The 72,089-nt window shown below is 39.9% G+C and overlaps 3 protein-coding genes and 1 non-coding gene across 4 annotated transcripts; 1 reads left to right on the forward strand and 3 right to left on the reverse strand.

The window, feature by feature from the left end:
* Nucleotides 1-18,719: 18,719 nt before the first annotated feature.
* LOC149305410 (tyrosine-protein kinase Lyn) lies at nucleotides 18,720-31,921 on the forward strand. The gene is made up of 11 exons (XM_089477460.1): nucleotides 18,720-18,744; nucleotides 18,847-18,946; nucleotides 19,644-19,742; nucleotides 19,828-19,931; nucleotides 20,990-21,139; nucleotides 21,925-22,077; nucleotides 25,621-25,803; nucleotides 26,422-26,498; nucleotides 29,352-29,505; nucleotides 30,981-31,112; nucleotides 31,719-31,921. The coding sequence occupies exons 1-11, from the start codon at nucleotides 18,738-18,740 to the stop codon at nucleotides 31,919-31,921; spliced, it is 1,362 nt and encodes a 453-aa protein (XP_089333586.1). The 5' UTR covers nucleotides 18,720-18,737.
* A 3,935-nt stretch (nucleotides 31,922-35,856) lies between these two features.
* On the reverse strand, nucleotides 35,857-46,206 carry LOC149305411 (kinesin-like protein KIF20A). Its single transcript, XM_089477497.1, has 19 exons — nucleotides 46,167-46,206; nucleotides 44,439-44,566; nucleotides 44,116-44,199; nucleotides 43,863-43,982; nucleotides 43,519-43,657; nucleotides 43,256-43,440; nucleotides 42,887-42,959; nucleotides 41,918-42,079; nucleotides 41,394-41,505; nucleotides 40,932-41,003; nucleotides 40,647-40,793; nucleotides 40,043-40,205; nucleotides 39,404-39,565; nucleotides 38,293-38,432; nucleotides 37,627-37,792; nucleotides 37,435-37,513; nucleotides 36,656-36,717; nucleotides 36,307-36,417; nucleotides 35,857-36,114 (listed from the first exon to the last, which is right to left on the reverse strand). Exons 1-19 carry the CDS (start codon nucleotides 46,204-46,206, stop codon nucleotides 35,857-35,859), a joined length of 2,403 nt encoding a protein of 800 aa, XP_089333623.1.
* A 4,158-nt stretch (nucleotides 46,207-50,364) lies between these two features.
* Nucleotides 50,365-52,038, reverse strand: LOC149305412 (small ribosomal subunit protein uS10). Its single transcript, XM_089477392.1, has 4 exons — nucleotides 51,930-52,038; nucleotides 51,358-51,457; nucleotides 50,898-50,971; nucleotides 50,365-50,547 (listed from the first exon to the last, which is right to left on the reverse strand). Exons 1-4 carry the CDS (start codon nucleotides 51,930-51,932, stop codon nucleotides 50,365-50,367), a joined length of 360 nt encoding a protein of 119 aa, XP_089333518.1. The 5' UTR covers nucleotides 51,933-52,038.
* On the reverse strand, nucleotides 51,053-51,120 carry LOC149305413 (small nucleolar RNA U54). The gene has a single exon (XR_016271765.1). It is a non-coding gene; the product is annotated as a small nucleolar RNA U54 (small nucleolar RNA).
* Nucleotides 52,039-72,089: the final 20,051 nt, after the last annotated feature.

Consider the following 72,089-nt stretch of genomic DNA (forward strand, 5'->3'; position numbering starts at 1 on the left):
GACTGGAGGCAAATATATCTGTAAAATGGCAAGTGCCTATGGTGGTATTTTCCAGAATCCTTCCACGCATTTGAAAGGAGGACATCACGAATATTTAAAGGGGCCACGCAGTGCATATGATGGACAGAATGTCCCTTTAAGATAAACCTTAGAGTTGCTGCCATATCAGGCTGCCAAAGACACCATGTTTGAAGGCTATGATTGATGTTCGCGGTGTAAGACGTATGCGGTGCCGGGCTTGGATCAGCTGTAAGAGCTTGAAGAAAAGTTTGCTTGTTCCATGTTTGCTTGTGAGCAAACTGTCCGGCCCAGCTGAGGGTCCCCATCCTGGTCTCGGAACCTGTATAAGCATACGATTTAGCACTAGCAAGATAGATGGCTGGATTTATCCACTTTCATGTGATCAGAACTCAAAATGATCAGCAAAATGACATGGTGACATCACATATCTACGTTCTGTATTCAACCTACGGAAAAAAGGGAGAAGAGAACGTAAGATATTAAAAGATGTCATGCACTACGCCTAGTGTACTTGTGTAAGTATATATATTTTATTCATATATTGGTAATGCTGGTGTTTAACATAAAACGAGGAGGTACAATACAGGAGTCTGTCATACATGACCTGGGTATAGTAGGTATGCATGCGTCTCTAAGTATTGGGTGGATATACAGCTACAACCAGGAGGAGGAGGTAATTGCCATTTAGGAACGTTCTGAAAGTGTATGTTTAATCAAGGTGTGTATGTAACGAGTGCTACAGTAAAAACACGGTCCTTTCAAAGTTGAGGAACGTTGAGGCTTGCCATTCTATGCTACATCCTAAAGATGTTTTACTTTACTGAGAGGGTAGTAGATAAGCAGAAAAGCTTTTAGGCAGATGTGGTAGAGGGTAACACAGTAAAAGAATTTAAACATGTATGAGTTAGGCGTATTGCTATCCTGAATCGAAGGTGAGACAAAGAACTGATTAAAGTCGGAGTATTTAAAGCATGAAAAAAATGGCAAGACTAGATGGTTCTTATCTGTTGTCAAATTCTATATTTCTGTTCTACAGTCAATAAACTTGTGTATGAACAAAATTCATAAAAATATTCACTACAGTAAAACGTGTTATACGACAGAAATCAAGGAGCAGTTTTTAAATCCCATCGAAATATAATTTTTATACAAGGATTTCATGTTTCGGCAAACTTCATTGAAATAGTACAGAAGTAGCATAGTTTAGAAAAATGACAATAATATTGGTAATAACTAATAGACTCTCCTTTAATCCTTATCTTCATACAGGTAGCAAAGTCTACATCAGATACAATTACAGTTGCCATATCAGTCATTTTTCTTCCAGGACACCTATACTTTTGTGGATATTACAAAATCAGCACCTGTAGTGCTACCTTGCAGTATTTATAAACCACCACAAGGACATTAATTAAGTTTATACATCTATCATTAGTAATTATTAGGTGGCGATCAGTAACATGCAGCAAAATAGGTGTATCTACTCTCTAGGAAAAAAAGTTGCTGATATGGCAATCGTAGATACAATAATGGTAGAAAGCACACTAGTGCTTTCAGAGGTTATGCATTGGCATTCTATAATCGGAAGCTAGAATTAGGTTCTAAAGTAACAGCAAAAACAGGGAAATCGGGGCGTAGTGCCTTCCATGAGTAAATAATTAGTGATTTAGTAATTTGAGAACTGGTTTCACCATCATAGTGAAAGGTTTCCTCTGCTACAGTTATTGAAAGCCAGGATCTGGATAAGAAGGAAGAAAGGGGGTCACAGCAGAACCCATGCCTTCCCTGATGTTAGATAAAGCCTCATTCTCTGCATGCTCAAGTACTTTCCTTGCCTGACATACAGAGATGTATGCAAATCCTCCCAGTAAATACATACCAGGAAGTAAAAGAAAAAAAAAAGAATCTACATAGCCTCATTGAAGCAAGTTCCTTCCAGTGAGTGGCTGCAGGGGCTCTCAGACAGTGCGCTCCTCAACACTTAGGGCTTTTATTTATATTATTACTTTTGTTTTATTAGTATTACTATTTTCTTTGGTACTCTGGAGAAACCTCAAGACATCGCAGGAGTGGTGGAATCCATAGCTTGATTTCTTTTGTCGGCTGCTCACAGTGTTACTCTTAAGGAATACCCAGTGAACCAAGGATCAAGCAGAACAGTAGGTACCTTATTTAAGTTTGTGTGAGAGTGAGTGTAAGTGTGTGTGTATGAGAGTGAGTGTGTGTGTGTTTAATTTGTGTTGGTGTAAAATGCCAATCAGCCAGTGTAAAAGTTATACAGGGTTTTCAGAGTGCCTGCCAACTTTGGGCTTTAGTAGAAACTTTATGGGGCTGATTGGTGAGTTTGATGTGTCACATTGGTGTCTGTGTGCGATTGCTGAATGTCTACATTCTTTCGAAATAGTTGTTTTTTGGTTATTTCTGTGCTGTATCTGTTTTAAAAGCCACAGGGACAGACAGAATGTAATGTAGTGTCATTCATTATTATTATTATTATCTTTTATTTATATAGCGCCAACAGTTTACGCAGCGCTTAATACAATAAATATATATATATATATTCAAGCGGTATGACAAGACGAGAATTGACAGGTGGAGAGAGCCCCGATCGCAAGCTTACAATTCATTAGCAGAAGCCCTTAACTCTTGGAATGCCAGGGCTTTTGCGCACATCCCTTCAGCATTTGAAAATTAAACAAGGAAATTACCTTTTCTTTGATTAAATATAGACCCTCATCCTAATAAAATAAAAAAAAAATAGGACAAAGGTTCATGAAGGAACAAATTATAGGCATGTGTTAAAATTCTATTAACTTGAATGGTATTCTTGAAAGATCTTGAAAAACTTAATGCTTGGTTTATAGGAAAAAGCAGAAGTAATGCTATTTTACAACAGCGGGGTTGTAAAACTGCATATATGTTGTTTTACAGTCTCTTAAAATGAATTCTACAATTTTGTTTCAGAAAAACGCAACTTTTTAAAATTTGAATGCAATATTTGGTCCGGTGCAGCTATCACCGCATTGTAACTATAAAAATGCAATATTTTAATTTTTCTATCAATATTTAACTCTTAGTATGTATCGTATTATAGATGGAAGGAATCTGTTTTGAGTTATATTTCATTTTGCGTTCTTAGGTCACTTTTAAAGCCCTTTATTAAGTCGGTGAAGAATTTGTTTATTAGGCTAAGCAGGTTCCGTCGTAAATTACCTTCTGTTTTTCTGCACAAAGGGAAGCTCTGTCTATGGGCTTTTGTTAAACATCTGAGTATCAGTTGAGAACAGGACAGGTGAGACCAAGCATTCCAAAGGTTACTTGGTAATGTAAAGTCGATTAGCGTCACTAGTCCAGAAATGACTGATATTATGGAGGCAGGGTCTGTCATCTTGCCCACTCCAACTGTTCAGGTTATCTGTTGGTTATTAAAGAGCACAGGCGTATAATTCTGTATACCGGTCAGTCTCTGCTAATGGAAAGAGCCACCAGCCTTTCATAACGTAATTATAATCCTGGAAGGACATCTTGTTGAGTAGAATTGCTTGTGGCGCGGGCTATATATGCGTCATGTGGGGCAGCTGTGCACATACATTCTAATATCTGCGACAAGGAAAGTCCGTCCGCCATATTTTAAATGATTATTTAATATCGTTATTTTATTATTGTACCATTGCCATATATTTTGCTAAAAATAGCCCTTTAATGTCCCATGCTAGTGGACCAGACATAATCAAGAAAATCAAATCATGTACTAGAGTGTCTGCAGGTCTTCAAGACAGAAGTTATGGAAAATGATGCTTCTGGGCCCTTGGTATCCTGCCTAATAGCCCTAAGCTTCGTCGGTGCATCTAAGAGTCAGATTTGTTCTGTACTCCCTGCATCCATTCTACATACGTGTCTTGAATGCACTCACAGAAGTATGCCACACAACTGTTAATTATGAATGTCCAGTTGAACTACCCCCTACAGTCTATAGCCAGTCTATGGCTTTGTGGGGCTTAAGTGTTCTTGAGTATTTTGAGACAATCAGGATGTCATCTGGTACAAAATACAAGTGACATGAAGAAAACTGAGAGAGTTGTGGTCTAGTAATAAATATAAGTGTTTTCATTTATTATTACTTTTGGTATCAATCTATATCAATTGAACTCGCCTTCATCTGCTCAAATGTTTGTGATCCCCTTTTTGGACCAGGAATTGGAATATTTTCTTGCAAGAAGTATTTTGGGCAAGCTGAAATTGTACTTTAAGCTGTGATAATTATTTAGAATAAAATATCCACAGCGGCAGTGAACAAACACATAATTAACTCCCAATCTAGGACTCTATACCTAAAATGAAAAATCTTTTAGAAAGAAAAAAAAAGTGTTTTGTTTGTGATATACCGTATTTGCTCGATTATAAGACGAGGTTTTTTTCAGAGCAAATGCTCTGAAAAATACCCCTCGTCTTCTAATCGGGGTCGTCTTCTAATCAGACCTCAAATAGAGGTCTGATTATGAGACTAAGATCCAGATCCCCCGCACCGCTGCAGGGGACCTGGATCCTCCTGTCTCCCCCCCCCCCACACTTACTTACCGGTGCTTCCTGCTGTATTGCCGGGGCAGCGGGTTGACGTCTACGCGATCCGCGTAGACAACGTCCGCTGCAGCCGGAAGGAGGTGTGGCTGCGTCTGTCGCGCATACCTTTCCCGACTGTCAGAGATCATAGTGCGGCACCGGTGCGGGGAACTCTGATCTCTGACAGCCGGGGAAGGTATCCGCGACAGACGCAGACAACCCCCGCTGCCAACTCCACCTCCTTCCGGCTGCAGCGGAAGGAGACGTCAACCCGCTGCCCCGGCAATACAGCAGGAAATTGGAAGGCACCGGTAAGTAAGTGTGTGTGTGTGTGCGCTTGTGTGTGTTAAATGAGGGCATAGGGCATTTCTGGAATGCCTTATACCCCTATATGCCACTCTGGCACTTAGGGGGTTAAAAGGCATATTATGGGGCAGAGTGGCATATAGGGAGGTATAAGGCATTTCAGGAGGCAGAGTGGCATTAAGGGGGCATTTAATAGAGCACTCCGCCTCCTGAAATGCCTTATACCTCCCTATATGCCACTCTGCCCCATAATATGCCTTTTAACCCCCTAAATGCCAGAGTGGCATATAGAGGTATAAGGTATTTCTGGAGGCAGAGTGCTCTATACAATGCCTTTTAACTCCCTTAATGCCACTCTGCCTCCTGGAATGCCTTATACCTCCCTATATGCCACTCTGCCCCATAATATGCATTTTAACCCCCTAAATGCCAGAATGGGATATAGGGGTATAAGGCATTTCTGGAGGCAGAGTGGCACATAGGGGGTCAAAAGGCATACCATGGGGCACAGTGGCATATAGAGGGTTAAAAGGCATATCATGGGCCACAGTGCCATATTGGTGTGGCAAGCCTGGGGGCAGATGTGCGTAACTGGGGGACAGGTTGGAAAATACAAGGAAATAAAAACAAAAAAAATATTTTTCTCAATCATAGCTTTTATTTAAAAAAATAGTTTACATGAATTAACATTTACTGGTAAAACTTTTTTCCTTTAGGGTCGTCTTATATTCAGGCTTTTTCTTTTTTTCCTAAGTTAATATTCAGATTTTGGGGGGTCGTCTTATAATCAGGGTCGTCTTATAATCGAGCAAATACGGTATTTTCTTGTTCCTGTTGTAATAAAATGCTACATTGTTCCTGTTCTTGGAATTAATTTCCACTTGAGAGAGTTTGAAATTCCCCATGGTGGAACATGTGACATTGTCACTTCCTGACACCTGAGATGACTCTAGCTCAATTAAGCTTAACGCCATATGGACCTAGGTCCAGTTAACATGGTCACCTATCTATGGAAGCAGTATCCATGGTACGAGACTACCCACTTGTGAGGTCAGGCACTGATGTTGGACGAGAAGGCCTGGCTCGCAATCTCCATTCTTGTTCATCCCGAAGGTGTTCGATGGCATTGAGGTCAGGGCTCTGTGTTCTTCCACACCAAACTCATCCAACCATGTATTTAAAGACAAACTGTTTCCACAAAGTTGAAAGCATAGCATTGTCAAATCCGTCTGTTCCTAGCAGCAAGAACATGACTTCCACAGGGAAACGCAATGTGATATTGGAAGCCATAACCAGGTCAATAGGGACACAGTGGAAAGTATCTTTCAAAGGAAATATAGCTATACTCTATGTTTGAATATTAAAACTCGTAATGTTGGAGGAACGTAGCACTATGTTTGTGTACATTCATTTATAATAATTTGTTGTTAGAATTATTATTCTATAGCAAGTTTTAAACCCAAATGGCTTGGGAGATTTCACCTATTAAGAGAGATATGATGCTTATAGGGATGTTTGGAGAGGTGGAAATGTATAAGATTATTCAGAGCCAACCATGCCATTCTTGCAGAAGCTCACCATGGTTGGCCCATAATGCTCAGTAGTATAACATTTTTCATCTGACCTTAACTGAAATTGGAATAAACCCTGGTAAATTTGCGGCTCATATGAAACCATGATTAGGTTTTCTGAGTTCTCTGTGCATGCTGTCCTGTGTTACTGGTAAAAATGGTAAATGTCAGGAGAATGATTGACCAAAGTCGAGAAAGAGGAAGTCGGTTTTTGTACGGTGCATTTCACATGCCAAGTTCTGTTTGTGAGCTGGTGTCACACACCGCTCTATAAACAGTAATGTACACAGCTACTCCTAGCACCATAAGCCATCCACACCGGACACTGTTGGAAGAGCCAAATTATACCTGAACGTGATGAAATATTTTAAGAAAATGATGCTAAAATAATTGAATTTGTAAAATGCCACTTTTTAATCTCCTATGACATAAGCAGAGGTGTTTACCGTCAAAAGAAAATTGCAATGCTTGTGTCAATATCAGATTGTTGGAACAAGATTTCTGTTAATAGTTGAACGAGGCAGACATTCCAAGACCATCGATATTTAGTTTTACTTATCTTCATGTTTGTACAATGAACGAGATAATGTAACAACGAGCAACATTATTTTGTTTGTGTGGGAAAAAAAAAAAAAAAAGCACAGTTGGTCTATGCAAATCCAGTGAGTCGGAGAACTGAACCACAGAGGAAGATGAGCCGGAATGAAGTATGAATTTCACATAGTCCTGATTCTTACAATTCTTCTTACCGTTCTGTTAATTTGATTACTTTAACAGTCACGGTACCACTTCCCTTCTATTTGTTCTAGTTGGCATGTAATACTTGGAAACCCTCAGAGTTTGGATCTGGGACTATACCAGGATTTTATAAGTGGAACTGACTCCATCATATTTTACTCTGATCTAATAATCCCAGTTGGTGCTCTTCTCATTGGTATATAGCTTTTAAACTCCCTGCTTGAATACAGGTAACAGTTCAGAGTATTTTTTTTAACCTCTTGGCAAGTCATCAATTTCATATGGACCATTATTATCGTACCTCCCAAGTGTCTTAATTTAGGAGGGACAGTCCCACTTTTGGACTCAACCCCCTTCTTTTCTCCCCTCATGTCCCTCTCTAGTTTGGTGAGCCGTATCCCAACGCTCTACAGTCCTAAAAGCACTTTCTACCGGAAGCAAAATAAATGTCATCACTACCTACATGTGTGTGTATGTATATATAAATATATTATACCATTAAGGTTACTGCCTTTTCTGAAAGCATGTATGTTATATGTGATTGGTACTACTACATACTACAGCCTTTAATGAAAACATACTTACAAAATAGGAACTACCCAATTCCAATAATTTTATATAAATGCTATCGATCAGTGTAGCTTGCCTTTGCTTTCAATACTCATCCCAACCATGTGAGATCAGGTGGTATTAAGTGTATGTTTTAAATTTTACAAAGAAAAAGAAGAAGAACAGTATGAAAACGTGATGCAATGAATGACTTATAAATCAAAATGAGGTTCACTACCCCTTTTTGATTATTCCTAATAGTTCAAATTCACCAATTGCACTATGAGAGATTGGTCTGAATACCGGCTGTAAAATTGATCTTGATACAGATCCTGTTGTTGCAAAATAAGGAAGGATGTCCTGTTTCAGCCATGACCTTACGCAAATATATGTCAGGATCTACACTTTGTATAGCCTGTGTGCTGTTGCTGTCGGTATAGTTTGTTTATATATGTTTTGTGTGTCCTTCCCTCTATATGTTCCCTATGGGACCAAAGTTCTTCCTGTTATTTGAAAAGATGTGCCGTAGCTAACATCTATTCTGCCTCTTTAAACTGTCCATTTTTAGGTTTTATTCTATGTGCAGGCATATAGTTATGTAGAAGACGTTGGCGGGTTTGCGGCAGCTTCAATTCTTGATCCGCATGTTCGGTGCTGGTTGTTAGAAGGTCTGTGCCGGGGTGATGACCTGCAGGGATTGCGTTTTAGGAGCAGCTATTAAAAAGGAGATCACTGTTTGGCACACCGTGCCCCCTATGACGTAACTGGAAACTTGTCGTCACATCAGAAGCACATTACTGGCATAAAAATCTGCTCTTCCGACTGCTGTATGTGTAACACGAAGGCATATAGAGTCTGATAGTCCTCATTAATCTTTAACAGATATAGGTAATTAACTGATAACTGCGATCAAGCTGAACTGTACCTTGTGGAACCACTTGAGAAGTTAACTTTACTTCCTTTTCGTTGAACCCATGTGCAGAGATATCATTTGACGTTGACATTGACATCGCTTCGGAGGTTGATTTAGTAGAAGAAATCAATCCCATAAACTAAGTAGCCTTCGGTCTACGTTTTAAACGAACCAAGGGTGACGCTTTATTTTAAAGGCTTCAAACTATTATGTGATTTATTGACCTGTTTATGGAACTAGTTTGCAGATATTGATATCTGTTTACGCCGTTAACATTTTCTTTACACAAGGAAGTCATGCATTTTTCTTTATATTTGTAGAATGCCAAGATTTAAATTCCCGCAGCCTATTTCTCCATTGTCCTGAACACAGGGGCGTACCTAGAGTATTTGGCACCTGGGGCGGATCCTGTATGTGGCACCCCCCCACACACACACTTTAAAACTGCATAGCTTCTACCTTTTTATATACCGGCGCAGACACTGAAGGTGGTACAGCGTAACACTTACTGTTATCATTATATACTGAGGCAGACATTGACGGTTGTACAGCATAACACCTAGCACTATATACTGAGGCAGACAATGACGGTGGTTGAACATAACACCTATCGCTATATACTGAGGCACACATTGACGGTGGTACAGCGCAATCCCTATCACTATACATTGAGCCAGACATTGACAATAGTGCAACATAACTCCTATCACTATATACTAAGCCAAACATTGATGTGGTGTAGGCCTACCACTTCATTAGTAGTAGGGATGCACCGAAACGAATTCTGGACTGAAACCGAAAATGCAGCATTTACCTGGCCAAAACCGAATATGACCCCCCCACACCATAAAAAAAAATCTAACACTTTTATTTAAAGTAAGTAACACACCAAAATAACAAAACACAACAAAACAATTAAATAACAATATTAATATATATATAATATATATATATATATATATATATGATTGTTAACAGCAATCACATTCCTATCATGCCCAGGCATACCCAGATTCCAGGATGTACTCGCAGACTTGGCATGATACGAGTATGATTGCCCTATCTACCCCTTCTCACTCCCTTTTGTCCTACCTACCCCTTCTCACTCCCTTCTCCCTATCTACACCCCGTCTCACTCCCTTCTCCCTATCTACCCCCTCCTAACTATCTACCCTCTCCCCCTTTGAAGTTCACTTACCTTTCAGGAGTCCTCTGTCTCCCAGCTCTGCCACTGTATGGAACAGTATAGAGTGATGGGAGTTATGATGTACTAGAGCATAATTATATAATGAAAAATACATTGGAAATGGTACATCATAACACCCATCACTCTCACACACTTACCAATCCGCACACGTACCAATCCGCACACGTACCAATCCGCACACGTACCAATCCGCACATATACCAATCCACACATATACCAATCCACACACATACCAATCCACACTCACTGAATGCTTTCCTACCTTTCCTCTTTTCTCCTTACAGCTTCTTTTCCTCCTCTTCTTCAGTTCTTCTGTCTTCTTCCGGTTCAGTGGGCGCGGCTTCAGTGTTGTGCGCCAGGATCTGACAACAAATCCCGGCGCACAGCAGCTGTTGCCGCGCGGATCGCAAGGGAGCGATATCGGAGGTCTTTAACAGACCTTCTGCTCCCTTGAGTGATTTAAAGCCGGGTTCAAGGGTTGAACCCGGTTTAAAATCACTCAAGGGAGCCGGAGGTCTGTTAAAGACCTCTGATACCGCTCCCTTGCGAGCCTGCTCCTCCAGCGGCGGACATTAATGCGGACCGCCCCCCCGCCCCCCGCTAGGTACACTACTGCCTGAACAAAATATTATATGGAGCTGCTAAGCAAGTGCATTTAGTTTACTTATAATTTAAGAAAAATTGCCAAAACTGCTCCTTTAAAAAAAAATTTGGCAAATTCATTGTCGTGATGATCTGTCTTACACCCATTCACACTAGACATTGCGAGGTCAATGAGGATGAAACCTTTGGATCCAAAAAGCAACTTGAGAAGAATTCTATTATTCCCATTCGAGAACAGGAAGTTCTTTTAGATTCAAACTGATAAATGGAAACTTAATGGATATTTGGAGCTTCATTGTGTGATTATTATTATTGTGTTGTGTGTTATTGTGATGCAGGAGGGAGGTGCCATATCACGTCTGCTGTTGACTTTATATGATATGGGTACTTAGATTGAAGGACGCATATATGTGGTAAGATATTGTGGGAGTTGTTGGTATACTAGCTAATACCATGTAAAATGCAAAATTCATGTGTGATTACGTAACATCGCCACTGTTTCTTTTTAGTTTTTTTTTTCTCCAGATCCTCTATAACTTTAAAGGCCCTGGCAGACTCCTGAACCACGAAAGTACATTAAAGTACTTTGTGAATTTATGGAACCTAAACTTAAGGAGAAGCTGCAGCAGCACACTTCCTGTGTGGTCTGATGCTTCGCATCAGTGATTGGCCACTTGAAGCAGCCATTCAGTGACGGGAAAGCACTCCATTTAAAAATGAATGGTACAATTTTCTATGTATATGCACAAGGGACTTGTTAGAGCTCTGTGTGCATTTGCAAGGGGGACATCATGAACAAATAAAGGGACCACTCAGCTATCATCAGCCTTAAAGTGCGTATGATGGCTGGAGTGTCCCTTTCAAGCCTAGTCTCTGCCTCAGGGGTTGTGTCTTTATTGTATCATGTTGCTAAAGCTTGCCAAGTTTCCTCTTTCCTGTTATGAATTTATCCTTGGCAACCACCCCATGTGTGTATTATACTAGCAGTATAATGCACACACAGTATTTTTATGTGTTTTCTTTTGTATCTTGTCAATCAAGATCACAAAAGGATGTTCAACTTTTCATATTTCTCATAAAAAAAATAAAAAAAAATGTGTGACACAATGTTTGGACATTTTACAACCTTTTTTATTTTTTGGAGATAATTTAAAAGCTTATTTAATTATTTGCAAATATGACAGAGCCCTTAATTTATTTTTCTTTCACGCTAAAATTAAAAACAATCAGTAATCAAGTAGGGTCTACCTTACATATTATGATGCTATTAATTTCCACAAGCATGTGGTAACTGCTAGATGAACATTTAACTTTTATCGAACGTTGTTCTAAAATACGAAATCGCAAACATGTATTTAGTTGTCCGTTCTCCAAAAATAAAGGAGGGGGGTTGAAATTCAATTAAAATTGAGGATTCAATACTCCGAATTTGTATTCCATTGGCAAAGTTTTTTTTCCGTTTATCGGCCCATATTTGTAGGTGTCTCATTAATGAGTGTGTTATAATACTGTGGAAAGGATTAATACTGCCTCTCAAACAGGAGAATGGAACTGTCCCATCAAGTTTGAGACACTTGGTACCTATGGTTGAGTTGTGTATAGGGGTATATTCACTAAACTGGGACTTTTCAAGTAAGCATTTCAACTCACTGAATATGTTGTGTTCATAATGATTAACTCTTAGGAGGTCATCTTGCAAGACAAGCTGAGCTGACCCATCAACATCTCATTCATATTTATATATATATATATATATATATATATATATATAATATATGAAGGACCAGTGTAGCCCGTTTAGCAGAAGAAGCTTACATAATGATAGCAAGAGGTTAAGGTTCAGTTCACCATCAAAATGTGAATGCACTTCTTACAGGAGGGATTGAAAACACTGAAGGATGCCGTTTAGTAAAGGTGTAATAGTTGGGGAGGATAAAGGGCTAGTGATTTGTGAAGCCCCGTGTTTATTAGGGAGTAATTATTGTTTAGGGGCCGTTTATTCTGTGTGTGTCGCTGTGGCCAGATGGTCCTGTTTTCAGAGGATTGTCCCCTCGAACCTCTGGGTCAAGTACCCAGGTATGTGCATTGCTTACTAGCTCCAAAAATCAAATGTCTGGCTTTTCAATTTCAAAATTTCTTTGTACAGTAAGTGGTTAATATTCCGTTTACTGAATGTATGAGACTATATATGAAGCTACTTAGCAACTACTCAAACATAACTCAACCTTTATGTGTAACATGAGTATACTGCCAACTGCCAAGAGCTGCACCTCCAGAACGCTCTATGTTTTGCTCCTTAGGAATGGTGGAAGGGGCAATAGGTGATCGGTACCTGGGTGAGACCTACCCAGACATCAAATTCTGCTTCAGAAGCCCAGTAATGATTCCCTAGACCCTAGTGGCCAACCCCTCGGAGTTCCTAGGTATGGGAACAGTGACGTAAGGCCTTCTCATGAGTGTATGGATTAATTACCATTAAATAGCCTTTTCTTTGTTTAGTCATAACTCTATTCCTACATGACTCATAGCAAATACGAGTAAGAAGCTCGTGGGGAGGCGGGGGTACAAGTAGCCTTATTAGAACCTCAAAAAAGCGACTATAATGTATTAAAAGAGGAGGTGTAACTAAATAGAGATAAATAACATCCAAATCCTGTGAACCAGACGTTAAGAAGGCTGGAATCCTTAGAAAATGTAGTTCTCTAATCTGTAGTTACCATTAAATGGGTAATAAAGTGATTTATAGTTTTCTACTTTCTGCCTCTCACACGAACGTATCAGAAAGAGTGATATGTAAGTGTGACAATAATTGGACTCTGTATTACAACAACTTTTCTAAGCTATACTTTATAACAATACATAACCTAGATGTACTGTCTGAGAAGATGAAAGGAACAAAGATTGGCAGTGCGTGACTTTAAGACTTCCCCATTTAACACAATGACGGTGAAGGCCACATTCTAACACTTAATCACAGTGTTACTTTAAAATGCTGTCCTACTCTAACGAATCCCCATTGCTGTTGGATGTCCGAACCCGTATCATAAATAATTATTTTAACCATGTAAAATAAGTAAGAAAACTAATATCCATAATAATCCTTATTCTCTAACCTCGTCTTGGTAAGGTTTATTAAATAATCCCATATGTGTATTTGTATAATTTACGTAAATCAATAGGATTTACAGGCCAATAATCTTTAGTCGAATAACATACTAGCTAGTTCAGTTTTAGGAGGCATGCGATAAGTAGACCCCATCGGGTCTGCTTCCTGTTTCAGTGCTCTCAGCCTTATCTTGCTTGCCAAACAGAAAAGGGAATTGAAAATGTGTTCTTATAAAACAATTTGCATATGCTAGAAATGTAAAGGAACGCGTTATAAGCAATAAATTAAAGTGTTTTTAAATCTAGAGAACATCTACAAGGTTCGACTCAAGGTTTGATGAACGTGGTTCAAAAATGTATCTATGGGTATGAGTTAGAAGTGGCACCTAGATATAAATATCCATTTACTTGCATATTTTTTATTGGTTTGTATTTATCAGCTGGGAAATAAAAAAAAAAATAAAGAGTCATGTCTACTGAATATATGTGGGTACAGTGCATGTTGAACAACGTGTCTCATATTATACTTATTTAATATTTTGAGATATTCTATTTTTCAGTAACTTCAGGATTTAGGTCCCAAATTGGGAGAGTTCTACATGGACCCGGTCAGCTGAAGGGTGTCTAGTGTGCATACTTGGGAACTTCCCGGGGAAGGCTACCCAGAGCAGTGGCTTCTCATAGGTGTGGGAACTAGCCCCAGTGAGCCTTTAGTGGAAGGGAGCTGGGCAGATAGCAGGAGAAAATGGGTGACTAGTAGGGAGAAAGTGAATGCGATCACACACCAATTCCCTGCCCAACGAAAGAAGAAACATACTCCTGAGAAGTAAGGCTCTACAAGGAGACTCCAGGTCAAACCCTTGGAGTTTCCAGGCATGCCAATATGGTAATGTTCGGTAATGTAGCCCATTCTATATTATGTCTTGCATGATCTAGTAGTGAACGGGGGCTTTCGTTATTTTATAAGTATGGCTGCCACTCATCAGTAGAGCTGCAAGAGTTACCAGGAAAACATCACACAATTGCTTTTATACAGTAACCCCCATGGGGGGGGGAGACACCTACAAGTGACTTATTTAGTTATGCAAATCACACAACTCTAGGCTCCCCTCCAACTATGTCACCTAAAAAAGGGCTCCCTCCTTGGCCATCATAGCAGATCTAAAGGATGACTAAGACTCAAGCAAGAAGAAAAAATGTAAATGGAGCTTTCGGCCCTGAGTAACGGATAACCATAGACTGAAGGGGAAAACGTGAATTCTAAAACACAAACACACATGTTGGAGCAGATTTTAGAGGTCTATAATAAAATGTTGCCGTGTGTGTGTGTATATATATATGTGTGTATATATATATATATATATATATATATATATATATATATATATATATATATATATATATATATATAATATGACTTATTATACTGGAATAGTTTCATGCTCTGAAATCTATCAAATTGTTTTAATTTGTGTTGTTTTTCTCCTGCAGAAAATATGGGATGTTTAGGGTCAAAAATGAAAGACAGCGGTCCTGCGACTGGGAGTGAGAAGATCAATTCAGTACGTAAATCTGAACGAGCTATTTATGTGCCAGACCCAACGTCCGGTAAACAGCAAAGGCCAGTAAGTAGATAGCCAAGGAGAGAATAATTTAGTAGCAAGTAGCCATGCCTTCCTCCTGCCCGTTTCACACGTATGCTAGCTCCCTTAGACTTCACAAAAGGCTTTATCTGTAATCTCATAATGACTCCAATTATTAATATACTGTAAATACATTCAGTTTAATGGAGGCCATGAAATAGTCCATTCAGTGTCATTGTTTTAACATCGTGGGCTTCTTCTGCCAGTATAATTAGGACAGTTTCAATCATTTTGCAATATTTTACAAATGTTAAAAAGTGTTCAGCTATGTAGTTTTTATCTTATTAAAACATTCAACCTTCCGTTATAAACATTGTATGAAATATTTTGTACAGCATAAAAAATACTTTACCATTTTTATTATCCAATTCCTAATTCTTGCACTCAAGTCTGTTGCCAAAATTACCACCCACCAGGTTTATCTAGACTATTTAGCACGATGGCAGTCATAATTTGCGTTAGCTGGGGTGCCAAACATTGCTCTTCATGGTCACTTTGCAGTCTTGGACACTAGATTAGCATGAATGAGTGGAAGAGATTGTGTAAATTATTGTGCTGTACACATAGTGAGAGTACCGGTTTTGGACCCAAATACCTCTGTCAACTTTTCTTCCCCCTTTCTACAAACTCAGTGTGTCTGAGTATGAGTGTGACACAGTTCCTATTCATATCTTGGGAGGTATGTGTATAGGACCTTGTGTGATGGTAGTTATAAAAACCAATCCTAACCCCTTAAGGACAATGGGCGGTCACAAAACCCATTGAAAACAATAGCCTTATGCCTTTCCCATGCATTCTTAGGCTCCCTCGCTGTATCACTTCTGCTTTAACGTTAGACATTATTGATTTTATTTCTACAATGTGTGATATCAGTTTCCACTTCATGTCATTAAAAAGCTCTTTATCGTATGTTTAATTTTGCTGCCCTTCCTTGTATGTCAGTAAGTCCCATAGTTACCTATAGCACATGACATACTAAAACTTACATCGCATTGCCTCCTTGTTATGTTTTTTTGTTATTACCTCTAAAAAGAAATGCTGCTCCGTGACTTTCAATCGAACTGCATTGTGTTATTGCGGACCTGCTCTATATAATAAAAGTTCTGCCATTGTCTAATTTAAAGCCGTAGCCTGTATACTGTATATTCAGTGCTGTGTACTGCACGGTTTGTGGACTGTATATGCTTTATCCATTAATATAGTTGATTAAACAATGTGTTCATTTCTAAGAAAGAAAAACATATCTGACCTTAGTGTAGGAAAATTAAATATATTTATATAAAGATTCAAGCTGATGTAAATGCGAGGACTGCCTGTACTTACACGACTATGCAGATCTTTTTGTATTAATAAACCCTGAGTAAATACAGTGCAGCTCTTTATTTGCTGGGTTTGTTTGCAGACTGATATGAGGTTAGACATTGTACAGTGCAAGTAAATAGAGACACCAGGAAGGAAGTCCCAGCCCAAAGTGGTATTCAGTGGGCCAGAGCTGAGTCGGGCAAGGCTGCCATGCGTTGGTGGAAATAGAGCCCATCACATCTGGCTACTGTTTATAAGCCTTATTGGGCTGCTGGATTGTGTAATAAATTATAGATTTTCCACTCTAAACTCCATCTCTTTTAATGTTTCGGTGCAACTTGTGGTCTGGCTCTTAGAGCCAAGCAGAACCCATATGTTTACTTGAATCTGCAGTGATAATTTGTGACACATTAAGTTACAGAAGTTTTTCATCTATGGCCAACTCATTCAATACATAGCACATACCTTTTTTTAATGGGCCACTTTAGGCCACAAATCCCTTCATACCCGCTTTCTGCCCCTCAACCCATAGTGTGATAGTGTCATGATCGAATAATACTGCCAAGTGACATGAAGGTGAACATTTCTGTCAGTATTTATGATGAGAGGAAGGGCTGCCTTTTAATGGCAGCAAAAAGGTTGTTTGAAAACCGAGAAACCTAAGAATTCTAGGAACCTCAGAATTTTGTTGAAAATCAAGAAGAATGCTTTGCAAGTATATTTGGTTTGTTCCGTGGCATATATGAGGAACATTTTCAAGTGACAATGAGGAAGTATATGTGTTTTTTTTCCTAGTTGTTAAAGTAAAGGCATGATTTGAGGTCTACTGGGATAACCACAGGTGAGGATGGGCCCTGACAGCCTTTAGCGGGAGGGAACTGGGTGGGCAGCAATAAGCAGGACATAGGCAAGGAGTGGGCACGTCTAAACAAAGAAGAAACTGACCCAGGGAAGTAGGCCTTTACCTGGAGACTCTGTGCCAAACCTGAAGAGTTCGCAGGACTGAGCGTGTATAACTGAAGTCTCTACGAAGGCTGTTAAGCACGATTAAACGTTATCATTAGTGTGGCTTTTTTTTATGGGATTTTATGCATTGTGCCTTTCTGACACCTTTTGTGCACCATCCACAATTATTCAATGGAGTCAAACAAAAATGTTGAGCAGCAATAAAAATATTTTTGTTTATTTGATGTGTGCTTCCATCTTATATGAGTGACCTGCGGATGAAAAGGTCCTCTTCATTGGTGAATTGTCACACCAGTTCGTGTAACATAATAAATTTACCAAAATTACCCAAAATGTGTGCGTTTTTGTTTGACAAATATAGTTTTGGAAATATTTTGTGTAAGAACATACGTCATTTATCGGTCCCCAGCCCTTCCCTGTTTCTTCCTCTTGCTTGCTTACCATTCATTGCTTCAAAAACTTTCACAAACGACTTCAATATATTAGTTGCAAAACCAGTGTGAACATTCACCGTGTTATAAAAAAAAAAAGTGTGAAATGAAGCTTATTATCTGTCCTCTGTCCACCGCTTACATTTTGCAGTTCAGAACAATAAATAAACCTTTGTAATGCTTCTTCACAGAATAAGCAATATAAATGAATTAGAGTCTACCCTGTGTGTACCATGGGGGCCGCCATGTTTAATTTCCTGTTCACAGGATGTTGATGATTTATTCCTGTCAATTAATTTATTTCTCTCGCTTCGCTGGCAGCTTTTATAAGAGTGGGATGAAATGAGGGGCTATAACATAATTCAGGGAATTAATTGATACTTTTTAAACTAAATACCAAAATAAGTCACAATGATAAAATGCACAAGCTAAAGATACTTAGAATAAAAGTATTTAGATATCATATAAGCTGTGAAAGTTTCCCTTGAATTTTCAGATTTGTGTCTCAAATTCCTCACCTCTTAGTAAATCGACATCAGTGCATTAATTTGCACCATTAGTGTTTTAGCGAATATGATGTACGTACTAAGTTTAGGCTGTTTCTGTAAGGAAGATAAGAGCATTGCATGGCATCATATGTTTGATAGTAAATCAAGTTTTTAATATGTTTTAACAATTAGCAGATCATACAATTTGTAGTCCAGAATCCTTGTTTGTTATGTTTACACAAAATGTCTCATCGTACCAAGAATATAACCAGATTTCTGCCATCTCTTTGTATAGGGTAAGGCTGGAGGTCTCTTACCTGGACAAGAACTGCAAATGCAAGGTATTTTTATTTACAGAAAATGGAACTATGTGTTTTTTTCCAAACAAGCTATGTCACTTGTTCAATAGTTTAAAAACAATATACGTTTTGTTTTATGTGCAGAAGAGATTGGGAATATTGTGATAGCCTTGTATCCATATCAGGGGATCCATCAGGATGACTTGACCTTCAAGAAAGGAGAAGAATTGAAAGTTCTTGAAGAGTAAGTGCTTTCGCCCACTATTCCATTGTTTTGCAGTTGGTTTCAATTAGATGATAGGGCCAGCTCAAATAGAGTTATTGGCCTTGTGGACTGCCAACTAGAAATACCTACTCTAATACCGGCAATCCAGGGGCAATCGTATGAAGGAGAATGGATTAAGAGAAATGTTGTTTATTGGGTGGAGAAAGAACTTCAGGAAAGTAGATGTATTAAATATTTTATGTATTGCCAAATATCATAACCAAAGATTGCCAGAGATCATAGTTTCCATGCGATTAAAAAAACACTTTTAAAATATGCATAGAATGACAAAAATTGCAAGCTTTTGATTAATTTAGTTAAAAGGTTGAATCTCACAGCCGCACTTATGCTACCTCTTTAACGACGTTCACAAAAAATGTGACAGCTTAAGTTTAAGAGAAAACATACATTTCCAGATAAACTTCACTCATTCGTCTACTTGCAGCCTATAGCACACCACGTTTTTTTCCAAGCTAGATAACCTCTGTCACAGTGAGCACCACCATTCTTGCAAGCCCTGATGGGCCACGTGTCACAAAAGGAAAAGTTATCAGGAGAGTTTGCAGAATGTTCGTGTGTCGTGTGATCTGTCTATTTTCTACAGCAAAATTATGTTTTTGCTTGAAAGAGAAACCTAAAATATATTCACCGATAAGCAATGTGTTTTTCTCTGTAGGCACGGAGAATGGTGGAAAGCAAAATCTTTGTTAACGAAGAAGGAAGGATTTATTCCAAGCAACTACGTAGCCAAAAAGAACACATTAGAAAAGGAAGAGTACGTTCATCGACTTATTTATAAGTTTGGTAGCATTTATTCCTTTCCATCCTGGATACAACCCATAATTGTTTCTCTTTCTCAGATGGTTTTTCAAAGATATTACAAGAAAAGATGCAGAAAGGCAACTGCTGGCTCCTGGAAATAATGTTGGGGCTTTCCTGATCAGAGAGAGTGAAACATCAAAAGGTTGGCTTTATTCCTTCAGCTCGGTCATTATCTATGGAGGATTTACATTTCAGGCAGTTCTTGATCAAATATGTTTAGATGCAAATCGATCGGGTTCTGTGTATAAACGGCAATTGGTGATTAAAGTGATAAAGATAAAACATCCAGCAGGAACATTTCCTTGATTGTTATTAGAATTGCCCAGCTTTTATGGCCTAATGTATGTGTGGCAAAGTTGTGTAGGGCACTTGGTCAGGGGAATGCTGCGATTAGTTGCAAGTCTGATGTCATAAAACCTGGTTCAAAGTGGCCTTCATAATTGGCCATGTTTATTTGAAAGTTCAGTATGGGTGTTACCCCTTATAATTGCTTCTTATTACTCTGACACTCATGGGAATAATTACAGAGGAAATGTGAGAAATAGTCAGTATTGGGGTAATAGTCGGGGATTCCAGTGTATTCTTGCCCTGAAGCATCATGGAAAATGGAACCAATATTGCATTAATCACATGTCTGTGCCTTTGGTTACACTAGCAGATATAAACACTCATATAAATATGAGTAAGTTAAGAATGATAGACGTTTTCCATTTATCATGTGACCATGTGACCGTTCCTCTCGGTGACCTTAAATGGTTACTGATGCAAACATAGTGTAAAGCGTTTTGTCTTGACAATAGGGTCAGAGAATGCCAAGGGTAAGAGACCCGATTGAGACAAAATACTTATATAGTGGCGTTGAACCATCTGTATTCTAACCTGGTATATGAAGAAAGCCATCCTTAATCAAAGTTGCTGATCCAATAAGACAAATCAAGTTTAACATGCTGACCAAACAAACTTTAGGATAGTCTTTCTTTGTTATTTCATTTAAATATTTTATGTAAAAAAACCAGAAAAACATTTGGGGCTATTAGTAGTAGGGATAATGTTTCTTATAAGACATTTATAAAAATGGGAAATTGAGTGGGGCAGGATAGCTAAAGCATTTAGATGATTATTTACTCATTTTTAATTCCGGTTTATTTTATATTTATTTTAGAGTTTATTTTTTTAACTTTTCTTAATTTTCTCTAACAGGCAGCTACTCGTTGTCGATAAGAGATTTTGACCCCCAAGCTGGTGATGTCATAAAGCACTACAAAATAAGGACATTGGACAATGGGGGCTACTATATTTCTCCTAGAATTACTTTCTCGTGTATCAGTGATATGATCAGTCACTATCAGAGTGAGTTTTATCCCTGTTACTTCAATGTATTTTTTTGTTTATTTCAAATGTAAACATGTGAAAACATTCTGATACGATTGTGCACCAAAACAATTACAATGTTATCAAATATAACAAATGCTTACTGGCTACTTGAATGAAAAAGAAAATGTTTTGTGCTGTCGAATATAAAATTAGTACAGGAGCCAGACTGATGATGGCCATTATGAGATGGCACTGAGCAGCGATTGTAGTTATAATACATATGAGCAATTTAGACCATTTTTACACTATTTAAATACCGTATATAATAATAATAATAATCTTTTCTATAAACTGTGCTATATTCATACCCACCAGCCATTCTGAGCTCAAAGGTGAGGAAAGGAGAGAGTCGCAAATAGGCACTTGTTCCTCTTTACGAGGGATATATGGGACATATTGATTAGATTGGTAATAATACTGATGGATGAGCTAGGGGATGTTTTTCCCCTATATGTGAAAAATAGTTGAAAATAGGACTGCTAGTACATTGAGAAGTGGAATTCTGACCAATATTTAGCAAGTATGTCATATGGCAGATGCAGTGAAAGAGGATTGCTGAGATCTACAAGAATGTTCCTTAGCAGGTGTGTCTCGATTTTAAAATTCCAAATCCATATGAAAAATAATTTTGGCTTTCTGAGGAAACAAAGTTATTTTTAAAGTTGTTTGGCTGTCTAAAATGTGTTAATGAAAATTAGTTAGTGTGAAAGATTTCATATGGCAGGTTGATTAACTTTTCATTTTTTGGTGGGCATTTGTAGAACAAGCTGACGGCCTCTGCAGGAAACTTGAAAAACCATGTTATAGCCCTAAACCACAAAAGCCGTGGGACAAAGATGCCTGGGAAATACCTAGAGATTCCATAAAGTTGGTGAAGAAGCTGGGAGCTGGACAGTTTGGCGAAGTTTGGATGGGTAAGTTCACAAGCTTATAGATTTCTTGGTCAACAACATATTTCTTTTGCATTGGCTTCTATTTAAATTGATGTGAGAATATAAAAAAAATCTTTCCTGGGTGCTGATACCCTGACAGGCACTGTCCAGTGGGCCATGGATCAATGAGTTAGTTGGAGAGAACATAACATTTTCTTCCAACTGGTCCATTTAAGTAAAAAACTGTCCAGCCCAGACCTCCATATCCGTACTCCCACTAAGAACAATTTACTAACGCAGAGTGCCAAGATATGAGGTTGCGTCACAGTACTAAGTAGTGGAAAGCCACATGGACGATGACGAAACATTTATGCCTGAAGGGCTGGGCAAAAACAGAAAGTTTCTTCCTATGGGAGTGTTTGTGTGTACCATATGACCGTCTACTTTTTGTATAACCTCAGTAGTGCAGAATTTCAGAATATCCACCTGCTGAGATCATAACCCATTCTTTAAAAATAAGGAAAAACCGTCTTTATCTCGGTGCGAAGCTGCAGCTACAGTGCTGGTTACGCTTGCAGATGTGAAGACAGAGCTGGAAAATCTAATTCTGAGTATTTCCGTTTACCATGTGTGTGACAGTTCCTCTTGGGACTGACCGTTCCAGCAAGAAGACAGGACCTGCTACAGTGTTCTTAGTTTCTGTTTGTGCAGGAAAAAATAAGAACGATTGTAAACTTGTATGCCAATAATTAACACCTGCTTAAAAATGTGATGTTTTGTGTATTTCCGGGAAACGCGCTCTATTTTATTTACATACAGCTATTCATACTTTACTACAGATTGGCATAACTGTATAAGTTAACTTTGCTGTGAAGTGCTTGTGAGGAGTAGACTATGAGTAAATTGTATTATTTCTTACACCCAGTAACATAAATCTTGTTGAAATATATTCACAATCAGACTGAGCTTATGACATACTGTGTTGTGAAACTTGAAGTTCCTGGCAGTTCTGCAGAGTTCCTTGTTAGCTTCAATTGAGTTTAAATAGCTTTGCTGAATATGATACTTTTTTGTGCAGCATTAGAAATATCATTACTGTTACGGTAGAATGGCAGAACCATCAAGAGCAGATAGCGATTGGCAACCAGGGCTTTTTCCCCAGGGCCCCTAGTAGCAGAGGGACTCCCGCTTGCTGCTTACTTGCTGCTGTCATTTATATATTTTCCTGCCCTCCACAGCAGGACTTGTTAGCAAAGGCAAGGCTCAGAGTTAGTTTGTCAGGATCCCCCAGCAAGCAGTCTGCAGTCACAGGAGCAGAGATCATTCTGGTAGTAACAGAGATGTGCAGGTAGGGGCTTGCATGTGTCCCTTTACTTGGACATGTTTCCGTACAAAATTTATGTAGCTACGTGTGTGTGTGTGTGTGTGTGTGTGTGTGTGTATATATGTATGTATATATATATATATATGTGTGTATATATGTGTGTGTATGTGTGTGTATATATATATATATATATATATATATATATATATATATATAGATGTATGTATGCCAGGCAGCACTTTTGAAGGGGCGGCACTTTGCCGCCCCAAGCCCTTTTTTTTTTTTTTAAAAGCGAAAGAGAGAAAGGGGCGCTGAGTGGTTTTCGCTTACCAAGCTGTCAGTACCGCTCGGCGCCCCTCTCTCTCTCCTCTGCGGCAAGTCTCCCTGTTCGGTCTCGGTACCCGGCTTGTAATGCTGAGTGCCGGAAGATTTCCGGCGCTCAGCATTACAAGCCGGCACCGAGACCGAACAGGGAGACTCGCCGCAGGACTGCTGAAAGGTAAGTACGGGGGGGGGGGGGACGGAGGGAGAGGAAGGGTAGATAATGGGGGGGGCGCAGGGACGGAGGGAGAGGAAGGGTAGATAATGGGGGGGGCCGCAGGGACGGAGGGAGAGGAAGGGTAGATAAGGGGGGGGGCGGCATTTTAAAATTCGCCCCAGGCGACATTTTGCCTTGGGCCGGCCCTGTATGTGTATATATATATATATATGTATGTATGTATGTATGTGTGCATATATATATATATATATATATATATATGTATATAATATGTATATGTATGTATGTATGTATGTGTATATGGTAATTATATATTTCCTATGGGTTCTGCACATTCCTGCCCTAAGCATTTGTCCCTTTCCCCACCCCAATACCTTTTTTTTTCTTTTACAATTCGAAGAATGCTATAAGTACATACGCAGTACGTCAACGTTCCTGGAGATACAGTCAGTACAGACTGAAATGGAATTTTTTTTTTTATAATTATAATATCTATATTGTGTGTTCGCAAAGTTATTCTTCATAAGTACTATGTTTTAACCCCTTAATGATAAAGCCTGTACATGTACGGGCTCAAAATGCATTGTTTTCAATGGGTTTAGGGACCGCCCATTGTCCTTAAGGGGTTAAACATAATTTGCTCATATAGCAACAAACAATAATTGTTGGCAGTGTGGATGTAATAAGCCAGTAACTGCCTGTCCTGTTCTTTGTGTATTTAAGAGGACAGGAAATGACAATGTCAGTTTTTGCAACAGTGTGACCTATATGCCTCAAGATGTTTCCTCTTGTAGATTTGATGATGCTTGCTGTCCATTTTACGAGAAGCCTTTTCCATTACGGATTATTGCACTCAGTTGGATATTAATTTCATGTGACGCTCCACCCCGGCTTCCTCTGTTCTCACCACTTGGGGACTATAAATGGGGCAGACTGGCATTAACACTTTTGTTGCAAGACAATGGAAGTCATCAGTCAAAGGAGGAATAAATATTGAAAATGGAAAAAAATACATGTCATATGATTGGCATAATTATTAGAACTATTTTGGGTTTATTCATTAGACGTGGTTTCAACTCCATGATATCACTGTACATTATGAAGGACCATCCCCAGTGAGCTTCTGCTGCAGGAAGAGCTTGGGTGGTCCTGTGTAATGTCTAATCTAATCAGGGAGGTTTATTCAAAGAATTGAATTATTCAGGGCAGGCTTTGCCCTTCTTAAGAGAAACCTGCCAGTGTTGGACATTAAAAACGAACAGGCGCTGAAACGTTACTTCTCCTGCAAAAATCTGCTGACAACGATCAATTTGGTGCAATCTGATGTGGAGGGAATGATTAGAAGGGCAACATGCTCAGGACATAAACTTTCCTACTGATTATTTAGTGCACATAAATATGTGTGGTGATACTAAAAGCAGTAGTATCATACCTTCTAAAGGTTTTATATCTATGTGTGTGTATGTATGTATGTATGTGTTTGTGTAAGAGAGAATGGTTGTGTGCACGTGAGAAAAACAAAATATGTAATGTGTGCCGGGAAAAGTGAATGTGTGCATCTATGTATTTGCTTTACTACATATTTTGTATGTTTTTGTGTCTCTGCGTCCCCTGTGGGACTGAGCCACTTAAGTATAATCAATATGATATCAATATGCTGTGATTAAGAACATGTTTAGAGCATGTATTATCCATTTTCATTGGAGCATTTTGATAAGCCTTTTTTTAGTTGTAGCTTATTTTTACTACCTTTTTTTTTAAGGTTTCTACAATAATAATACTAAGATCGCTGTGAAGACACTGAAGCCTGGTACCATGTCAGCACAGGCTTTCATGGAAGAAGCAAACATCATGAAGACTCTTCAGCATGACAAATTAGTGAGACTGTACGCTGTGGTCTCCAAAGAAGAACCGATTTATATTATCACAGAATACATGGCGAAGGGTGTGTATTTGCCTGCCTATCTATGTGTCTGTCTGTCACAATGCATTGTTAAGAACGTCAACTCGGGCATAATCATACTAGATCTCGACATTGTTTTCTTACCAATATATTTGCAGTTGTGATAAATAAAGGTTTCTTTCATCTCGTGCCGAAAATGATGTAAAAAGAGTCACAGAACTGGTACACTACTTTGGTCTTTTATTAATCCAGAGAATTTAAAGTGTACCTGTTCATATCCTACTCAGAAATTATTATTTCCCTTATTCACATTTTTGGGGGAATGCTTAATTGTTATGCGTAGAATTCTATAACAAATTAAACAGTAGCATAACTGGTGCATTCTCCATGTCCTATTCGTATGGTACACAAGCATAAAAGTTCTACCATTCAGAGTCTGCATTACTGTCGGATGGACTAAAAGGTGACAGTAAGAACTCTTGTTATTGTAAACTTGTTCTGTATAAATGCCTGTCCTTTACTTTACCCACCACCCACCACATTTCATCGTATATCGCTATTTCAGGATGGGCTAGCAGTGCAAAATGCCTTTACTCTTTTTTTATTGAATTAATTTCTTGGATATATCTTAATTTGCCTGTTTTTGTTCCCTCTTGTCAGGAAGCCTTCTGGATTTCCTTAAGAGTGATGAAGGTGTAAAACAATATCTTCCAAAGCTGATTGATTTCTCTGCCCAGGTAAACTTATTATATTAAGACCAAGTTGCCACAGCTTGCCCCACACCCTAGTTGGCCCTATACCCTCACCCATATTAAAGTACTGCCAAGACAACTGGCAGGGACAGATGCTGTGTGTCCTCTGGTATAATAGCCACATTTAAATGTAGAGTCACTCCTTACCCAGACTAAATAGTTTAGACTTCTTTTTTTTTTCTTCATTTTACTGTAAAATGTTTCACTTCTGTGAAATTGGTTGAAAATGTGTTAATCATGGAAGGTTCCTAGAAGAGAACTTTTCTCTTTATTTCTGCCGAGTAGCTGAAAATTCAAGAGCATTTTGTAAGTCCTTTGTTCCTCATTTTTGTATATTATTAGTTAATTATATCCAGAGAGAAAGGGTTATTTAGTGTAAAACAGAGGTTTACAGCCTCAGGCAATAAGTATTTATTATATATATATTTATTACACCACTCAGTAGAGCTATGTATGAAGGGTATACTCCCCCTTTAAGAAACAAGACCATTCACAAGAATGCATTACTGTTACCCGTTTGCCAGGGACCAGATACATTACCCATTGTTAATGCAGGAAGCTGTTTACAGTAATAACAATGGGGATATCTGTTTGAATAAGTAACCTTATTCTAGTCTTGTCTCTGATGATGCAAATGCAACGTTCGCTTCAAGGTGGCATTCAGCCAAATGATAGATAGCTATTGTGCCTAGTAAAAAATGTTTGCGTGTTTTCATATTCAATGATCACGGTATTTGCTTATCACTGAATGCCTGCTTTGGAACCCTACACAAGGTATTTTCAGTTGACGCACAGTGGCCTCCCTGTTAGATTTGCTTACAGTAAACCAGATGAAGGACAGCGATGCAAAGTAGTATTTAGCAATGGGCTCTGCAATAAAGAATACTTTCTTTTACCAAAGCGGCACTGGGAAGATCATGTCCTCCAGCCTATGCCTGATGGCAACCTGACTTTATTTACAGTAACGCAAGCAGGGTTATACAGCAGGACACTCTTTATTGAAGCAGAAGTCCTCTTTTTTGGGAGGGAGGGAGGCTGCCCATTTTATTCCAGTGATTATAGACCGAAATCATTTACACCACTTGGTGTTTCAGGGTATAATACTTATCTTCACTGTCCCTGTCTGTATGTGTATATGAATATATGCTTGTTATATTACTTTAAGGCCAGTAGCCAATAGCTAATGTACATGTGGCAGCTGGATACATGTGGCCCCACACTATGCTTACACTCGGGAGTGGCAGATTTTGCTTTAAAGATCACAAAACGCTATTTGCATCTTTGATTCTACTTGCAATGGAATGTAACAACATTATAACGCATCGAAGCTGCATTCTACCGTACTCTGGTGGTAGGCTGGCGGGGAAGATGCAATTAAAATAATTGTATTATAGACGAAAGCATAAAGCCAGATCCTGCCTGCAGGCTGTCAGTTTGCCAATAATGGTGTGGAAAATATCGAGACAAACTCTATATGAAGACAAACTCAGGGAAGGCCTATGTGATGTCAGTCTCTAAAGGACAAGTCTGCTAGAGAAACTGGCACGGAGATGAGCAAATGGGGGCTTTGTGATCTGTTGTGAAGGGACACGGCTGTTCTTTTCAGTACATTCTGATTAGCAGCTTGTTAACCTCATTTGGTGATCAACAAATTGTCCCTTTTCAGGATGCAGTACCAGGTGATGGACCTGGCCCTTTCTTCATCTTTTTAGCTTTGTTGTTGTTGTCATTTAGGAGAACAGGTCACTTAGTATTGACTAATGGGCTCTACACATCTGTCAACTCACTACCTCAGAGATGTCAAGAAAGATGGTCTAAAATGACCTAGATTTTTTGTTTTTTTATATTATTTTGCTTGGAAGAAAGCCATATCCATAAAAGACCTCTATCGAATAAGAATACAATGTAAATATCACACACGGACTTGGGCTAATGTTCACTCTGAGAAGGGGCCTCTGTAGGGTGACCACATCAGCCATGTTTTCCAGAACACATAGAATTGTTACATATTGCTGAGCAGCCCGGGTAAAATGCTGCCCTGCAGTATGGGGCATGTGTAACTGATTAAGTGATTCCCTTCCATAAGTCTATACATCCCACATAGTGCAGGGCAGTGTTTTTTCGGGGCTAATCAACAATGCGTCAGAATTATGTGTGTCCTGGTAAACGTAGTCACACTAGGCCTCAGCATTTGTCTTGCTGCTATCTCTAAGCTGTAAGGGGGAAAAAAGGAACTGAAACAAAAGTAGAAGTAATTGTGATGCAAAGCTATAGATCTTCTCTGATACAGAATATTGTAAGAAGGACCCAGTGCAGTAAGACATAAACGTCAACAGGGTATCCTTCGAATTCGGTGTCTTCATGTATCTGATTTTCTTCTCATTGTGCACTTTTGCTGCCACAGGCTTGCGGTATATACCGTAGTTACATATTAAATGTGCCGTTTCTAAGACCTATACCGTTTTGGCTTTATTTGCCGTGTGACTCATATGCTTATTGATACCATTTTCAACTTAAACCTGTTTTTCCAGGTTTTCTAGTGGACAATAGTAATAAGCAAGCATGAGCTCACATTTCTTTACTTGTACTTAATGTTTAATCGCTTTCACGCTAATAAGTTGCTGCTTCCGCCCTTTGCATACAAAGGTTTAGTAATAGTTCTGTTCCAGACTGATGCTTTACCGACTCTTTTGCCACTTGAATGATTAACGTGGAAATCATTGCCCTGTATTTTTATTGCAGAGAACTTGAATGGCGGTGTTTTATCCCAAACTAGAAACCAATAACCTGTTTGATTTCTATATGTATTCTTAATGAAGGTACCAATCTGTGTTACAGATAGCAGAAGGTATGGCTTACATAGAAAGGAAGAACTACATCCACCGTGATCTCCGAGCAGCTAACGTGCTAGTGTCTGAATCTCTAATGTGCAAAATAGCCGACTTTGGTCTAGCCCGAGTAATTGAAGACAATGAATATACAGCAAGAGAAGGTATGTGCCGTACATTTCACAGCACTTTAAATATCTACTACATAATATATAGGGAAAGGTCATGGGCAAACATCCACAAGTGCTTAGAACACACATACTTTTCTTAATCCTTCTGACTGTGTTGCTTATGGTAAGTTATTTGCCAGGTTGAAATAAAACTTAATAGGATGTTTTCAAGGTAAATTTCATTTCTGCAGTTAGTGTTCAAGGCAATGTGTGTGTGTTTGTGTGTGTGGGGGGGGGGGGGGACTTCCCGGATAAGACTTGCTTAGAGACAGATATATTGTACAGTATATGTTTCCCTGATATATATTTTTTAAGTCTCATGCCCAGGATAATTAAGCATTGTGTTTATATTTGAAAAATAATATACTGGTCAACAAAAGCTTAAATCATCTGCTTAATAATTCACCATAGCGTGTTCTTCCAGACATTGGTGAAATATCATATAGAGGGTGGCTCTGGGTTCAGCTTTGAAAAAGCCGCATGGGGAAAGAGCACAGGGAGTATAATTAAGAAAACCCAAATTAGGCCCAACCTATCCTTTAGTGTCTGGCCTTAAAGTACTAGGAATGATTTTAATCCCTGGTCAATCCCTTCATCTGACCAAACCCGTGGCATCAAAACCAAGGCAGCTGTTCATGGTGTAAATGAGCGGTGTTCCATAGCACAGGCCTCATGCGGTGTACCCGCTCTCAGCTTGTCTTGGGTCATAGTCCCTATTGTCCTCAATGGTTCAATGGTAGAGTGGAGACAAGCAATACTGCTCTAAAATGTGAATGCATGGCTTTATATACAGAATGTTTATATTAGCCAGGCTAAAACTTTGAGGAGTCATTACTGGAATAAGCTACAAATGTGATATTTAGGAATTTGTATTTAGTTTTCTCCTTCACCTTTACATATATCATGAATTGGACATAATAAGTAAGAAGGTGCATTCAATAATCTCTTACGTTTGAGTTGGGTATCTAAAATCCCTTTCAATTACAGCTGTCTTTCCCCAAATTCTTCTTCATTAAATCTCTCCTTGTATTAGTGGGTCCAAGCTGGGTGTTTAGCTCAGAGCTGTTGTGTACTGGTCTATGCAGCATCCCAGATGGAAATTATCACTTTTCTTCATGGACCTTCTTGAGGCTTATTGAATAAATCTAAGTATCTTCACAGAATACTGCAGTAACTGACCAAATGTAAAATAGAATTTGCAGATAAATTGGACCATTCCAACTCGCCAACATCACTATAGATTATGAAGCTTCGACCTCGGGAAGTCTTTCATGAACAAATAGCTGAGAACTTTGTGAAAATCATCTTACATCATCTATGCATTATGCAGGCCTCGCTCTGTCATTCTAGCAAGAGAAACTCACCTTGGTTGGTCCTTCATAACATTCTGAGCCTGCAAAGCTCCCTGAAGTGTGCTTGTTGTGGCAATGTGAGATGCTTTTCAATTACATGTTCTTTCTTTCTTCCAGGTGCTAAGTTCCCTATAAAATGGACAGCCCCAGAAGCTTTTAACTTTGGCTCCTTTACAATAAAGTCAGATGTGTGGTCTTTTGGAATACTTCTATATGAAATAATAACCTTCGGAAAAATTCCCTATCCAGGTAAAGACCTTATAGTAACAGAGTGGGTTATATTGAAAAAAAATCGAGAATAATGTTCTAGTTCAGAGCTTCTCCATTGGCGGGGGTGGGTTACTTAAGCACCTCTGTAATTCTTGAAATTAATGGTACTGGTAGGAAATGGGTTATGTTTTTAGAATACTTGATAAGCTAATGATATTTGAGGTTCTTGTTTGGAATAATTAAGGATTATGGGTTATGTATACAATTACATAGTTGATTAAGTTTAAAAAAAGACATATAGTCTATCAAGTTCAACCATTCCACAAATCTAGAAGGCAAAAAAAAAAAATCCTTCTAGACTCCCAGGCAGTCAAACCCACCCTAAATCAACATTGTGATAAACCTGTATGGATTTTATATCTGGAAAAACTATGCATTTTTTTTTTATATATATAGATTGAATTGGCCTAAAAACAACTTCAGATGGCAATCTATTCCATTATTCCTAAAATAGATTGTTGTATTGACTTTGAACATACTTGTAAAGGTTTATCATATCCCCTACTACACTTGAATATTTGTAAACATTTTTTTTTTTATTCTGAGTCTGGCTATGAATTCTTCTTTTTGTGGCCGCCTACCTAGGGATGAGTAACGCGGATGTGATGTCAGCGCTACAGCGAGGCTACCGTATGCCTCGTATGGAGAACTGCCCTGAAGAACTGTATGACATCATGAAACAGTGCTGGAGGGAGAAGGCAGAGGAGCGGCCAACATTTGAGTATTTACAGAGTGTGCTAGATGATTTCTACACAGCAACAGAAGTACAATACCAACAGCAGCCCTAGAGCATGGCTTTATCATCGTTTACTTTAAGTGACTGAACTGGTTATTCCATTTTGCCGTTTTCTCTTCCAAACATCTTTCAAATCTGTAAATACTGAAGAGATTGGAATTACAGTAGCCAGGAACATACTATTTTTTTGATCGTATATCTGTAAAGTCTATGGTTTTCTATTACGTACAAACCTGGAAGAAAAACAAAATGTGCAATTATTGTACAGGATCGTGTCATATTACTTGGAATATTGTAACCTTGCTAATATACATACAAATGGCTCTTTTCAGCTTGGACACCTCTAAAACGTGTGATAATAGATGCACAGGATCTATGGATACAGCTCTGTAAGCTCCCCATATGTCACAGTAAACCATGACAGTATGGTACAGTTAGAATGAAATATATAACGATGCATGCTATACATCAGGGAAATAACATTCTGACACTTACGGCATGTACTATATAACGCGTATGAATGGGATTCTGGCATTTAGCAACCAAACCATATATGTCACGAAGAGTCGAACATTTCGTTTGTGAACCCAGCTTGATGTAAAGGAATATGATGTACATGTCTGATGCACAGCTGGTCCTTTATGAAGCTGGTTGAGCACTAGCTGCCGGCAAGCTAGTGGTGGCCCGTTGTTGCCATCAAACACATGGCATGCTTTGTTTGTCTTGTCATTCACTTTAAAAAGCAAATCAGGCTTGAGTCTACACTGGCTCACCAAGCACCACTTGGTTGTCATTTCACAACTATCTGAGTCTACCTCAGCTTAAACGTACAATACAGCAACGACAGTGCTGGAGCGTTCCTTCTGCTTGTGTTCAAACAAATCATTCATTCTTCACAAACATAGTACCTTCTAAGATTAAGAATAAAAAATAAAGGTCATAAAAACATTCGGCCTTCAGCAATAAGCAGTTTTTACTTTTTAAACCTTGAATGATCACATTTTTATAGCCTTTATTACCCGAGAAGAAGTTGATGTAATTTACCAGTATGGAACTCAGATTCTATAAGTATATAGTGTTCAGTACATCTGGCTATGGAAAATACATAGCTAGGATTTTTTTTATATATATATATATATATATATATATATATAATGTATAAATTTGGTAAGCATGTATGAAGAGCTGTGAATATACAACAGTTATGTAGAATTAAATTCATCATACGCTGAATAAACCGTATGCTTGACTGGTCAGCTTTTTGTTTGGGTCTTGGGTTTATAGAATGGCAGAATCTTAATGTGCTCATGTGACAAACATGCCTTCTTTTGAGGACATCACAAGCAAATACCTTAAGGCAATTCAGGGTGTTTAACTGGCAGTGGTACTTGTGATTTGGGAAATCCCATCATAAACGGGATTGCAGCAGTCTTCTTGGCCAAGAACGGCAAGCATTTATACGCATCTATAGCATGTTATAACTTACCCACACAGACATGCATTATGGATATGACAACATTATAGGTACTAGCTATGTCTGCAAGCTTCTAAAGTGAGCAGTATTCGTGATACCTAGATGTGTATTTACTGAATGGAGAAGATGCACTTAACTCCACGAGATACTTACTATTAAACCCCCCCCCCTTCTCCATTCCAGCAGTGCCACTTATATTATTCACATAAAATGAATGTACATAAATGTTGTTGTAAAGCTTATGATTATCATATGGTTTTGCTCATTCTGTATCAATTGTAATAAATGTTAGAACATTATATATATAAATGACAAGATGGTTACACTTGATTTATTTGGGAAAGAAACAGTTTAAGGTTGTGGTGGTGGGGTGTGTGTGTCAATTCTGCATCGCGTAATAGATTGGGCTAAAATCGGACAAACTTCAAAGTCCTTGGTCTGAGATGCACAACTGAAGTCTAGTGGAGCCGCAGCGATACCAGTTTTTGGATATCCTAACTGGAGAACAATTTCAAACTACTTTCAGATGCATAGATTAGAAGAATAAGGTTAAGCATCAGTGATACCATCCTCCTTCATGATCCTATTAATACAGCACCTCAAGCCCTCTCACTGCCAGCAGCCACCATTAACCCATTTGTCCTATTAGCCCCTAACAATGTTTCTAGTGTTTTGTTTAGACACGTCTCTACCTCCCCACTTTACTCTTCCCTCTATCCTTACACCTATCCTAACTTCTAGAGTCAATATCTGGCATATTCTCAATTCCTAACATGCTCACAGCTCATGTATTTTAAGAAGCCTTCCCTATAGTCTACATCATAATCAAACTCTTCAAGAGTTTTTTTCTTTAAAACCCTTACTCTCCAAGCTACTAGAATGTTTAATCAACATTCACCTAAAAGGTTTCATATCCTCTCTGTTCAATGTTTTTCATCCACTACACTGAGAAAGAAGTTCAAGAGTATGAACAATCTTCATTAGAACTTTTTTTGTTGAAAAACCATTAAACAATCTTGTATGTTATTGCTAGTTAAAAGTACTTTGTTAATGGGTTTGAGATTCAATAGATCTCATTGACAGTTTCCAGTTAATGCAGGGTATTGCATTAGTTTATGCAGCAGTAACATTTGTTGTGTACGAGTGTGTGGTATGTGTGTAGAAGGGCACTAGAACTCTGCTCAGTTTCACCCTTTAATAGAAACTGAACAAAACTAGTGCATTGCACTGTCCAATTTGCATCTTTGTTGTTAAGGAAATGGACAATAGCTGCATTTATTTTTCATTGTTACAGCATCAACAGTAACATGGGTGTCAGTCCACCATCTTACCTTATTCCGCCTCCTCTCCCCACATCTAACAAGGCTCACCCCCACCCTCAGGGCCGGCCCGACAATGGAGCCAAGTGGGGCAACTGCTCCAGGCGGCACTTTTGAAGGGGCGGCACTTTGCTGCCCCAAGCCCTTTTTTTTAAAAAAAAGCGAAAGAAAGGGGCGCCGAGTGGTTTTCGCTTACCAAGCTGTCAGTACCCGGTCGGCGCCCCCCTCTCTCTCTCTCCTCTGCAGCGAGTCTCCCTGTTCGGTCTCGGTGCCGGCTTGTAATGCTGAGTGCCGGAAGATTTCCGGCGCTCAGCATTACAAGCCGGCACCGAGACCGAACAGGGAGACTCGCCGCAGGACTGCTGAAAGGTAAGTACAAGGGGGGGGGCATTTTGCCTTGGGCCGGCCCTGCATTATAGAAACGCAGTGTTTCCACCCAAAGTCATCTACATTATCCATACTACCAGGTCTCATGCTTGGTCACATTGGTTTGGATGCTTGCCTGCATTGTAAGTGCTAAAAGATCTAAATCCTCCAGCACACTGCCCCAAGAGATCTTGGCCCTCAGATTGTGGAAGAACTTTCAATTAGTCGTCTGTGACAGCCTCGCCTCATGATTATTCCTGGCAGTAGTTGGCTTCATTAGCTACAAACCATTTAACCTGATCTGCTGGAAGCAAATATCACCTTGTTAAATAGGTAGCCACACAGTTTGTGTAAAGTCCGTAGACATTCTTTATGGCCAACTACGAAAGTCAGTTGTGTTCCTTGGCAAAAAGAATTTACCTGACTGAATACTCAGGTGTAATGTACACATCTGTCATCACATGTCCCGTTACTGCGGTCACTTAACTGAAAAGCCCCATTTTGGTTCATAATTTAGCAAACTGGCAACTTTATTTGAAAGAAAATAAAGCACCTTGTCCCCCAAAAACAAAGCAGATGAAAGTTTTACGCCAAACTGAACCTGCTCATTTTTCCCGCCAGATTCAAGGGATGGGCCATCACGTGGTATAAGACAGATTTTCCATTCCAAACACCCATTGAATGCTACCACAGATTACCTGCCGATACTCAGCTGGATATGAGCTATAGACAAAAATAAGAAGATCCTTATAGCAAAACAAACTAAAATCTTTATTTAAATACATAATTACAAACATTAAAAATATACAGACAGATTTTTTTGCTTCTTTATACACGAGACAAAAGCGGTCTTTTCCTAGAAGTACCTGTAGTTTCTGGTTTTACAGTCGATTTGCTGTTTTTCTTTGGTGTGCCAGTCATGCTTCTAAGATTGGAAAACAAGCCCTTTTTAGGCTTTGGTTCACAAACATCCACCGACGACACAAGCTTACGGCTTTCATCAAGTTCTCCCTGAAGCTCTGCTACAGACGCCTCGAGCTGGATAGCACGTTCCGCGAGGTTCTGAAGACCCTTCACTTCCTGCTCCTGTAAGAAAAAGTTAAAAGCTTAGTCTCAAAACTAAAAATAACCAAATAACCCACCACTTTTTTTCCCCGCCAAGTAAGATATGGTGACCAACAAATGCCAACCCGTGCCCAGTCATGAGCCCGTTGTGCAGAACTTTGAATGATGGCGCTATACTAGTGTGAAAAGCACCCAGACATTTTTTTTGCATACCTTGATTTTTAGATGTTGCTTCAATGCTTTGATTTCTTCGTTCAACCGTGCAGTGTTTAATGCAGCATCATCTTTAATCTCTTCAACCTGACCCTTTAGATTTGATATGATCTATAAAAAAATAAAGACAGTATAATGGATAGTGAAACTTATATTTGCAATTCACCTCCCATATGAGCACTTGGTGCCAGCATTGCCCTGTACGTTATTACACTACACGCAATAATCAGCTGCAATGTGTAGTTCTAAGGCACTTTATCGGAGTATGTTTAAAGCCATGAGGCTTCACAGAATGTTTAAAGGGTTGCTAGACCATTTTATGGAACCTATAAAATAAAGCAAGGCTTACCTTGTCTTTCTCTTGACACCTTTTCATGAAGGCATCCAAAACCTGGGGCATAGTATTGGGATCTAAGAGGAAAAGACGGGTGGGAGGGAAATGATGAAAGAATCCTGGGTAGCAAGCGTATATTAAAACAAGTACAATGGTCACAGCAGAACCAGCATCATCTAACCTTTGGCTGGCCTGTTCCAGTGGAGAGGCCTACCATGTATCCTGTGGTCATTAGCAAAATACTTATGCAAATGGCGGGGATGTTCCAGTCACCTGGGATGTGTGCGAGGTCTGCAGCGTCAGGCAATGTTTAGCAGCTCATCCGTACAAACCCTCGCCCAGAGAGCTGGCAGTTGTGTTAAGCATTTACCGCCATCTAGTGGTTGTTTTTAAGTACAAAATTACAGGATTTTCTTTTTTTTTGTTGCATAATTGGGAAACACCAAACACACATTTCTTAAGTTATTGTACTCCATCTTTGGAGCCGCTATGGATGGGCATGGAGACCACGGCAAAAGCGATCCCAGTAGGATCTGGCCAGGTTGAAGGAACCAAACAGAAGATCAGAGTCTTTTACGCAATAGTATTCGGTATCAACACACACTATGCAAGCCCAGGCCATGCTTCCTCTAACCAGACAGACATCAAATGATGCGGTTATTCTAAACTTTTGGAAGGTGCTGCGTTACAAAAGGAAAAAACCCTAGTATGGGTTGCAAAAGCAGCTTAGTTGGATTACAGAAGTCTGGAATACTTATCTCTCAATATAGAAACAAGCCATTATACCAGTTTACCTTGGCTAGTTTCATCTCCATCTGAATATCTTTTTTGACCAAGTGCAATCTCTAACTCTTGTATTCTGTTATCTCGTTCCTGTTAAAGAAAAAATAAATTTAAAGGGAAATATCCCTGTGCTTGGGCAGGTAACTCAGACAGTTGCATTTAACATAATAGGAGTGCCCATATTTCAAATACCAGAGATTTACCTCAACTTTTTCCTGTTCCATCTGAAATTCTTCCAGTGGTACATAGTTCTCTTCAAGTTCCTCCAGAGCTTGCCGGTGTGCATGGTTTTTTATTGCCTTCTTGTACATATCTAACCTGTTCTCCAGTTGTTCTTCATAGCTCTCTTTTAGATCTTCAAACCGTTTGCTAAATATTTATAATATATTATTGGATGCCACCCTACTAACAGATATCCAAGTTCCATATATTAAAAACTTTCAACAGCAACTCAATATTCATCCATTCAAGCCATGGAGTACATGTATAGAAGCCAATCAGACTTCAAATCCCATCTAAAAAGAAGTCTCCCGTCCACTGCACATGTCATTTTTAGTTATTAAAGACCACAATTAGCCCTTTATATAGAGTGGACATATGCAGCAGCCAGGTGGAACTATAGGAGAATTTTGGTGCCCATTGACAGTACAATTAAGCTTGTAATTCATTCGGGTCCGGTAGGAGGTAGCAACAAGTCTACAGAACATCTGAAGAGTCTCATTCCTTGTGACTGGAAACCATTTACAGCAAACACATGCACAAGAGTAAGAAAACCCAGTTTTGTAGTAAAGCTTTTCTTTAAAGGCATCTACGGGGCTTGCATTAAGTTTTAGGCAAATGAAAGAGCATAGAAGACCATCCTACATTACCCATAAGATTCTTCAAGATCCACCATCTGCTGATACATAGCTTCACCCATCTCTTTCCTTATCTGTAATTCAATGACAAGCTTGCTTTGGCGTTCAGCGAGTAACTTTTCTTTAAGCTCTTCTATCTTTCTCAGAAGGTCCTGGGAATTCAAAGATTAATTTTCAGAACTACAGTTCCAAAATCCTGATCAATTTAGAGTTGTCACTTTTTGTAGTGAGAGAGTTCTTGGAATTTATTTTTTTTTATTTTTTTTTTTAAACAAGATTTTAAACACCAAGCCACAACACTTATTCTAGACACAATTCACATGAATGGATACAGTCTTAGGGATTAAGGACTGCTAAACAGTCATGTCAGGAACGTAATGTTGACTTGTCTGTTCCTTTCAGAGAGGGGGCTCCCTGAAGCTTGGTTGGTGTGTATATGATTATATATTATATATAATCTTATATATTTATCTACAATAACAAATCACGTACGAGTGCACACATATATGCATTTGGAAGCTCTCTGCAGACCATGGCTTTGCTCTGAGATGCAACTAAGCCAATGTCAAGTAAATCCTACTAGAACAGCTGAACTTTGTGATTAATCAGAGTCACTTTAAATGGCAGGTGTGTACGGACTTCTATTTAACATGAGTTTGAATGTGATGGGTTAATGCTTCACAGCCCCAGCTATAAGAGGGTGTGCACACTTATGCAACCAGGTTATTGTGAGCTTTTTTTGCAATTGAATTGTTCATGTTCTTTGTCTCATTCTTTACCATCACCAGAACCTGGTATTTTAACAGGGGTGTGTAGCCTTTATATACACACTAATCTAATCACGTATAAGCTGGTGATTTACGTTATTGTTAAGGTAGCAAGCACATGGATCGAAATAGTGTAGTGACCAACTGCATCTGGCAAAAAAAGGCTGCCGGTGTCGCCAGTCTCTGGCGCACTATGGGAACAATAAGTAGGTGCATCCAACTGAATTGGGGGCTGATAATTGTGTTTGTTACTCTTCATGGCTAAAGCTGTGGTTCTAGCTTTGGACAGTAACTTTGAACTTCAGACATTTACTATGAAGTGGAGTATCTTACCAATACCCATTCAGGATCCTTACCTCTGGACTCAAGATACTTATATCCATTTCTTCATCTTCATCCTCTGAAAGGAGGTCTTCAATAGACACATTGGCATCAATATCAATTATAACCTTACCATCTTTTCCCACTAGTCTTGAGTTCATGAACTCAAAGCTTTTTGGTTGAATAGTTTGAACAACCTGGGAGTAATTGAAGATAGTTCAATCAAAATATAGTAGAAATAAAAAACAAGGCTGTAGTAAGTGTATTAGAGTTTGATCTGAAGGAGAAGTTTGGAGTCAACATTGAGGGTCACAGATTATTTGACTAGTGAAAACATTCAGCTCCGAGACATTAGCCTAACCTTCACAAAATAAGGAATGCTGTAGAACCATGAGAAATGAACAACAGAAAAAAAAATTCTTGTTCAACTGAAAATACTTCGATTTCTTGAGCGTCACCAAAATAGTTCTGCAGTCACCCATTACCTACTTACAACGTGGCTAAATTCTTAAAAGCATTCTTGCATTTAGCACTACAGCGACAAGTTGGTCTGAGCATCCCACGCATCATGCAAAGAGGGCGTAACAATCAGTAACAGAAGTATGCGACAATGAGGAAGAGCTAATCAATATGCCGAGTTCTAACATAATATGGAATCTGGGATGTCCACTCACTTGTTTAGCGACTGCTGAGAATTTCATAACATGAAGCGTTTCGTCATATGTAGACGCACACTGGTTAATGTTCACAATCATACAAGCTTTTCCTTTTCCGCAAAAAAATGGCTGGAACAGACGAGTCAGTTTGCTTTCCCTGAATGGAACATAGTTGGCTTTTCTGGGAGAAAGAGGCCAATCGAATTAATGTTTCAAGGCAAAACAGGTTCACAAGATAAAATGTGTCTCCCACCTTGTGCTAGCTTTAAACATTTTAACTTAATTTAAGATTCCTTCTTTCAGATACCCCAGCATATGCCCCTTATTCCATACCCTTGGATTTTAAACCCTCCAAGCACCAAGAAGTGAAATCAAGAGAAGTTTGTTATCATGAGAAACTGAAAACGCTGGTTTTGCCATAATACCGTATAGATTAGTGACAATAGCGACCAACGCCAGTAATAAGAACAGCTAAAAGTCGTGTCATAAGTCATACAAAACTACCTTTTCCATAAAAAATTAAAAAAGCCACAGGCACCACTGTTTTAGTGTATATTGGATTATGTTCACAAAATACAAAAATAAATAAATGCCAAACCACCAGCTATTGGCCTCAACTTACTTTGGGTTCTGACTTTGCTTGAGAGCAGCGATGCACTTGCCAAGGATGAGCAGAGAATTATTGATATTGCCTGCTTCTTTCAAGCGGTCACCAACGGTTTGAGTTTTATTACACCGCTCAGAGCCAGCCAGATCGCAGAGAGAAATTCTGTACAGAGACATGTTTGACAAGGTCAGAAATACACATACATTTCGCATTGTGTCACATTAGAAATAATCTGGAGCCAAGTTACTTTATCAATTAAAAGCTATAGGTATATTAATATAGAATGTGTTAAATACTCACTCTGACGTGCCAAGTACACTAGGGTCATCTCCAGAACTTAGTTTGATAAGCCGTACAGTAAATATACTATGGCTGTTAAAAGAAAAAAAGTTATAAGATATAAAACACACAATCTCCAGGCAACGGCACACTAATAGTAACAAGACAATGACAATTAGACATGTTGAATCCATATAACCAACAGAGCGGCTTTAGCTCTTCAACAAAATGTCTGGACAAACATACTGTTAGACATGTATAGTTACTGGGGGGGGGGGGGGCGCACAAACTACACAAGTTCCTGGGAATGTCTTCAGTTTCTTTTTTGTTTGTCTAAATGTTATCTACAGGCACAGACCAAGTCTGATTAACGCACTACGAGACAAGTCCATGGCATGTTCCTGAAGAATGAAAACCTGAATAAAGCCCTATGGAGTTTTAATACACTTCCGGCAATGCCCTTCTTCCAAAATAAAGCCATACCTACGACTGGACTGTTGGTTCATACGAGTAGATGCCAGACTTCTGTTTTTGTTGCCAGCTTGCAGTATTTTGCATGCTTCTTCTGTACAAGTGATATTAAACCACCTCAAATCTACAGCAGAGAATGAAAAAGAAAACGTGCACTTTATGGAATTATGGAAGTCTTCATGACTACATATAGCTGGCCAGCTCTTAGTGTGTCAAGGATTATCTGCTAATCTTTCTATATAAAATGTCATGCAACAATCTCCAGGAAGACTCAGAATCAGTAGAATACTGATGTAGAGGAAAGTTGTGTCCATGTTTATCGTTTAACACCAGCCTTGAGTTTGGCAACATATCTATGCTCTATTCTATTAGCCCTTGGTTTTCCAGAAGGTTGGACTATTGCAAGGTATCCAAGCACACAGAGTTTGGTTTAAGTTAGCAAGTCATTGATAAAATTCTATAGACTTTGGCAAGCAAGGGTCGGGATTGTTTTCTTATTAGAAGACAGACATCATCAATGCAAGTTCTCAAAATACCTTTCACGTAGGAGGTTCCAGACTGGTCATCACAGATTTTTAAAGCTGGTCGCTTTTGATTTTTTGAAGAGGGAAACTGGTCCAACAAGTCATAAACATACTCATTGTATATCTCAAAGAATGACACCCAAGTGGAGAACTGATAAAGGTGTTGGTCATCCCCTAAATACACAAGAGTCATTAGACGCAGTCCATGTACAGGCATTCGAGTCAGTATGTAGGCATACAAGGCAGATACACATGGGCTCATTGCGAAGAGCAGACATTGCAGATGGCACACTACTTCAACATGAGAGTCCCAGTTTTGTACACGTTAGATACAAGTTTAACTTTTTTGGGAGGAATTAACTAGTCTAGCTAAACTGGGAAGACAATTCATAAACACACTTTAGTCCAACCATCGCAGAGGTAGAGGAATTAACCATTGCATGTCACTCCTAGAGTGTCCCAGTCAGTCACAAAAAGTTAAGGCTATAAGATTCACTGGCAGCAAAGTAGTACTTGCACCAGCTATGCATTATCTCCCTTTTAGCATGCTTTATAAGGAGATTACTATTGGCATTTATGATATGCATTACTCACATTGCACATATAGTAAGTGCATTCTTAAGCTGGTTTAAAACTCAATACAGTCTTAAATACAGTCTTAGGAAACAGTGTTATGGCAGATAAGAGCCAAATTGCTCATCTGATCTGCCCATTTTCCAGCCTTAAAGGCTCAGACCTTTATCATGCAAGACTACCTTGGTAAGCAATATAGCCTTGAAAGAAATAGATTGGACTCAAACTTTGGGTACTTCGACGTAGTGGCAGACTTGGCAATATTATTATTATTATCATCCTTTATATTATGGCCATATAGTGACAGAAATCCAATATTTATGCCTTAGACAGGAGTTTTATTTTAATGGTATATGCTGAATTTATTGCACCCTGGGAATCTAAATGCGTGGACAGAGCATGCGTTACCCAAGTCTGATGGTACTTCAGTAGGCACACTTTGCTTCAGGTTACTGGAGCTTAAAGAAGTCTTCATCCCATCCTATATAAGAAAAAGGTATTTATAAATCTCTCTCGATCAAGGCATACAGCCAAGTTAGCATTGTTGCACGTGTATAGTTACACACGGTTCATAATAAATGCTTCAATCACACTGCCTGCCAGAAGGTCATCCTCGAGGAGCCATCCAGAGAATTACTGCTTGGACCAATTCAGTAGACAGGTATATTGTCCTTGTGAGTGTCAAACTATTTACAATGATCAAAAGGTTCCTTTATGCATATTAATGAAGACATATGCTTATTTTGAAAGAACTGATTAACTGGAACAAATACTAACCTCCTTCAGTGAAGAAAGAAGCAACATTTTCATGGCTTCTTCTTGCTTGACCTGTGTAGGATCCAGTTTCATAACATCATTGCCAAGATAAGGCTTCAAATTCATTTTTGGGTATTGCCTTCCCTGTACATAGCTAAAGATGACATCCAGAGACCGTGGAAGTATGCCCCCATCTTTTGGGGTACCTATCAGGAGACAATGGCAAGCTCAGTAAGTGTCCTCAAGCTAGGAGCGGCAAGGAAGAAGCGAGAAGACCTTCATACCTTGAATGGTAAATGTTTTCCCAGCATTGGTTACTCCATACGTGAACACGAGACCGTTCTGGCCAGTAACAAAGGAATCGACTAAATCTTTCATTGTGCCTTCGAAGAACTCAGCTTGGGATGTATCAGGGCCAAAAATCTGCATTAAGTAAAAAAGGCACATGAAAAAAGGCCCAAACTGAACAGAAAACCCTAAAGTTCTTAAGAACTTCTAGGACCAAAGAGTTTCTGAAATTGTGACTCAACTTGGTAGGGAAGAAGAGTAACTTGCTGAACTTTAAATCTGCTGAGCGGGAAGCATGATATACAGGATAATGCACACATTTTTGGCCCAGTTTACTGACCCGACTAAAAGTAAATTTGTGTACAGATTGGCCGATGCCCCTTTCACAGTTTTTCATAGCAGATGAATCTCTAGGAGCCTGGAGAGACACCACCTCTGAGCTTTCAGTAGTCACGCAATCCTAGGGATAAGAAGCAAGCAAGCATGTTAAACGAGTTACATTTTTAACCCATTAGATGCCACATTCTGTTCTAATTATCCAATAAGATTGATTTTAGAAAAGTCTACAAATAGAGAAATCAATATAAACTGACCTGGGATTCATCGCTAGCAAGCTCCGTTTTAGAAAAGGGTCGCACTCTCAAATATACTTTCAATGGATGGGTCACCGGGTCATTCTCAAGGAGAGAAAAAAAAATGCAAGTTACAGAATAAGGAAAAATATATGTAAACAAAAAAAAAAAAAAAAAAAGCCATCAAAGAATCAAAGCTTCTTCCCAGCTTAACCCCAAACTGCTCAGTGGATTACAGTTACACAACCACCCCAACACAAGATAGAGGGGTAGTAACAGGCCATACAGACACACTGGTCATTAACAGGTCCAAATGATGAAACGTTTGTGATTGCGACCCTTACCGACACCAAGGAGGAAGAATCAATGCTCTCACTTATGGTACCGCAAGCTGAAGGATCCAGGACAGAGCTCAGCTCCGGATGGTAGATTGAACTTTCATCTTTAGAATCCATGTTGGTGCTAAAGAAACCTAATAAAAGACAGATAAGAACACATTTACAGTCACAGAAGTACATTACTGAAGTCTGTCACACTACATGCACCACATATTGACGGTTTGACATCAAGGTCATCATTAGTTTCAGACTAATTGTAGGTGTTCCAGGTTTGTTCTCGTCACCCAACTCCTTATCATACCGCCCGTGATGAACTATAGACTAATGAAAGATTGAGGAACGGACTTCATTAGCATTGCCATAAAGCGTCAGCTCAGTGTGGGGATTGTGCAGGGAGCATCACCAGAACAACAACAACAACAAGCCTGCAGCAGAGGAAGTTTATAGGAACACATTACTGGAATTAATATATTGGCCCAGCAGGCACGCTTGCCATTGGGGGCAGATTTATCCAGACACACCAAGCAGTCACTGAGATCATCAGCATCAACTACTGACCGCTTCCTGCATCAGCTTCCTAAATCATACATGTCAGCAGTGAAATTATTATTTGTAGTTTTATATAGCGCCATCAGGTTCCATGGCACTGTACAAAGGGTATTCAGGATATAACAAGTAGTTTATAACATAGGATGACAGAGAGACAGGTGATGAGGAGGGCCCTGCACATAGGAGCTTACAATCTAGATGAGATGATTGAGCAGTAGTTGGGTGCCGATTACTGACAAGCTGAGCCACGCAGCGGTCACGCAGAGCCGTATAACCCAACTCCCCCCCCCCGGCAGCAAAACACACGGAGCGAATTCAGGACTAATTAACCTCATAGGAGAGAAAAGGCGATGCGGAGCAGCGGCACAAACGCCCTGGGTAGACGAATCGCCCCCCGCGTAGTATTATATAACGTCACACCACTTACACACACGATACCTCGCTATGTGACCGGCGGCGCTAACCTAATACTAACCCGGTGCAACAAATAGCCCGGAAACCCACCGATATCTCAACGCAAACTACCGATCAGCTGGCCTTATTCATACAACCCGCGATCCAGGTGCTTCTTCTGCCCGCAATCTTATTGGCTCTGCGGAAAAGCCTGCAGATATGATTGGTAAATAGGCTTCTTTGCGGCACGCCCACCACACATAGAGGATTTGGATTGGCTAATGTGCGATCGCATCTTCGGAAGACTTTCAGCGTGTGCTAAAAAGGCGATTTATATTATGATGTATTGATTTATGTAGCGCCGTAATACTCCGCAGCGCTGTACAGTGGGGACCCTCAGATTTCTTCATACTTTTTTAAATGAAACTTTTGTGTACCCCGTTCAGGCAAATCTATCTCTGCTTATTACACACATGATGCTAAAATCACAGACTAGATCACTCTGCCATGCATGTGGCCATGTACAAAACGTAACCCTCTCTCTTCCTATATAATGACAGGCTTCTCGGTTGCTTGTAGGTTACTATTTGGGACATTTTGGGTTCTGGATGCCAGGATCTAAAATACACCCAGAGTAAATAAATTGATCTAAAATGGTGCAAATTCCAACTGTTTAATTTATGATCAACCTATAACAACCGATAGAGCATTATTATTATTCATTGTTTTATATAGCGCCATCATATTCCAGAGCGCTGTACAACGGGGACATTTCTACTTAAAGCTTCTCACCAAAGTGGTGACGATAAAGCATATAAACGATTGGGCTCATCATTCCGTGTATAATTCACGCTTAAGCTGATGTAAGCTGAGTGCCTTATTGCAACACCGCCACAGCAAGTGCAAGGAAACACAGGTGTTTGGGTCTTTATGACACTTTTATCGAACTGCCATTCTGATTCCCTCTAGATAAAGCCAGTATCTGTGTATCTACTTTTCGAAATTAACTAAATGCAATTTAAAATGATACGATAGTTGGTTGAATATTACAAGGAAAAACTCAGACCAGGAGCGCTCCACCCAAGCGATCAGCGACTGAAGTCTCACTAGTACCCTGCGCCTGCATACCGTCATCCGCTCTGAAAATCTTTAGTAAATCATTATCCTCCAACTATTCAGTCTATTCATTAAAGTGAGTTCAGCTCTACGGCTTTATGCATTACGAAGGGCCAACCCAAGCGATCTTCTGCTGTAGAAAGTTTAGTCAGCTGTGGAGGATCATGAAATCTCCAAAAATCCCTCATCCATTGAATTAACCCCTTCGAGACAAAGGCTGATTTTACTTTTTGTACCCTTTGTGACAATGGCCTTTTTAACATTTCTGCGCTGCTTGTGTTTAGCTGTAATTTTCTTCTTTCCCGTTTACTGAACCCACACACATTAGATATTGTTTTTTTCAGGACAAGAAGGGCTTTCTTTAGATGACATTGTTTTGATTGTATCATATTATTTACTATTAAAAAAATTATAAAATATGGTGAAAAATTTAGAAAAAAATGACTGTTTCTAACTTTTAGTTGAAAAATCTTTTACTTATCTATAAAAGGTAATGAAAAAACCTGCTAAATAGATTCTACTATTTGTCCTGAGTTTAGAAATACCCAATGTTTTTATGTTTTTTTGCTTTTTTCTACCCATTATGGGGCAATAAGTACAGGTAGCGTTTTGCTATTTCAAAGCCATTTTTTCCAAATCTGGTAATTCTTCCCCCCATGTGCCATTTCGGGTATCTTTGAACCCGGCCAATGCAATTTACCCCATCAAGTCATATATTTTGGAAAACTAGACACCCCAGGGTATTCCAAATGCTAGTATTTTAACTCTTTCCATGCACCATATCTACCACCAGTCTTTGTCAAACTTTATGGTAGTCATTTTTTTGCATTTGTTTTGTCATACACATTTTACTTCAGGTATGAATTAAAATGTTCTAGTTTATGTCACTATCACAAAACACCCCAATATGTGTTCAGCAACATCTCCTGAGCGCAGCGATACCCCACATGAATGATTTTGCCTGGCTGTTTGGGGGCAAAAGGGCCACATTTGGGGCATGCGCATTTTTCAATGTTGAACTTTGGCATTTGGGGATCCACTGCCCATGCCCTATTTGGTACATCTTTGAGCCGGGCCATTTCAGTATGCCCAACAAAACCATATATTTTTCAAAACTAGACACCACAGGGTATTTTAAATGCTGGTATTTTAACTCTTTGCATGCACATATTTTACCACCAGCATTTTTTCAAAGTTTGCAGTAATATTTTTGTGTGTGTATTTTTCCCACACACACCTACTTTATGTATGAATTTACAGCTCCTGGTATATGCCGCTGTCACACGACACCCCATAATGTGTTCAGCAACATCTCCTGAGTGCAGTGATACCCCACATGCATGGGTGTGTCATTTTTTGGGGGAACTAAAAGGCCACATTTGGTACGTGTGCATTTTTCTAATTGGAAATTAGATGTGTGGCCATCCTTCCCCCCGTGTTAATTGGGACGTTGTTGAACCTGGCCCATTCAATTTACCCCATCAAATCATACATTTTTTAAAAGTAGACACCCCACGGGCATTTAATATGCCAGTATTTTAACTCTTTCCATGCGAGAATTGTTTTAAGCTAATATGCTAATTTTAGGACTTGCTCACAAAAATATATTTTTTATATATATATATATTTTTTTTATTATTTTTAAAAAAAAAAAAATTAACATTTTTTTTCAACTTGGAGGTTCCCCTGATAGTGACATCAGTGGGAAATGATTTTTACATTTTACTGTTTTTTTACTATTTTTTTCTAATTATTATTAATTTTATTTTATTTTTTAATTTATTTTTACTAATCACACTGTGATTAGAAAGCTGGGCTCCATTGACTTGCATGGTGAATGCAGTACCTGTATTCAACCTGCAAGTGGAGCCAAAGTTCTCTAGATGGTCTGGACCATCTAGCGAACTTTTAAAATTTGTGGTTCCTGTTACAGGACGGCGGCCATCTTCCTTGATGGCGAAGATTGCCGGCAGCTGCGGCTGTGACCGCTCTCCGGAGCGGTCACAGCCCATCAAAAGGTTAGTGTTTGGTGTCGCTGGATGCCTCCTGATCGAGGCATTCCAGCGACACCATTTAAGTTTAGGAGGCGATCGTCGATCGCCTCCTAAACGCTTTTAAAACGGGCGTCATACAAAGTATGGCGGATGTTGACGCCCCGTGGAGGGGCCAGAGATGGCCCCTTCGTGCCGATCGCGGCGTTGCTGAATGCCTCGAGGTCGAGGCATTCAGCAACGCTTTTTGGGTGCAGAAAGCGATAGTAGATCGCTTTCTGCACCCGTTTAAAGACGTGCCGGTCCTGGCACGTCAATTGTCGTAAAGCACATGCTTTTCCGTGCCGTGCCAGGACCGGCAATTGTCATTAAGGGGTTAAACAGCAGCTCAAACCTTGCTGGAGAAACCTGCCCGTGATGATCCTCCATAATGAAGTGAGGGAGCTAAAACCACAACTCATAATGAATAAACCCCCAAATATTGGAAATTGTTTCCTATTTCCAGCCCCCAGTTTGCATCAGGAGGTGCACAGACTGATTCAGGACCAGGCTTTTTTTTTTTTTTTAACCATGTTTGTGCTGAAAGACCAGCGATGTTTTTGCTGCCTTTCTTCAGCTGTAATTTCTCTCCCTCAGTTAGTGCAAAGACAAATCATATATTGTTTTTTTCAGCACAAGTAGGATGTTCACTTGAAACCATATCAAGCTGGGTAGTACATTGTTTTGTATATATAAATTGTACGCACATCGAACCAATGGGAAAAAAAATATCCTAAATATATTTGTTAAGTTGTCATGATTCGGAAACCACCCTATACGGCCAGGATTTTTTTTTTTAGCCCTACCTGACCCTAGACTAAACCCTACCTAATCAATTCCCCACTAACCACCCCCACAACCTATTTTTTACGAGAGGAAAAAAAAAAAAACCACCAAATACTGTTGATCAGAACACTGATTAGCAGTGAAAAATATATATCAAAATATTTGTTTTAAGAAAAATCGCTCTGGACACACCTCTGGAACATTTTCTGTCTCTCCCACTCACAGGAGTAGGGAGACTAACATACAGATACAATGTTTACATTGTATCCATCAGTTGTCAAACACACATGATTAGCTTTTAAAGCGATCACATGCACAGGAAGGACTGGCTGCCTCACGTTCCCTGCCTGCAGCGCAACGTAGATCACACGTCAGCGATGACGTACCTGGTACGTCATGGAACCACTTGTACCATGTCCACATTAAGTACCAAGTTCAACAATTGGGGCACAAGATATGACAGCTACCCACTGATTCTACTATCCCACTCCTGTCTTAAATTATCCTTTGTGACAGTTCTGTTTAAGCCCACACAAACAAGGCAGCGCTGTTACAGCTTCCATCATGGTCCCAGCAAAGAATGGTTATTTCATAGTTTAATACACATTTACTGAACCAAAAAGAGCCCCATCACTTTAGACTAATGACCCCTACATAGTCTTCCACCCCACTTTCAGTTCTCAGACACCCTCAGCCATCTGACAGGGAGTATATGGTATGTATGCAGTAGGAAGCAGGTTTTCAGATGAACGGGTCCATGCGTGCAACAGATGGGGAAGCAAAGGCATAACAGCATGGTGCATTTATTTTACAGAAGTGGCCCATGGTAGATATCACAGGTGCTGTTAGATTAGGTTTTTAGGTTAAATCATGTACACTAAAGTCTTATATTAGACATTCCATGTACACCCTAGCCAAATGGTCAACTAGCATTGTCTATTTAACCGGTACAAAAATACCCTTTTCATGTCAGTTTTGCTGATCAGATATTTGACAGTAAGATAAACAACCAGAACTAAATGTTTTTACTGGCTTTTATTTAACAGAAGTTTCAGCATTTATGCGTCAGCAATGGTTACTTCAACTTCTACACCAGGCTCGATACTGATGGAAGTGATCTGCTTGACAATCTCAGATGGGCTGTGCAGGTCAATTAGACGCTTGTGAATACGCATCTGGAAGCGATCCCATGTCTTTGAACCCTCACCACAGGGTGTTTTTCTTGTAGTGATGCGCAGAGTCTGAAAATATAAAGTAAAATGTGAAATGTTGCCGTTTCTCCCCCTGCGTCCCTTTGGTGACCCCCATAATTTAGCAGAATGTAAAGTGTCCTTCACTGAGATTTGTCGTCTGCTGGGAGTACATTAAAGCAGACAGCTGCTTTTAGCATATCTGCAAACCACAGATCTGTTCCCTTGTCTTATTTATTTAGCACCAACAACTTATGCAGCGCTTCTTACAGTACATGCATTCAAAGAAACTAAGACAAGCTGATACATCACAGAGGTCCTTGCTTGCAATCCCTTATAGCTTTAAAGCCGCAAACAAATTATGACTAGCATTCAGTAGCCAATGTAGTTTGCTCCATTACCTTGGTGGGCATACGCACGGGTCCCTTGACCTTCAGATTCTTCTCCTTGGCCCCACGAATCAAGTCAGCACACACTATAAAAAAAAGCACATTTAATTAAACATATGCCAATACCAGCATTAAAATACTGACACTACACTGAATGCGAGTATTTAAGTCGGCTCAGAATAGCGTATAAAACAATCACTGTTTAATCATTAAAAAAAATGTATCCTCATTGCCAACTTAGACAAGAACATTCCCCAACACCAGATTGTATAAAGGCTACAAAGTGCGCCGCCTGCCATCAGCCTCTAATATACAAGTGGAAGGCTGTAATCCCAGGAAAAAGTTTCGTTTCACGCTGCATGGGGAAAACCCCTGTATTTACTCCAACTGACCAAACAGTATTTACAATCGGCAGCCTGGCAAGGCTTTATGCAATAGCTGCCAACTGCCGAAGTTAGTCCCCGAGACTTACCCTTCTCTAAGGATTTCACATTACGGCTGGTCAGTGTGATCCGGATACGATGAATGGCGACCTCCTGTTCCACAGGGGCTTTGCCTGTATCTTTAAATGCCTATAAAAGAAGCAGCAGGGACAGGGTTGAGATGAGAGAAGTCAGAATGTGCACAGAGACTCGAGGCCAACACGGAATTAAGGTCTAGAATATACAATATATATACACATACACATATATATGCATAGGGGGGGTGGGGGGGGGGAAGCAGCGAATTGGCACACTGGGTGACAGGGCCCATTATTTTACGGAGTGCTGCAGTTTTACGTCGGCTGAGCACGAAGCCTTCATACAAAAAGCCGACATGCGAGAGGAGGTCTTACCGCTCGAAGCTACCGGAAGCTTTACAGCTGGCGGAAAATAAAGATATTAAAATCAACGGATAGCGCTTAAGGCCAAACTAAGAAGCACGCGTTCCATTTCCGGAGATGCTGGATATGAGCGACAGGCCGCGGGTAAATAAGATTGGCAGCCCATGTGGCCCACTCGCGACACCGGAGCTGATTTTATCGACGTTATACGGCTCACTCACCATAGCTGATCACCTCCCTGACCGACTTATTCGTCCGACGGAGCAGTGCAGGGGCTTTGCCGAGCGAACAGCGGTGAGTCAGGCAAAGGCGCACAGCGATGAGTTTCGGCCTCGTTGGCAAAACTCAAAGAGGAAGGTCTCTCGCGTTTCACCGACTTTTATACAGGAGAGGCCGCCCACAGGAAACGCGTCACTAGTGCGCGTAATGGGAAAGCTATTGGCGGCCATCTTTATTGAGGTAATGTTTTGGTTTACAGCCGAATATATTCCTAGGTTGTGGAAACAGACTTGTCAATGCATCCCAGTGAACATGAGGGACATGTATAGGCGCGCAGAACAGAGCCAACCAGCTGTAAATTGCAGATCCATATGGCAATGAAGTAATGTAAATAATGGCATAATTACAAACGGCTTACATAAATGCATGCAGTACCAGAGAAGAACACTAGAGGGCAAACAGATTTCACGGATCACCCATCACCAAATTTGTCCTCAAGTGCCACGAACAAGATGCATAAAGATCAGTTTTCGTGGAAAGTGGGGTTTTCAAAAGGAGAAATTCTATTAGGTGTTATGGTGATCGTGATATTACATGAGAATAGCTTTTTAAACAGACACCCCACTCATCATATGCGCTTTCATGCCTATGATAACAGTGTGGTCCCTTTAAATTTCCGTGGTACCCCCATGAAGATGCATGAAGAGATTCCTATAGAATCCTCCCATATGCACTTGCCCCTCCCCCACCCCTAAATCTGTTTATCACTAAATCATTCTGAATAAACACTGTAGAGTGTTTTCTCATGAAAATCCAGCTTCTAAATATTTGGACACGTTCATCGATTATGTGTTAATTAGATCATATAATGGCATTTATGATATGGTATAATTGTTAGAAATCCTGTGAGCTATTATTAAATGAGGATCTCCATGGGTCTATAATATAAGATCTTTTTTGGTATAACCAGTATGTAAACATAAAAGTGTAACTGGGTTTTTTATGGTGTCTGTGTTTATAAAACTTCTTCGTAATACTCAATTCCTAAAAGTTTAAGTTTTTTCCAACTATCGTAATATTTTAGCGTTCTTTGAAAGTAGTTCATCACTGAATGCTGCTGCCAGATTTCCTCTCCCATCGCTTCACTAACACCTCTCCCCTGTGTCAGTCTTTTCACTGGCTGCCTGGTCGCTTCAGGATTCAATTTAGCATCCTCACTCTTACTTTTAAAGCCCTTCGCAGCGGTTCCCCTCCCTCCCTACATCTGCTCACTCATCTCTAAATACACTCCACACCGGTCTCTCCGCTCATCCAATGATCTCCTTCTATCCTCTCCTCTGATTTCTAGCTCTCATGCCCGCTTACAAGATTTCTCAAGGGCTGCCCCCATCCTCTGGAATGCTCTCCCCGGCCTATCTGTCTTTCTCCGTGCCTTTATTCCTTCAAAAAATCCCTCAAGACCCACTTCTTTAAGGACGCTTACAACATAGCACATTAATGCCCTCCCATATTTATTTAGCTCACCTTTCCTAGTCCCTCTCCTGCAATACTTACACTAGTGTGGCTGTTCCATCCCTTACACTGGCACTTTTACCTTTTACCTATTGTGTAATACACCCTAAATCCCTCTAGTCTGTAAGCTCGTTTGAGCAGAGCCCTCCTAATGTGTTGTTTCTGTTAGTCAAATTGTTACGTTACATACTACTTATGTCCTGTCTACCGATTGTCCAGCGCTACGGAATTTGATGGCGCTATATAAAACAATTCATTATAATAATAATTTTAACCTGAAACAAAGATCAATAAGTGAAGCTCCCTGAGTTGTGCTAATGTGTTATTTCGCGTTTGGTGTGTATACAATATAGATACATATATAGAGATTAAAGGATTAACACAACATGCAGTCAGGATCTATGCTTTGCTAATCGATATGCTTATATATGTGGCCGGTTCATTTTAAGTCATTTTTGTTTTGTGTAAAATGTGCAAATGTAACTCTCTTTCTCCTTGCAATGATTTTTTTTCCCCCTTGAATGAAACGATTTTCTAGCTTGGAGCAAACAATACTTCTTTTATGGAATAGGGGCGAAGTTAAAGAATGTTATCTGAGTCTTTCAAAACATTCCATTGAGAGAGTAGAGGGGGGTTTGTATTTTTACGCACTTTATTTAAGTAAGAGAAATACTTGTTTCTCTACACTAGGTGATCCCTGACCTGTGACATCACATAAAACAAACATCAGGAGGGGGAAAAAGGCACACATAGCCTTCAAAGCAATGCTTTTCAAGCTTTCTGGCAGTGAAGGGGTACAAAAAACCAATTCTCCACTTTCACTGTCTGAAATTGACTGCAGTTTCAATGAAGCAGAGTCAGCATCAGCCACAGCTTTTATGTCATTCACAAAATGCTCATTCTAGATACATTACAGCTCTCTCACAGTGAATCAGGCTTGAGAATTCATAACTCAGCCCTGTAGCCTTTGAGTGCGTCGGTAAAAGTGGATGTTAATGTGTCCACATAGAAACAAGCTAGTAGTAACTAACAATACATGGCTGTAGTAACCCTCAAATTATAAATGGTATAGCACTTGCTTGAAATACGAGTGAAGTAAGACCATAAAAAATTAAAAGCAAATTACGGAAATTACGACCACTAGAGCGCTTTTATCGTAACACTGAAAACAGCACAAAGTAAACAAAGATAAAATTCTAAGCCAACCACCACAGAGAAAAAGAGATGTAGCAATCATTGAATGTAAGTTCCAGTATACCTAAAAGGGAACCAAATAATGCAAACAGTGTTCAGGAGGTGTCTGGGTGCATATTTCTTTGGCACCCCCCCTACCATGGGTAACAAGAACATACTTACATGTTAACAAATGCAAGCTCGCTCTAGCAGCCAAGAGAATTCATTCCAACACCACACGCTTATACATACACTGCCCTCGTACAACTAACCCTAGGTTCACCTCTGACTCTCTAACACCCTAAGCAGACATGAAAACTCACGCTAACACCATACAGTAACATTTATTCTAACAAGATACATTAACACCCTCCGGGCATACACGCATGCTAATGCCATCCACTAACATACACACACTCAAGCTAAAAACATACACTAAAACACACTCTACACCATACACTATGCATTCTAATGCCATACAGTAACAAACAGCATACACTTACATGCATACACATAAAGAACATGCATACGTACATACTCACCTCGCTCCCTGTTTCCTTGGGTTGAGCCCTGTATGCACTGCAACACGCACTCTCTGTGTGAGTTGCTGTGGGGCTAAGTCAACACCTTGAACTCAAACCGTTCCTGAACCATTTTGGCTTTGTGGCAGGGTGCATTATCCTGCCATTCCCACCAGGGAATACTGTGTCCATGGAAGGATGTACATGGTCGGCATCAATCCTTAGGTAGGTGGTACGTGTCACATCCACATCAATGGCAAGATCCAAGGTTTCCCAGCAGAGCATTGACCAAAGCATCACACTGCCTCTGCCGGCTTGCTTTCTTCCCATAGTGCATCCTGGTGCCATGTGTTCTCCAGGTAAGTAATGCACACACACCAGGCCACCCACGTGATGTAAAAGAAAACGTGTTTCATCAGACCAGGCTGCCTTCTTCCATTGCTCCGTGGTTTAGTTCTTATGCTTACGTGCACCCTGACCGAGATGCACTGTATGTTCTGACACATTTTTATCAGAATCGGCATTAACTTTTTTAGCAATTTGAATTACAGTATATCGTCTGTTGGATTTAACCACACAAGACAGCCTGTGCCCCCCGCGTGCATCAATGAGCCTTGGCCGCCCATGACCCTGTCGCGGTTCACTGCTTTTTCTTCTTTGCACCACTTTTGAGTTTTGAGCTAATTTGAGGAGGGCCCTCCTCATCTGTTGTTTCTGTATGTGATCTTGTTATTTTATATACAAACTCTTATGTCCTGTCTACCCTGTGTACAGCGCAGGGATCTGGTGTTGTTAACCCTTTCACACCCACACTCTCTCCGCCGGGCCCATGGCCCTTGCTCTTTGCAGTGTCAAAAGAGACCCAACTGCATCTCATGATATATGCCTAGCATGGCTTTTTTGGAACGTAATGGGGAATACAGGTCCTATTCAGCACAGCGGCCAGCACTGTCTAAATTCCTGTTCCCCATGTGACCAAACCACTATAAAATGTAAAGCCCCATACCCACTCACTACATACCTGTTTTATTAAAATGTTGGTTGGTTTTAAGATTGCTTTGGAGATTTTGGTTTAAAACAGAAGTTATCAATGGCAAAAATGTGGCAGAAAAATGTGAGTCATCTTGCCTCTTACAAAGTCTCTCTGAAAACAAAATGGCAAGTTCACATGGCTGCTCGAATGTTATGCAATGTTATACAATGTTATATTTTCTAATACATATATGCAGTTCATTTAATGTGCTGGGGTTTGAGAAAGTGACTGATGTTTTTATTACAATTTAGAGGCATTCATTTTTAGTTGATTATTGACACTTGGAGACTTGTCCGCTGAATATTTCTGTTCCCTCCTCCCTCTCCAGAAAAGAAATCCCTTTCTCCACTCCCCCAACAGAAAAAAAACATATCTGTGCCCTCCCCACCTCTCCACTTTCCATAATATTTTCAGCGGGGGAGGAGGGCTTGCTTTCTGCATTTCTGATGGTCTACTAGGTAGTAGAGCAAAGGCCTGAGCCTTCAATGTCCTACATCTGTAATAGATCGCTCCTGTAGAGACTGTAGGGACTGGCGCTATGGCATCGTGATCGTGATCACACTATTAAGACGGAAGAGGGATTACGTTATTGTTTTATTGTGCAGTTTATGGTCTCCCGTCTTGCTCTGGACCCTACACACAGCGCTGCCCAAAGCTCAGCTCTTCATTGATACAATTTATTGCCTGTATTGTCAAACTTCCTTGACTCTCAAAGTCCTAGCATACTTCAAGGGGGCACAGTGGCATTTTGGGTATTTCACTTATTCCACTTCAGTAAGCACGTGATAGAAAAGCAAGTAGAGCAGTTTAATTCAGGAAAGAGGAAATCTTAAAGAATGAGGGGTTTGTAAAGCATTTGTTTCCCAGGAGGGAATCATGTTTCCAAAGGTCAAGTCTAAGGTCGATTAAAGGGCACCATGAGGAAACGTGTAGCGGGCTGTGTATAAATTAGGAATGTCAGTTTCAGGAACCTATACATCCAATAGGTCACCGATCCCCATACAAAAACAGCCTACAAAGTTTAAATAAAGTAGCACCCTATTGGAAATATAGGGCAAGCAGCATCAAATAATTCCTTATATGAATGACTAAGAAACTGTTTGGTAAACCTTTCAAAAAAATAAATCAATTTTCTTCATAAAATCCGCTTTACCCGCCAATCTCTCAGACTAGGTAATTGATTCCAGATTTTTCAGGATTAAGGATTCAACAGAAGGAGTTCAGAAGGCATCATAGTAATGATGTAAAGTTTACTGCTGTAGAAAGTTAAAAAAAGAAATTCAAAAATGTTCTTTTTGCTGCTGCTCTTTCTTCTGTTTTTTACAGTATGTCATCTCGACATACTTTATGCATTCTTGGATTTTTAGGTTTTGATTAACAACAACATAAATTCCTATACAAATGTACATAGTTCTTTGGTCATGGGACTATTAACAAGTATTTCTTGCCTGATTTAAATGCTTGACCTTAGTCACCTTGAGGCTTTTTTAGCTCTTCTCTACACGCTTACTTTTCTCTTTTGTTCCGTTTTTGCCGCCCATGCAGCTCTTTATGATTTGTTGTATGATTATTTTTTTGTGAATGTTGTGTCATGAGGAAACAAGTTTGTTTCAAATACATGTGTCATTATGCTTTTTCATTGTAAACTTACGGTTGAAATAAAAATTAAAGGAGAGCATTCACATTCTAGATTATCCACTTAAGTAAACTGAAATAAAATTTATCATTTTTTGAATCTTTTCTGTTAATAATATTGAATGTTATCTGTTATTTTCTGCATTGTGAAAGCTGTCAGTTTGCAACTGCATCATATTATACAATAATCCAATAAAAGATTTATATTGTCTAGATTGCAAACTTTCAAACAGGGCTGTGTTTCCCTAATGTATCGGTTTGTCTTATCCTGTCTTTTGTCATACTCCTTGAATATATTTATTGTAAGAAGCACTGCATAATTTGTTAATCCTATATCAAAAAAAGGTAATACGGTAATAATAAAAATAATAGAGGAACATTGTAATTGGAAACAATTTCTAGCACTGGAAGCAGTTGCAGTTGATTAACTCGTTAGAGAGTATTTTACATTAGGATACAAGTATTGTCCATGTTCAACCCAAATCTCCTACTTTCTTATTTAGTGTACCCACACAAATGATATATTGGGGGGGCTTTTCACCAAAAAATCATTTGGGCTTTCTTATCAAACTATCCCCATATAAAAGTACTATATCTTGATTTAAAATTGACTCATGATACAATGCTAATGCAAATAAATTACAAATATATATATTAATTTGGTTGTCATGAGTTTGGAAACAACTCATGCGTAGGATTTCCATCTATTTTTGGCATAATTTACAAGCAGATATTAGAAAACGTGTGTTGCTTTTTGTAAGCTATCAATTTTTCATATGCTAAGACCTAAATAGCGGTCACATATTGCAAAGCTGCCCTACAAGACTATATGTTATTGAAAAGCGCCTTGGCCATTTGTCAAGTCGTTCCAAAACTTCTCATGCAGCTGTTTCCCGACCAATGTCTTCTAAAGTGTGTGGCAAACAATTAGCAATTTTGCTTAAGATTGTATTAGTATGTCCTGATGGTTTTTCAGGATCTACTATTACATTCTACGTCATTAAGGAGTTTCACAATTCTTATAGAGTCCAGACAATGTGTTGCAACCTTCTACAAAAGCTGATGGTAGGATTTCAATGCAATCACCGCTAAGGAATTGATGGAAATAAAATTACGCCTATGGTAAAGTTGGGTGTGACATCAAAGCCGCAAAATGTAAACCTGCATAACTTCATATTAAACATTAAATAAAATAATATCACAATTCATAGATGGTTTTCAGTGCTGGATTTAATTGTGGTTTTGTCTCAGATTTGACAATCTTCTTTTTAGGAGTAGACAGGATCATTTTTCTTGGAGAACCCTGCTGTGACCTGTCATTCCTAATGGCATACTAGCCTGCTGAACCGTCTAATGTGCCATTAATAAAAAGGGCTAAAGCCAAGTAGCTCTGCAGGATGAAACGGAGGGTATTAAAAAGTGTAACATTCCTCTTCCTTCAAAACCATCTTTGCCTGCGTGTTTCTCTGCGTAAGTGTGTATGATGATAGCACATATTTACCACTTGGTGTCAGCATGTCAGAGTTCCAAGCTGAAGCAGCGTCTACTAGCAGAGATAGTCTGCTTTATATTCAGTATTTAACCCCTTAAGGGCAGAACTGTTTTTCACATTTTTATTAACTTTTATAACACTGGCTGTTTTAACATTTATGCAGTGCTCGTGTTTCTTCTTTCTCATTTACTGAACCTACAAAAAAATATAAAATATGGTGAAAAATTGGAAAAAAACCCACTTTTTCTTACTTTTATTTGAACAATCTTTTACTCATCTACTATAAAAGCTGCAAAACTGTTTTTTCCTGAATTTAGAAATACAGAATGTTTGAATGTTTTTTGGGGGCTTTTGTTTGCAAGTTATAGGGCAATAGGTACAAGTAGCATACTGCGATTTCAAAACTGGTCATTCTGCCTCCATGTGCTATTTAGGACATCTTTGAAGCCTGTCAGTTTATTTCACCCCATCAAGCCATATGATTGGAAATGAAAACTAGACAACATGCTAGTATTTTAACTATTGCTCGTATTTCCACACACATTGTACTTCAGGTATGAATTAAGAGCTCCTGGTATATGTCACTGTCAAACACCCCAATATGTGTTCAGCATCCAAGTACAGTGATACCACCCATGCATGGGTTTGTTGGGTTGTTTTGGAGCTAAAAGTCCACATTTTTCAACTTGGAATTTTGAAATATGGTCATTCTGCCCACATTTGGAGACATTGTTTATGCGTGTGCTGGGTGAAGAAGTGTGCCGGCTTATCCTGCCCTAGTTTCGGCTTCTGAGATGCCATAGCTGCCTCTCCGTACTGTTGGCAAGGTATAGTGGAACTTTTGAACCCCCCACCGCCGCTTAGAGCCACTTTAAACACCCCATTTTAACTGAGCTATCACTCCATGCGTCAGCTCCGTCACAATGTCCGACCACGCCCCCCACGTGTCCTGTTGTGGGCCATCTTTGAAGCCAGTCAGTTCAATTAATTCAATTACAGTCATCCACCCATACATAGGTTTGTCAGGTTGTTTGGGGGCTAAAAGGCACATTCTTTATGGTTTTTTGAATATTGACATCTGGTCAGCCTATGCCGATGTCCTATTTGGGACATCTTTGACGCCGGCTACTTCCATTTACTCTATCAAACCATATATTTTTTTTAAAGTAGACACCTCAGGATATTTCAAATGCTGGTATTTTAACTCTTTTCATGCAAGGATTTTTGGGAAGACACAGTGCCAATTTTAGGACTTGCTCATAAAGATTATTTTTTTTTACATTTTTTTGGCATATTTTCATTGAACTAGATGATTCCCCTTTATGATGTCACAGTGACATCCCTGGGGTCTTTTATTTTTACATTTTATTACATTTTTCATATTTTATATATATTTTTTTTATTTTATTTTACTGATCACACAGTGATTAGTGAGTTGGGCACCTTTGACCTGCATGGTTTGCTGCAGTATCTGTAGTTCTCAAGAGGGCTGGAGAGACCCTCTGGGAACTCCCTTATTTTGAATGAGTGCCGCTCCTAGGAGCGATCAATTATTTTGTGTTGCCGAATGCCTCTATATCGAGGCACTTCAGCAACACTGGATGAGCGTAGGAGTTGATCCTAGGAGCGATCATACAGGGCCCCTATATTTTTTTGCTGTCAAAGTATTGCAACAACACCAGCTGAGCCAAGAAAGCAATCATTGATTGCTAAGCAAAAGCAAGCATGTGCACTGTGTACAAATGGCAAACCTACCTAAACAAACAGTAGTGTCACAATACACATACATTGCCCTCCACTAATGTTGGCACCTTTAGTAAAGATGAGCAAAAGAAGGCTGTAAAAATTGTCTTTATGGTTTAACCTTTTGATCTTCTCTTCAAAAAATGCACAAAAATATTCTGCTCTCATTGGTAACAAACAATTGCACAACACAGGTTTAACAAAAAAAAAGTTAAATATATGTGTGGCACTGCCTCTGCTAGAAAACTTAAAATGGGCCGTAGTTGGATCTTCCAGCAGGGCAATGATCCAAAATATACATCAAAATCAATGCAAAAATGGTTTACTGATCACAAAAAAAAAAAGTCCTTCCACGGCTATCCCAGTGGTGTGGAAGAACTTGACCGGCCCACACAGAGCCCTGACCTCATCCCCATTGAGATCAAGTCGAACGAAGATTGCGAGCCAGGCCTTCTTGTCCAACATCAGTGCCTGATCTCACAAATGCTCTACTTTATGAATGGGCAAACCACCTATAGAAACCTTCCAAAATCTTGTGGAAAGCCTTCCAAGAAGACCGGAAGCTGTTATAGCTGTAAAGGGGGGACCGACTAGATATTAATGTCTATGTATTTGTGCAATGTCATAAAAGTCCCTGTTGGTGTAATGGTGTGGTGTCCCAATACTTTTGTCCATATAGTGTATGTAACAGATCAACATTTTATAAAGTATGCTGCTTGGTTTTTGCTGTGACATAGGCAGTAAACAAAGTGCTTTTCACTCTCTTCCCTCTTCCCACATCTTTTCTCTTGCATCCTGAAGATATTAGCAGTTCTCCACAACTTCAACATCTCCATGCCACTGACATCTCTATACCACCCTTGTTACAATCAAATCATCCTCACCCCAGCAGTTCCTCTCCTTCCATCTTATACTCCCTCAAACTTAAGAGCAGGACCTTGTTCACCTTCTGTACCAGTATGTATTAACATGTCTTAATCTTAAATTATTCTTAACTGTCCTAAAAATGTAATAGTGCTACGGAAAGTGGGCATGATGGCTCATTGAGTGACTCCTTTACTTTGGTTTAATGGATATGAGAACCTTGGTTGGAAGTGAATTTATTTTGGAAGCAGTCTCTATAGGTTTTTGGCTTTTAACAGCTGCTGCAAAGTCAGAGAGCAAAAATTATTCGAGAGCAAAAGTGACACAATTGTAAAACTTTCTAGAAGGTACACCAATGCCAGCAGAAATGTGGAGTAAAAACTTACTACTTACTACTACAGCATCTTTCAAATAATATTTCCTTTGATCTGAAGCGCCTCTCATTCAGTGCCTTCTCTACCATTATAGTTTATGAAAATTAGACTTTGCCAAAAAAAACAAATATTAAAAAAGGCAGGCCAGTTCTAGAATAGCATTGTTTGAAGGATGATGGGAAGAAAAAAACTATGGAGAAGGCTTGGTACAGCTCAGGATCCAAAGCATACCACATCATCTGTAAAACACGGAGGAGGCAGTGTGATGGCATGCATGGCTTCCAACGGCACTGGGTGGCTAGTTTATTGATGATGGGACAGAAGACAGAAGCTGCCGGATGAATGCTGAAGTGTAAAGGGATATATTAACTGCTCAGATTCACTTTACAGATGGACAATGACCCCAAACGTGCTGCAAAAGCTACCCAGCAGTTTATTTAAGACAAAGAAGTTAAATATTCTGCAATGGCTGAGTCAATCACCTGATCTTAACCCGTATGCATTTAATTTGTTGAACACGGAACTTAAGGTAGAAAGACCCACAAACAAATAACAACTAAATATAGCTGCAGTAACGGCCTGGCAAAGCATCTCGAAAGAGGAAAACCAGTGTTTGGTGATGTTCATGCGTTCCAGATTTCAAGCAGTCATTGCCTGCAAAGGATTCTCAACAAATTATTAAAAATGAAAATTTTATTTATGATTGTGTTGATTTGTCCAATTACATTTGTGCCCCTGAAATAAGACGGTGTATGAAAATGGTAGCAATTCCTAAACCTTTGTGTGTGTATATATATATATATATATATATATATACACACAAACACACACTCACACATACATTACCGTTCACTACTCTGCAGCAAGAGGTGAAAGGTAGTTGCTTTGGGATAGCAGTTTTCAGTTCAGCAAAGGGTAGTTGCCTCCATGTATTAATAGAGGTCCTGAACTGACATGGCATAATTTTTCCTAATGGGTATGTTCCTCCATTGTTTAATGAAAACTGTTGCTAAGGATGATTTACTGGTAAAAGTAAAATGCATCAGTATTTTACATGCTCTTTAGGGGTTCTTTCTGTCTTCCGTCTGTGGAAGTTTCTGTATGAAGGTAAGTCGAGTCTCATGGAGAAGAAAGGTGTAGGTTCAGTGGTAATTTAAGATAAAACAGGTATAAGAGGGTAGAGGTGGTAGATCAGTATAATGACCCTCCAGCAGAAGTAGTAGAAGTTAATACAGTAAGGGAATATATGCATACATGGCATATGACTATGACCAGGAACTAATTCTTTACATCAGGAAAAATGGGCAAAGCAGATGGGCTGAATGGTTCTTATCTGCCATCAAATTCTATGTTTCCATCTCGGGATTGTGGGAACCATTGTTCCAAAAACAGCTGGTCCATTGCCGGATGATTTCTTCTGCTGAATGCTCACCTTTTGAGTCCCTATTGATATGTTTCTGTTAGGGCATAAGAAGTACAGATGCTGAAGTGTCCTTCCAGACATGCAAAGATGCCTAAAAATATAAGGGGGGACATTTAGCAATCTTGGTTCTAATTTACACTACCTCAACATGGTGGGCCAAGTCAAAATCTACAAAATACAGGTTGCGTGCACACTTATCACTCAATATAATAATGTGACAAAAAATAACTTTCTATATTTGTATACTCTTGTAACACTCCAGTCAAGGAATTCCTTTTGGCTGTGGGGTCACTATGATGTCTCCTCAGCCTGGAGACGGCAGATGTTATGGTCTCTGAGCTGGACTTCCCTGCACTCCTGCCATGGAGAATCATCCATTTCTGTGGAAAACTGGCTGCCAGAGGCAAGACTGCAAAACTACATCTTTTTCCAGCATCTATTATTGCAACCTTCTAGCATTCTAGTTTTAATACTTTTATTAAACCCCTTCATGACAATGGCTGATTTTTTTTTTTTTACCCGGCGTTTGTTTTAACATTTCTGCGATGCTCGTGTTTAGCTGTAATTTTCTTCTTTCTCGATTACTGAACCCACACAAGTTATATATTGTTAGATACCATTATCTTGGTTCTATCATATAATTCACTACAAAAAAAGTATAAAATATGGTGACATTTGATAAAAAAGGGACTTTTTCTTAATTTTACTTGACAAATTATTTGCTCATCCAAAAAAACTAATGAAAAAACCTGCTTAATAGATTCCACACGTGATAGGGCAACAAGCGTTTTGCGATTTGAAAACTTGTTTTCTAAATGGTCATTCTGCCCCATGTGCTATTTGGGCCATCTTTGATGCCGGCCAATGCAATTTACCCCATCAATTCTTTTTTGAAAACTAGACAGCCCAGGGTATTTCAAATGAAAGTATTTTAGCTCTTCATATACACTAATTCTACCACCAGTGGTAGTAATTTGTTTGCATTTTTTCATACACATTTTACTTTAGGTGAGAATTTACAGCCCATGGTATATGTCACTGTCTCACAACGTGTTCAGCAACATCTCTTGAGTACAGTGACACCCCCTATGCATGAGCTTGTCAAGTTATTTGGGAGTTAAAAGCCACCTTTGCGAGGTGTGCATTTTTGGGGAATTTAACCCCTTGGCTGCTAAACCATTTCCCACCCTGGTGCTAAGCTGGTTTTCGGCATTGTCACGAACTGGGTCCAAACAGATGACTGAAAGGACCCAGCGCGCCCGATGATTGTATGCAGGAGTCACAGCGCAGTAGTAGAGTTTGGACAGGGCCTGGTTGCAGGGTGACCACACTCACCCAGGTGTTGAGCACCTAGGGTTGTGCAGCCAAACACCAGCGCCCTGATATGGCAGTGGATGAAGTCCAGAATGTAGTAAAGTTAAATCCTGCAGGAACCCTGGAGCAGGCGTGAAGCATATAATTAGAATCACGTGCAGGGTGCTGCAGGCTGGGAGTATGGAAGCTAAGCAAAGGGTATAGCAGAAACATAACAAGCAAGGGACAGGGAGACCAGGCACGAAACATAACCAGACAAGACATACATGTTACAGGGCACTACAGTGAACCAGACAAGGAATAAACATTACTAGACAAGATATACATGATACAGGGCACAACAAAGGACAGGGAACAAGGCAAGGAACACAGGGGAAGGAGTGAGGAGCCGGAATCCTCGGACGCTTCTCCTTTAAGCAAGGATAGGACATATTAACTAGGACCAAGGGAGAGGAGAGAGGAATCCTCAGATGATACAAGGAAGAAGGGCAAAGGTACATAAGAGACAAACAAACATGAATACAGAAACTAGCCTAAGACTGTTTGATAACAATTGGAGATTCCGTCACATGTTATGGCCATAGTATGCTTAGCCCACCACTACGCCAAAGTACTCCAATGACGGTGGGTCCTAACGCTAATCCCTGCTGACAGTGATACAAAACAAACTAAACATGAAACCCAAACACATAGCAATGAGACATTCCTGTAGACTGCAGCCTGAGACAAACAGAACACACAGGTGGGGCACACCTTATAAAGGAAACAGAGCTAAAGCAAAGAGCTGAAGCAGAAGCAAGGAATGGAAGATCAGAACAAAGCAAAAGGAAATCCAGGAATGGATCGAAGCAAAACAGGGAAACTGAAACAAGACAGATATGCAGCTCCGCAGCCTGGGCAGAACGTGACAGGCATTTTGGTGCATCTCACGTTTAAACGCGTTTATAAGTAAATTTCTTGGGAATAAACTATACAAACCATATATTGTTTTTTTCAGCACACCCAAATATACAATTTTTATATGTTATGTCTAATTAAGTTTGCAAAATATAGCCAAAAATGGGTGATGTCCTGACCTTCTTGCAGTGGCAATTAGGTATTTCTGGAATCAGGACACCTCAATTGATAAACCTGGAGTGGATTTTCCATCACCTTACCTAATTTTGTGAGGATTCAGAGGGAAAATATATATAAAAAAAATATATATTTTTTTTTTCAAATTTTTGCTAGGTTTTACTAAATTTCTCATCCTAAATTTTCAGCTAATCATCTAACTATGGTATCAAAAGAAAACTCTCTCTCCTTGAAAAAAACAATATATAGTTTACATGGGTACACTGTTCGCAGGAAAGGAGAATAATTGCTGAACCAACATAGCGCAAAAATGGCAAAATTGCTCCGGGCTTTGAGGTACCAAAAACCCCTGGGACTGAATGTACAAAACTGTTCACCCCTAATAAAAATAAGCATGGGGTAAGACGGCATTCTCTGGCTTTTTTTTAATTTTGTGAGTGGCATTATAATTAATTATAGAGCACCATCATATTGGTTATAAAAATTATAAATGCCTATATTGGCATCCCCTCTCTGCCACCACGCAGTGGACCAGATACCACAGATATCACTTATTTGCCAAACCAGCCCGTTTATACTATGGAGAGCTCTCTCCTGTCAAAGCCTCTACTACACTGTAACTTCTTATCTTCCAAATGTATTCTTAAGAGGCAAAGCACTATTGTGTGTGTAATTATATATATATATATATATAGGCAGCAAAGACCATAAAAAGTGAATGACGATAGACACAATATTTCCATTTTCATATAGACCGCAGAAAACGTAAAGGGTTCAATATTTGACTTAATACAGAATTTTTGTTCACTTATAGCTACCTCCGGTATTAAGTAATTCTCTGGCTCTGATTCTCCTTAGGTATTCCTCTGCCACTTCAGTCCCTTAAACTGAAAACCTACAAAATAACATGTTTAACTGGAAGAATCCAATCATTTGATTCCAAATTCTATGGAACTTTTAGAAGGTTGATAACAAGGAGCAGACAGTCTGTCTACAGAATTGATGTAGATCATAAAAATATCCTGGTGTCATAATACTCAGTTTTAGTGATTTGCCAATAGGTAATATTGAAGAGAAGGCTTAAGATGACTGGTGGTATTCATATTTTAAACGTAACGTTAAAATCCTCTCCTCCACTGGTTCGCTAACTTACAAAAATAGTGTAAATTACATCAGTATTCTAATACTTTATAACGAAATACACATCCATGTTCAGGGCTTTCCCTGGCTGCTAGCCATGCATGTTCAGGGCTCTTCCTGGCTGATACTGGTGCATTTTCTGGAAGCCCTGGTGATACTACCACTCTATCTTCAGACTGGTCTGTGGATGATCCCGGCCCTTGGAGCTGCTCTGCATCTTCCAGCAGTCCGTTACCATGCTTTCCCCAGCTGGAAAATGTTCAAGCCTGCCTATGCCTATTAACACAATAGAGGACAGCGCACGATTACAAATGGATCTGCATAGGTTGGAGGCTTGGGCTGGGATGTGGCAGATGAGGTTCAACACAGATAAATGTAAGGTTATGCACATGGGGAAGAAAAATCCAGGCTGGGAATATGTATTAAATGGGAAAACACTGGGGACGACTGACATGGAAAAGGACTTAGGAGTTTTAGTTAACAGTAAATTTACCTGTAGCGACCAGTGTCAGGCAGCTGCTGCTAAGGCAAATAAAATCATGGGGTGCATCAAAAGGGGCATAGATGCCCACGACAAGGAAATAATTCTACCCCTGTACAAGTCACTAGTCAGACCACACATGGAATACTGTGTACAGTACTGGGCACCAGTGTACAAGAAAGATATAGTGGAGCTGGAGAGGGTTCAAAGACGGGCAACCAGAGTAATAAGGGGAATGGGAGGACTACAGTACCCAGAAAGATTATCAGAATTGGGGTTATTTAGTTTGGAAAAAAGACGGCTTAGGGGGGACTTAATAACTATGTATAAATATATAAGGGGACAGTACAGAGATCACTCCCAGGACCTATTTATACCCAGGACTGTATCTATAACAAGGGGACATCCTCTACGGCTGGAGGAAAGAAGGTTTCTACACCAGCACAGACGGGGGTTCTTTACAGTAAGAGCGGTGAGATTATGGAACTCTCTGCCAGAGGAAGTGGTGATGGTAAACTCAATAAAAGAGTTCAAAAGGAGCCTGGACGTGTTTCTTGAAAGCAATAATATTACAAGTTATGGATATTAGATTAATAGGGACAGAACGTTGATCCAGGGATTTATTCTGATTGCCATATTTGGAGTCGGGAAGGAATTTTCCCCCTGGTATGGGGCAATTGGCATCTGCTTCATAAGGGTTTTTTGCCTTCCTCTGGATCAACACAGTAGGGACACAATATGTATATAGGTTGAACTTGATGGACTTTGGTCTTTTTTCAACCTTATGAACTATGTTACTATGTTACTATGTATGGCCGATTCTGGGCCATGGTTGATACAGGGCCAGGCTTAATCAGGTCCATGACATATACCGATTCCCTTCTCTGGCTGATGCCAGCCCTTATCCTGACACATCCTGAGAGCAATCTCCATGCTGACCAGCACATTATCCATGATCTGGACTCCCAGCAGCAGCCCCATGCCACACGTCCTCCTGCCTGCTAACCTGAGCTCCAGCACAACACAAGGGTATTAAACACCCAAAGACACAGCCCACCACCCCCAGGACACTTTCCCCCAGCTCCACACATTCAGCTGCCCCAGCCTCCCGCACCTCTCTGGTTATCCTGCAGACCCCAGCCTCCCGCACACACCAGGCCACACTGTCATCCACCTCTGGGCCCAGCTGGAAACTGCCCCAGAGACCGCGGCAAAGTGCAGGGCCATCTTAACAGCATTATGTGCCCTGGCCAAAGCAATGCAATGTGGCCCCTGACCAGTGGCGTCGCTACAGGGGGGCAATTGCCCCCCCTAGGTTAATCTTTGCCCCCCCTGTTGCCCCCATGCTAAATTTGGATCTCGTCTTTCTTTCTTTTTTTTTATTTATTTTTAAACGCGGAGGAGAGAGAGGGTGCGGCCCGAGTAAGATCGGCAGCCAAGGCAACCGATCTTACGCGGGCCGCACCTCGAGCCCGGCTACTTACCTGTGGGAGGGTCTTCTGTACTGCAAAGAGGAAGCGGAACCTAGCAGAGTTCACGTGACATCACATGACTCTGCTCCAGTCCCGCTTCCTCTGTGCTTTACCAGAGAACGCAGAGGGAGGCCGCGCCCTCTGCTGAAGTCTGTGAGCGGCATCGAGGGAGCTGCAGTGCAGGTAAGGGGGTGGGGAGGGAGTTTGAATGAGAATGTATGATTGAGGGAATGAATCTGTGAATGAAGTGTGTGATAGCATGGATGTGTAAGTGCTGGAACCTAGGCACGATGGGACTGTGATTGCTGTTAGCAATCACACTCCTATCATGCCAAGTCAGCCAGTACATGCTAAAACCTAGCTAGCTGCCCCCCTTGTCTATGGATGCTGCCAGCAGTATGGGGTCTGTACATCACTTACAGCCATCCTGTACCAGCATGTACTGGCTGACTTGGCATGATAGGAGTGTGATTGCTAACAGCAATCACAGTCCCATCATGCCCAGGTTTCAGCATTTACTGGTTGGATGTGTAAGTGCTGGAACCTAGGCATGATGGGACTTTGATTGCTGTTAGCAATCACACTCCTATCATGCCAAGTCAGCCAGTACATGCTAAAACCTAGCTAGCTGCCCCCCTTGTGTATTGATGCTGCCAGCAGTATGGGGTCTGCACATCACTTACAGTCACCCTGTACCAGCATGTACTGGCTGACCTGGCATGATAGGAGTGTGATTGCTAACAGCAATCACAGTCCCATCATGCCTAGGTACCAGCATTTACTGGTTGCCTGGGTATGATAGGAGTGTGATTGCTGTGTGGGCAGTGTGGACGGCAGGGCCGGCTTTGGGGTGCGCAACCTGTGATCTATGCATGTAATTTAGGGGGTTTTAAATATACCTTTTAATGACGTGTTTTTATGTGAATTCCAATTGATCTTTACCTGCAAAGCTGGGTTTTTGCGTTATTCTGTAGATCCATATCTATATATTTCCATACATTATTTATGTATACCTGCAAATACAGTGTTTGTATGTCTTATTCAGTTGATTAATACCTGCAATGCTGTTTCCATGTATTTATTTGATCTATACCTGCAATGCTACGTTTCATATACTACTGTATACCTGCAAATACAGGATTTGTATGTCTGATTCTGTTTATTTGATATATATCTTCAGTGCTGAGAACACAGGTGAATTTCAGTTGATCTATCCATGCAAAGCTTGGTTTGTGTGTTAAGGTGTTGATCTATACCTGCTATCGGCAACTGGGGCTAATAATATATATGGGCAGCAGGGGCAAAAACAGTAAGGGGGGTATAAACGACAATGCAGTGTGAAAAATCCATCCTGATTCAGACGTCTGTGACGTGGATTGTGTCCTGCTGTTTGTGTGTTTTTGGTTATCAGTGTAGCAGAGCCTGTCCTCGGGTGTGTGTGTATAGGTGTTGGTGTGGCAGAGCCTGTCCTGGTGTGTGTTTAGTTGTCAGTGTGGCAGAGCCTGTCCTAGGGTGTGTGTTTGGGTGTCAGAGCCTGTCTGTGTGTGTGTGTGTGTGTGTGTGTGTGTGTGTGTGTGTGTGTGTTTGGATGTGGGTGTGGAAGAGCCTGCCCTGATGTGTGTGTTCAGTTGCCAGTGTGGCAGAGCCTGTCCTGGTGTGTGTGTGTTTGGATGTGGCAAAGCCTGTCCTGATGTGTGTGGGTGTCTGTGTGGCAGAGCCTGTCCTGGTGTGTGTGTGTGTGTGTGTGTGTGTTTGGATGTGGGTGTGGCAGAGCCTGTCCTGATGTGTGTGGGTGTCTGTGTGGCAGAGCCTGTCCTGGTGTGTGTGTGTATGTTTGGTTGTCGGTGTCGCAGAGCCTGTCCTGGTATGTGTGTGTCTGAGTGTTGGTGTGACAGAGCCTGTGTTGGTGTGTGTGTCTGGGTGTCAGTGTGTCAGAGCCTGTCCTGGTGTGTGTGTGTGTGTGTGTGTGGATGTGGGTGTGGCAGAGCCTGTCCTGATGTGTGTGTGTGTGTTTTTGGTTGTCGGTGTGGCAGAGCCTGTCCTGGTGTGTGTGTCTGGGTGTTGGTGTGACAGAGCCTGTCCTGGTGTGTGTGTCTGGGTGTTGGTGTGACAGAGCCTGTGTTGGTGTGTGTGTGTTTGGTCATCTGTTCCTGGCACTTAACTTACAGTAGGAATTATTTAATTTATATTTATCCAGAGATAAAATGCCCTCCTGAAGTTGTAGTGACTTCAGGGGACAAAACGTTCAAGGCCCTGAAATCATTTAGTGGAAAAGTTATTGTGTTATAATATTTATTTCAAGGATTAGTTGCACTCAATTGTGGCTTCAGGCTTCCCATGTTGAATGATCAAGTATTATTTTAGCCCAATAACAAAAGTATAATTCCATAGCACATTATTTTTGGAAATTATGAATGCCCCCCCAATTTGAATGTGATATCTTGTGTGCCCCCCCTATATATTGTTTCTAGAGTCGCCACTGCCCCTGACACTGGCTTACAACCTAGAGGATTTTAAACCCACACAAATTTAGAGACGGGGTTAACAAATCATTGTGAAATCGATACGCTTGGCGATATAGTATCCTGGCTGAGAATCATAGGAAATGTTAAAGAATATCTAAAAATGAATTATATTCTCAAATAAATAGCATCCCCTGTGCAACAAAGTAACTTTAGGCAGTCCTTTAAGAAAAATATACACCGAGTCGATTCCTTGTCCTAAGGCAATAGTGCTATTTATACTTTAAATTGCATATCCTCAGGTGAGAACCGTGTTTATAAGTAGCTATCCACTGAAACTAAACACGTGCGGGAGGGTACAGGTGTGCGACAGATCAGCCCTTAATAACCAAGATGTTTTTGCTAGCAGTATGTAGGCTACTAAACGCTCATAAGCTGCAGGTTAAAGC

Source organism: Sceloporus occidentalis, unplaced genomic scaffold, assembly GCF_023333645.1.
Source record: "Sceloporus occidentalis isolate IW3139 unplaced genomic scaffold, rSceOcc1.0.p SCAF_11, whole genome shotgun sequence".
NCBI lineage: Eukaryota > Metazoa > Chordata > Lepidosauria > Squamata > Phrynosomatidae > Sceloporus > Sceloporus occidentalis.

Bases quoted from the DNA above. Each gene is read 5' to 3' on its own strand.
- LOC149305412 (XM_089477392.1), bottom strand. The intron at 50,972-51,357 runs GTAAGTCTCGGG...TTTTTTTTATAG, and splicing joins TGTGAAATCCTTAGAGAAGG to TGTGTGCTGACTTGATTCGT. The intron at 50,548-50,897 runs GTAATGGAGCAA...TTATATTTTCAG, and splicing joins CCGTGCGTATGCCCACCAAG to ACTCTGCGCATCACTACAAG.
- LOC149305410 (XM_089477460.1), top strand. The intron at 19,743-19,827 runs GTACGTTCATCG...TCTCTTTCTCAG, and splicing joins AACACATTAGAAAAGGAAGA to ATGGTTTTTCAAAGATATTA. The intron at 29,506-30,980 runs GTATGTGCCGTA...TCTTTCTTCCAG, and splicing joins TGAATATACAGCAAGAGAAG to GTGCTAAGTTCCCTATAAAA.
- LOC149305411 (XM_089477497.1), bottom strand. From the start codon at position 46,206: ATGAGCCCAATCGTTTATATGCTTTATCGTCACCACTTTG. The intron at 36,418-36,655 runs GTAAGCCTTGCT...ATTTTTTTATAG, and splicing joins GGTGTCAAGAGAAAGACAAG to ATCATATCAAATCTAAAGGG. The intron at 36,115-36,306 runs GTATGCAAAAAA...TTTTTCTTACAG, and splicing joins AGCAACATCTAAAAATCAAG to GAGCAGGAAGTGAAGGGTCT.